Raw genomic sequence first — 72,089 nt, forward strand, 5'->3', positions numbered from 1 at the left:
CTGATCTCTTACACATCTGCAAAGAAAAAATCTATCATTAAACAAATAGAACAACTTAAGAAAGAGTTAATAAATTTGGAACAATGCCATAAACAATCTCCTACCGAGGAAAACTTGAAAAAACTAAATGCAGTCAGAACTAGTCTCAATCTCATCCAAACAGAGCATATAAAAAAACTTCTATTCTTTACTAGACAGCAATATCATGAATATGGTAATAAACCAAGTAGACTTCTAGCCTATCAACTCAAAAAAGAACGTACAGAAAATACAATAAAGTGTACACGTAATGCAGCAGGCCAGTTGAAATATGATACACAATCAATTAAGTCCTCATTTCTTGATTTTTATACACAGCTCTACGCGTCAGAAAATCCCTCCGAAACGGATATTCAGAGATTCTTGGAAAGAGTATCCCTACCCTCTATTTCAGAGGACAAAAAGGAACAATTGAGTGCTCCGTTCACCCCAGAAGAGGTGCTACAAGCAATTAAGTCAATGCCCTCCGGAAAAACCCCAGGTTTAGATGGGTATTCTATAGAATTCTATAAGGCTTTTTGGCCACAAATCCAGCCACTTTTTATGCCCATGGTAACAGATTATTTTGAAAATGGTGTTCTTCCTGACACTATGAAGACAGCAATAATATCATTAATACATAAGAAGGACAAAGATGCTGCTGAATGCGCATCATTTCGCCCAATTTCATTACTTTCAGTTGACTTTAAGATATTGTCAAAATTAGTTGCACACAGGCTAGAAGACTTGTTGCCCCAGATTATAAACTCCGACCAGTCCGGCTTTGTGAAAGCACGCTATGCATCTGACAATATCCGGAGATTGTTAAATATAATTGACCACTCGACCCTACACAACACAACAGCCCTACTACTTTTGCTTGACGCAGAAAAAGCGTTTGATAGGGTCGAGTGGTCATATTTGTTTGCCGTTCTGGAGAAATTTAACCTTGGTGAAAAATGTATTGGGTGGGTTAGAACTATGTATAGCGAACGGTACCCTTACTGAAAAATTTAATCTGTTTAGAGGATGTCGCCAGGGGTGCCCTTTATCTCCATTTTTATTTAATTTGGCAATTGAACCACTAACGCAAGCTATACGGGCTGATGAAGAAATTGCTGGTATCAATATTGGGAAAACAAAGAACAAAATTTCACTATACGCTGATGATATAATTCTTTACTTAACCAGTCCAGAACAATCAATCCCAGCGGTCCTAGACCTTATTACTGAATTTGGAACAATGTCAGGCTATAAAGTCAATTTGACAAAATCCAATGCTTTATTAATTAATTCATCAGTTTCCGACAGACTCAAGGCCATCTCACCGTTCACCTGGGCTCAGAACAGTTTCAAATATCTTGGTGTGAATGTGACTTCAAAACTTAAAAATCTTTACCTTATAAATTATGTTCCATTGCTTAAAAAGGTTAAGGAAGAATTAGAACATTGGAAAATGCTCCCTATCTCATTTCTCGGACGAATCAATGTAATTAAAATGAATGTCCTGCCCCGCTTTAGTTATTTATTTCAGTCACTGCCCTGTTACTTGGATAAAACATTCTTTAAATCTATAAACAAAATTTTGACCTCTTTTATCTGGAAAAATTCCTTGCCAAGAATAGCTTTTAAAACTTTAACAAAGTCCAGAGAGAAGGGGGGACTGGTATTACCAGACTTGCAGATGTACTATTGGGCCGCCCAGACAAAGGGCTTGATTAGCTGGGTGCAAAGACGTATTAATGCACACTGGATAGACATAGAAGAAGAACTTTGTACTCCCATTTCTACAACCTTGCTACCATTCATTAACAATATAAATGCACTACACCAAATAACAAAAACATATGTAGTTTACAACACTCTTCGGGCTTGGCAAGATGTAAATAAGTTTTGTGGGAATTTTGGCAAAATCTCCAGGCTCTCTCCCTTATCCTTAAACCCAGATCTACCACCATCAATTGGTGGCTCCTTGTTTACAAAGTGGAGAGACAATGGTATACATCAATTCCAACATTTGTTTGCCGAAGACACGCTCAAGTCCTTTACAGACTTAATGTCAGAATACAAAATCCCAAAACAGGACCTTTATAAATACTTACAAATTCGCCATCTAATAAATACTCTAAAAAAGGAAAAACGCCTATCCTTGGGGCTGACAAATCTTGAAGAGATTTTGGTGAAATCCACATCATTAAAAGGAAAAATCTCTGTAATTTATAGTACTTTGTTGAACCATTACAGCTCTTCCTTGACCCCACTTAGGAATATATGGCAGAAGGATATGGGATGTGCATTTGATGAAGATCAATGGGATACCATATGTCAAAATGTTTTTTCCTCACTGTCATGTAACAAAATAATCGAACAAAATTATAAATTCATGCACAGGATGTACCTTACTCCGGTCCGCTTAAGTAAAATGTTTTCCAACTCATCCCCCAGATGTCATCGATGTAAAACATGTATAGGTTCAACTATGCATGTCTTTTGGGAATGCAAGAAATTAAAACATTTCTGGAAAGCGGTACATGATCTAACTGTTAAGGTTGTGGAAACCCAGCTAGACCTTACACCAACACGGTACCTCTTTGGTACGGAATTGGACAAGACACTGGACACCACACGCAAGAAGAGGATTGTCATAATGTCCTATATAGCAAAGAAGTGCATCTTGCTTAACTGGAATCAACAAAGACCCCCATCGTTTAATCTGTTTAAACAAATCTTAAATGAAACTTTAAGACTGGAACAACGCACATACGCTCTAAAAAATAAGGGGGATGCCTTCCAGAGGATATGGGAACCGTTTATGGACCTCTGACACTATTATACCATAATAGGGTTTGACATGCCTACATAACATCCACAAGGATGAAAGGTGAACTGTGACCATGGACTGATTTGATTTGCTGTATTTTGTTGTTGTTATTGTTTTTCTGGCTGTTTGTTTTTCTTCCCTTATTTTTTTTTGTTTGATTGTCTGTTATGTCACTTAAATGTAAAAAAATATGTAAAAAATAAATAAAAAGATAATTGAAAAAAATTTTTTTTTTTATTAATAAATATTTGACTTAAGATATAAGCATATTTGACTACGCTGGAAAAATAAAGCATTAGGGCTCCCCCCCACCACGAACGGAGCTTCAGTCCAGAAACAGAGCTCATGAACTACCCTTAGTTTGTCAAACCGATTAACCCTATGTGTGCTGACGTGAACAAAGCAGCGACGCGTAGGGGAGACAGGGCAATTTTAACACTTTTTGGTTTTGATATCATAACTCAAGAACCTCTTGAGCTATTTGGTTATATTTTTTATGTAGGTCATTTGTATTCATGCTCTACTTGTTAACAGTCATCAAATGTTTTTACAAGCAATTTGAGAGTCACAATATTGATTTGAACACAAGAAGTCAAATGTTACATCTGCCCCGAGCTGCCCCCATGTGCGGTTGTTATAGTAACAAGACACTTAATACCTTGAATAAATACAAAGAACCACAATGATATATACAAAGAATACAAAGAACCACAATATATATATATATATTTTTTTTATGCTGCTTTTATATTCTATCACCTTAGATGTGCTTGTTTCTACTATTCTGCTGTATTAACTACTATAGATTATTACTATAGATATTATTATAGTTACTGGAAGTGTCTGTCTTTGTCTCTCTCTGTCCTTCTGTGTTTCCTTTCTCCTCTTTCTCTCTCCTTTTCTTCCTCCCCAACCGGTGCAGACAGATGTCCGTCCTCCACAGAGCTGGGTCTGTCTGACGTTCCTGTCTGTTATAGGGAAGGTTTTTTGTTGCCACCGTACTCTACGGGGGAATTGTTGGGTCTATGTAAATCATAAATAAGTCATAGAGTGTGGTCTTTACCTACTCTGTAAAGTGTCCTGAGATACCTTTTGTTATGATTTGGCACTATAAATAAAATTGAATTGAATTGAATGAAGTGCGTTTGAGGTCTGAGGACAGAGGCTGAGCCCATTCCAAAGCCCAGGATTCAAGTGTGTGATTTGTGACTTGATATTATGATGGGGTCTTTGATTGATGTTATACCAAGCGCTCCCACAAGATGGCATCAGCAGTACAGACAATACAAATATTCTTTTCACAATAATATGCATTTCTCGTTGTTTTCACACACATTTCCAATACAATACAGTACAGTTAGTACTAGGAATGTGTGAAGTTACTCTGGTGAACTTTTTTTTTTCTTTCTGGCTTGTTTAAAATCATGTTCACTCTCTAAATCAGCGGTTCATCAAGGCTAAATATTAATGAACTGCAAGCAAGTCTGTAAAAGCTGAGGCAGACAATGAATATACACTAGACTTCACACTAAACTACCAAAGTTACTACCAAAACAAAGAGAGGAGAATATATAAATAAACTATTTTTATCTACAAATTTACAAAAAAAATACAATACAAACTGCAGATACGGGTTAGGAACCACTGGTCTACAACATGACATGAAAATGATCCTTGACCTTTCAGAAATATTATAATATTTCTGCTCAGGGGCCTCATTACAGAAACATCTTATCTCAGTTTAGGACGACATGTAGGGTATTTGGAATTACAGAGCAAGTTTCTTTACTGCATTTAGAGAGAACAAAAATCTTGTTAGGTTTATTTAAAAGAGGACGGTGCAATTTCATAAAACACATGATTAAACATGGTTAAAAAAGCCAGAATCAGCCAGAAGGCTAGTTTTCATCTGTAGTCCCCCAGCCATGATGTGAAAAGGCAATACAATTACAGTATAAAAAAGAAGAAAAGAAAAAGAGAAGAAAAAGGAAAAAAGCACTCAATACATGTACAATATAGTACAAAATATATATGCAATATAATATACAACACTTACTATACAATTAAGAAAGAATACAACTCCACAACAGAACATTTGATCATAACAGCACAACAGGCTCATGTTTTAGTGTTGGCAGCTGTAAGTGTTGATAAGCCACATTTTCAGGTTTTGTGTGAAGGCCTTGTACGTTGTGAGCAGTTGAACCTCCTCAGGTACTGAGTTCCACACATTTGGGCTCCTCACTGACCAGGTGACTTACTGAAAGTGCTCTTGCACAGAGAAACAGAACAGTCACCTCTGACAGAGCCTCGAGTGACACAAGGCTGTTTCTGTAGCTGATGAACTGGAGCCCATTTATGCAGCACTTTAAAGGTCAGTTTTAAGTCTGCAAATGTGTGAAACCTGCCCCAATCCAAAATACTGTGTTTTTTTTTAAATTGCACAGTGATGATAGTGCCTAGGTTTTTTATCTAGAACTTTGATTGCTTGTTTGTACAAGATTTCCAATGGTTTTTTTTTAACTCTTTTTTAATTTTGACTCTCTGTTATGTTAGGAATTTAGCTATTACAGGATAGCACAGACCCTGTCCTAGATCCATTCACATTCATTCTGTATGGAAATGGCAACGAAATATAACTGTATGATGAAAATTTCATTTTCCTGGCCCATGTATTAATGGTATATGTAACGACTACATTGGGTAGCTATATAGTACACACTCGCTATATATTTTTAATTTCTCTTCTCTATAATCTATAGAAGACCCTCATTTTTTAATTTGTAGGGTCTGTTTAAGAAGTTTATCATTGATTGTTTTTATCATTGCCCCAAGGAAATAAAAAATGCAAAGAAACATTATTCCCATGTCCTTTTTCTTAGTAATGACATCAAAGGGTTCTGAGATCAGATTTAACAGGTTTTACAATGAATGTAACGTTCGGTGGTGGTTGAGTTTGAGTGAGAAACCAGTTGCAGAAAAGTAGATTTCTGTTGAGAAATGTGTGTTACCAAATGTAACAAAAAACTGTTGTTGATGTGCTCATTGAATGCTTTTTGTATTGTGAAAAAGTGAGCCAAGGTTCAGTACATATTGACAGCTGGTGTGCTGACGGTGTGAAGAGAAGTCCAATCCGTCTGTGTATATTGTGACCAAAGACTGAGCGAGGTCACAGAAGGCATTCATTCAGTATGACACAGGTCAACTCTCCAACCCTACAAACAAAAATGAGCTTGAAAACATTAGGCAACCACTGAGCAAAATGTTGTTATTCACAAAGGTTCCACAGGATGGCAGTAGCGGTCCAGCTGCCTGCACCAACCTCCGGCTCTTCATGTGTTCACAGCATGCTTTACAGGAACACTTCATCTCTGAAATAAACTTTATCGCACAGAAGCTACCTGCTACAGAGTCATTTTACTAATAGTTTCCCATTATCTATGCATGGTGCCACTCTGCCAAACTTCCTGCTCTAGTACCAACAGTGGAGTTCTACTGTGTAGACGAATCCGGCGAGCCATTTGTGTGTTTCTCCATTTAGCAGCGCCACCATTACTGTTGTGACGTCTCCCTCCAATATGCGTACGCTGGAATGGGAGCTGTCATTAGAAGTGTACCTTTTCTGTTTTTACCTGTTCTTTTTATGCAGTTATGTCTTCAACTTTGGAAAAAAACAAAATGTGAACTACACAAACCTTTAGTTAATGAAGAGTGCCCCTGTCTGAGGCCGTTCAAACTTCTGAATGTTCCAGTGAGCACCGTTGGAGCCATTTTCCGAGTGAGTTGTCCAAGAGACCAGGACCACTCACAGAAAGTTTCAAAAAGACCTGGAATTGGTAGGTACAGTTGTTTCAAAGAAAACAATACCTGATGCACTCAACAGCCGTGGTTTATATGCCAGACACCATTGTTGAAGAAAAAGCATGTTTAAGCCATGTGTGGAGGAGAAATGGCACTGCACATCAACCCCCAAAACACTATACCATCAGTGAAGTTTGGAGGTGGGAACATCATGGTGTGGGGCTGGTTTTCAGCATATGGTAGTGGAGGGAGACAATGATCCCAAACACACAGCCAAGGAAACGCTCAATTGGTTTGGGAGAAAGAAAATAAAGCTGCTAAAACAGCCCAGTCAATCACCCGATTAAAATCCAATTGAAAATCCATGGAAAGAACTGAAGATCAGAGTTCACAGGAGAGGCCTCCGGAACCTTCAAGATTTGAAGACAGTTTGTGTGGATGAATGGGCCAAAATCACACCTGAGGGGCGGCTGGTGGCTGAGTGGTTAGAGCAGTGGCCCCATGTAAAGAGGCTGAAGGTCTGCGGCCCTTTGCTTCAGGTCTTCCCCCCTCTTTCTCACCCGTTTCCCGTCTGTCCTATTTAATAAAAGGCTTGAAAACTGCCAAAAAAATGATCTTTTAAAAAAAACAAAACGGGTTTGCCAATGACTTTCTGTCCCGTTCTGTTTCCATGGTAGCAGCCAATAGTGTTGGGTGTTGCTGGTTGCCAGGGTTGTCTGTTGTTGGGTGCAGCTACTGTAGGCTGGCACTTGGTGAAATGGAGTTTTCCAATCCTGCAGCTGCTTCGGAGCCTCAGTGAAGGGGGAGTTATTTGTCCCAGCAGCTGAGTGAGCGGAGACGGGCAAAAACCAGAGTCAGTATAGGCCGAGCATTCACTCCATGGACTGAGAGAAAGGAAAATGGGTAGTGAGCGGCTGGTCAGCGAGGCGCTGCGGTACAAAGTGGCGCTTTTCGGTTTTTAATGTGGCCCACCGGAGCAGACTGATGCATTTCAATCAGCTGAGAGACAACATGAAGAACAAACAGCCAGTGACGGTTCGGCCTCACTGCCGGGCTAAACGCTGTCAGGTTAATGAACGCCCACACACAGTAATGACTGTAAATGTAGAAGATACCAATAACAGCAGCTTTTCCTGCGGCACACAGAGACTGAACATGTTTATCAGCTTATTGAAGCCGTAGCCCACTTCCACCCATGACTTTTAGTTTAGCCAGCGGACATTTAGGCCTAGTTTTTCCAATTTTATTTTTATTTATTTTTTTCACTTTATTTTATAACAAAAAAGGTATTAACGGCCATGTTTGCAGACAAAAAGGTAGGAAAGACAAGGAAAGATAAAGGCAGCACTGTATGTTTACCAGAGAAGTAAGTTTTCTTTTTTTTGTTGTTGTTCAGATAGGCTGACCAGTTGGACGCCGTTCACTGGTATTACCCTTATCTGAAAGGATCCGGTCTGCCAAGATTTCCGGCTTTTTCATGGTGCTTTTACTGGGTGATTGCCACCGAAGTGGAAGTAGAATTTATTTACACACTTCTAAGAATCTACAAGTGAAGTTTCATATTCGTACATGAACATTTACATGTCAGATTATTATAGGAAAGTGACGCTGATGATAGAAAGCATTGAGAACGCCTGGGCGACGCTCAACCTGAGTGGCTCAGGTGGTGGTTTACTTTAAAAATGACTTTAAGACTTTACGGTATATTTTGATGCTGTTAAAGTCCTTTTATTGTGAAGGACTAAAGTATGGTCCTGGATGTTTTGACAGCATTGATGTTAATGTGGACGACCAGCAGCTCCCAGTGTCTGCGAGGAGATCGGGGTGTCTGACTAGGTCCTGTATTGTTCTGTATTGTGTAATTTAAGATGAGCCAACACACGACGTGCTGCTAACTATATCTTTTTATTTATTCACCACTTTTGGAACAGTCTACATCTCTGGCAGCGGTAAAGACTGGGCAGCAGATGCACATCACATGCCAATTACATTCATGTACACTTCAGGGACCGGTTGGAAATCTAAGAATATTACAGGGCCGAGAGGAGGACACGGCTAATTCAGCGGTGTTAGCATCCTTTTGACCACTCCAGTTAACACAAAGATAAATGAGGCTGTTAAAACAATATTTGGTTACAAAGATAAGAAGTTAGACTTTAGTTTAACACCATTAAATGAACTCTAAACATTACACCATCATTTATGTTTGGTTACAAAGATAAGAAGTTAGACTTTAGTTAAACACCATTAAATTAACTCTAAACATTACACCATCATTTATGTTTGGTTACAAAGATATGAAGTTAGACTTTAGTTTAACACCATTAAATGATCTCTAAACATTACACCATCATTTATATTTGTAGGTTCAACAGAAGGTTTGATAGAATTTAGCCAAAAATGTCTGACTGGTGACACAGATCTGTTAAGTATTTTGTTGCAATAAATTGTAACCGGAAGATTTGTGTCATGTTGCTATGGTTACTTAGATTGCATTCTCTTTTTAAAAGTGTGCAAATAGTTTCAACTGAAAAGCAGTTTACTTTGGAGTTCCATCTAGTTGTCCATATATCAGGGGTTAATGCACACCTTCATGAACGGGACAGCAGTTCTAAGCTTGTGTGTTAATGTAATAAGTGACGGGTAAACCAGCCAATCATATTTTGGTATTGTAGTGGGCGGGACAATGAAACTTTGCACTAGACCTTCCAGAAGGTAGAAGGGGTCTAGCTGGGAAGGCCTCTGACCTCTAGACGGGTCAGTGAGCACGTGTGAAATGAGTACGGCTACTACGGAGAAGACAACGACACTGCGGCTAGCTTGATAGCATTGTCTTTTTCACAACGTTCTTTGGAAGATAAAGTCTAATTCCAGCATTGGAATAAAAGGGAAAGGGGAAAAGTGTTGAAAGGTCTTTTAAGCAAGAAAACTAACAGGTTGTGTTGTTGGAGTTGCTGCATTTTTCCTCGGATAAATTGTCGGACGGGGCCGTAAGTAGATTTACCAGACTGACTAACCAAACAAAGTCAGCCCATCGTCACATGGGTTCTGCTGCACACGTGAACACAAGGTGAGTCAGGGTAGACCTTCAGCTGAATGAGATCACGGTCAGAATAGATCCCTGATTTAGTTTCACACCAAATCAAAGCTGGTTTGTCCATTTTGCATTGTCATGGTACCTCATACCTGGTTATTCTAACACTTTGCTAGTTTAGACCAACTGTACTCAAAATAATGGTGTACGTTTTGGCATATTTTGCACATGATTTTGTAGTGACGTACAACTCATACCATATGTTGCATTGTGAAGGTTGATTTTAGCATTATTTCTATTCTAATGGGAGAGACCTCCACTGGATTTTGGATTATTGTCGTGGGAGCGATGATTGTGTATGTGTGTGTTTGTGCGTGTGTGTTTGCACGCATTGGAGCTGTGTGTCAGAGTCTGTTGACTTTGTGACAGGACAGTCTAAGGCAACTCACTTCAGTCATAACGATGAACAAGTTATTAAAAACAGAAAACATTCAAAACATGGATTTATTCATATTTATTTCAAACACTTCCAGGTAGTTCTGAAAACATATGACATGTAGTAAAATGTAACTTCAGATACATTACTGACATTCTTCATGACTCATTGAACTGGTAGCATGATTAAGGCAACAGGTGCATTATCTTACTTTAAACCCACTGGACAGACTTTTACTAAAGTTGTGTTTAATATAAAAACATCAACTACATATGACATACACTCATGATGGCAATCACTTAAATATTACATATGAATAATAATGACACAAGTCAAACTTAAAAAAGATTATGCTGTGATAGATAGGTACCCAGATAAATGTATTATAATCTCTATAATATCACCATGGCAGACTGAGGGTTGTGTGGTCGTAAATGTGCTTCCACATCATGACCCTTTCATGATGTGGAAATGAAAATACAAGTGCAAAGTACATATTACTTCATAAACAATGACTTCAGTTTGAATTTTGAATAATGTTTTCATCCACAGGAAACGTGCACATATGTGTGTGTGTGTGTGTGTGTGCCACATATACTGTGAAAAAGGTATCAGAGAGTGGAAACTGTTCCTGAGTGAGCGCTTGCTTTTAAATGTGAAATGATTTAAACTGAAAAACACTGAGCCGGATCAACAACAAAACTAAAAAAAAAATGTTTCCCGAAACCCAGTAGAGTTCATTATTATGGCTACATCACACCAGTGATAATATGATTAGGGATGTAAGTAATGAACTGTTTTACCATTAGCCAACAATGGGAAGTTTGACTGATTAAGAGTTAAAATAAGTGTAAAAAGTAAATACAACTCATGGGACGGCACATGCAATTACACATGCTTTTGAATGAAGTAGCTTATTGGAGAGCTTAAAGGTTGAATATGGAGAATGAGCAGAGCTCCGCCATCTAGTGTCTCAAGATTGTGGTTGCAACAACAAAAAAATTATTCCAGCAGTCAGGTTGCCAGGTTGGTTGCCCAGTTTGTCAAACGATCAGCCTGCTCCATGACAGTGATGAATCATACAGGGTAAGGACTTATTTGGACTGATCAATGAATTTGACATCAGTATTTAACGTTAGCCAGTCTTCAGCTGGAAGTCTTTCTGTGAGTGCTGTGGAATCCATTAGCCAGCTCTCAACTCAACATGATTCTTGTTTCTGAAGCCTGATGGTCGTGAGCAAAGCAGCAGCTTCCACAGCAGAGACCGTGAGGCTGAAGCCTGATGGTCGTGAGCAAAGCAGCAGCTTCCACAGCAGAGACCGTGAGGCTGAAGCCTGATGGTCGTGAGCAGAGCAGCAGCTTTCACAGCAGAGACCGTGAGGCTGAAGCCTGATGGAGAGACTGAGGTTTGCACAAGACAGCTGTCAGCCAGTGGTGTGTTGAGAAGGAATATAGAGATGTTAATTAATTTTTTATGGAAAAGTAATACTTTCAATCTGCACCCCTCAAAACACCACGTGGGTGTATTTTATTATTATTATTTTTTAAATAAAGCTTCTAATAAAGATTCTACATATTCAACCTTTAAGCACTGTAAAATTATGTTTAATCTTGTGTCTCCATGTCAGCTGTGTGTCTGCCTGATATACTCTGTGTTGCTCTATATTACTGATAGCTTAGCAGGAGAGAAAGAGCTTGAAACGTGACTTGCTGGTAAGTCAGCAGAAGCTGTGTGGCATCTTCTTATGAGGACCTTTGGTTTGGGCAGACACACAGCTGACAACCTTGCAGGTGGACGTAATAAAGACGTACGCTCTGTGGACAGCTGCGGAATGTACAAACGTGCATGTGGTTCCAGGAAAGAGGCGGAATGTGTCCATGACAATAACAGCAACATCCTGGTTGCTCCACAACGGTCTATGGAATGCAGAAAGTATGTCCGAGCCTCCTGGACAGGTGAACTGGGACTCAGGGCCAGCGTGTCGGTTAATCATTAATGAGGGTCCCTAAATATGACTTAATCAGTCGGTCAGTGCTCTAATGTAAAAGCATTGTCACCATGTTTTCATGGTGATCAGAAAGTATCCAGCTTTTGCATGAGTGTATATTAATTATATTAATTAGATATCCACCTGCAGTTGATGTACTTGTTTATTCTCCTGCTATGACACTGATGAGCATCATTTACAGGCAACAAGGTTCTGTGGGGAAGTTTCTTCTGTTTTTATTTTATTAATGCTGGATTTTTTAAAATTTGTGTTTGATTGATGGTCATCATTTCATCATCTTCATCAAGTGAAATTCCGGCCTAAAATCATCCCAGGCTCAAAATACACTCATCAAAGAAGCCATGGAGACATTTTTTTCGTGTAACAACTATTAATGGAGAAATCCAGGATAATCGCTAACAGTAATTAATGTAATGTAATTTAGCTAACAGTGATTAGCTCGGGGCAGTGAGGTGAAGGCATTCAAACGTCTTTTTTAACTACTAATACTGCTCAAAATATCAGCAAACTTCTGCAGCAGCATGAGAAGAGTCCTGACACAGAAAACAAAGCAGCAACAACGTAGTTAGAGAACCCAGAGTTTATTAAAAGAGTGTTTTAAAGACTTACCTACTGGCCCCTGTACCAGCTCCTCTCATAGTAAAGTCCATTCAAGTGGATTACCAAAGTCAATCCCAAAGGAAGGAGCCCATTGGTGCTTTGTTTTATGTGTAGGGACTTTGCTGCTGCAGAGGTTTGCTGTTATTTTCAGCAGTATTAGTGGTTAAAAAAGACGTTTGAATGCCTTCACCGTACTGCCCCGAGCTAATCCCTGCTAGCCGCATTCGGCTGTTAGCGACTCTACCGGATTTCTCCGTTTAAAGTTGTTCAAAAAGACCGTGGAATGATTTTACGCCGGAATTTCACTTTCATAAGATAACATTTAAATTTCACTGATCATTTAAGAATGAGGACATTAAGGATATAAATGCTAAAAACATATACAGTGAGAGATACGGGAGACTAACTGGCATTCAGTCTTTGTATTCAAGCATGAGCCATTGAAATGAGAGAGACCTTCAGTCCAACCTTCACCACTACTGTTGTGCCCTAGTCTGTATTAGAATTATTATTACATTATAAGAACATTAAAATAGATGTTGATGGCTTTAATATTTCCATGTCATCCTTAACTTCTTTCTCTCCTCTCTCTTCATTCACTCCTGTTTTTTGGCACGTCCCCTGAATGTGTCCATGAGGTTGAAGGCTCCCAGGTATTGGCCCAGCATGATGCCCTGCTTCATGGGGAGGATGCTGCGGAGAGACACAACAAAGAGATCCAACATTCAGTCATTCACACCTTCTGATTTAGATTTATAAACAACTTTAGATGCCAGTGAGCGAAGATTAAGCCTGGCTAGGCTTGACTGTATATGTAAAGTATATACAGTATATATTTTTAATGCAGCGTGATAAGAACAGGCCTGTAATGAATCCCTAAAACAGGGACTACTTTGTTATGACCTAAGGAGTCCTCCAGGCCTCACTCCATAAGCTAAAGAGGAAGAAAGGCTTGCGCTGCAGTGGAATAGTCCATAAAATGATCTTCTATGTCTTTTTTAAGCGCTTTTCCTTGACAGTGATGGGAAACGTCATGAGAGCAAGGAAAGATGAGAAGGAGAATTCATCAGCCAACCGTGGTGCTCAGAGAATCCCACTGCACTTCAGATGTGACGTGGACGTTATTGACGTGCTGGAACTAATGTTCCGGAGGTGCATCCGGACGCTTCGCCCCGTGCATTCTTACTGTGTTGTTTCATGCAGGCTTTATAGATGTGGAAAATATGACTTCATTACCATTTTATTTCCCATCTTATTTTGCATTAATTATGTCCGTTCATGCGAAGCACTCCATACATGTAATTTCCTTACTGTACGCTTCATTTCTTGTTAAAATAAGATCAAATAATGCAGATAGGTCGCTTGTGCTCGCCCTCCTGTCCACTCACACTGTGTGTATCCACATGAATCCCAGTTAGTAACATTGCATGAAAGATAGGCCTACAAATCTACAAAACGTAATTTCAAAAGCAACAGGGCCTACAGGGGCTGGTAGAGGGGTGGCGTGTGTTTCAAGAAAAGGGGATAGAAGATGTTTTTAGCCAGATGTTTTTAACTCAACATGTTTGAAAGTTGAAGTAAATATATGCTCCGATTTAGAGAACTGTGGGACATTATCTCCTTTCCTTTGATAAACGAGGGTCCAGTGTATCCTCTGCTAAAGGAGATAAAAAAAGGTAGCACTGAAGCACATTTTCTCATCACTCAGACAATTGGACCAGCTCTTATCATGACTGCCACTTAAACACTTCCAGGTTATTTCACTCAGTGAGGAACCTTCCTGAGCAAAAAGTACTAATCGACTGCAGCCTTGGGCTCGGAGTGTGTTTAGACTGGACTGATTGTGGGAAAAAAGCAATTCCGTCGAAATCCACAGATCAGAGTGACCAGCGAAGGCACACCTGTGTAATGATCATGCTGTTCAATCAGCATCTGACACCTGTCACTTTATCTTGGCTCAGACTGCCACAGATTTAAACAGTTGTACGCAAAATGTGTGAGAAAAAACACCTGGGCTGACTTAAAAAGTATTTTATTTCAACTCATGAAAAATTGGTGCACAGAAATGAATATTTATATTTATTATTCAGTGTAATTTCAGATTGAACTAAAATGATTAAAACAGTTCAACAGACGCACAAACTGCAGCCTCTGAAACCATCATATGGATGAGGAGGATTAAGATAAGACACTGGAAGACATTGTAAGGTGTACATCTCTCTCTCTGCATGTCTCCCTGCAGTCTTCATGTTATTCTGACAGCATTGCCTAGAGGTTCTGTATGATGTTAACTGTAGATTTGCCTAATCTTAACCATTCAGGATCAATACCTAACGTTAATCATCAAACCTTAAACATCTAACCTTAACATCTAACGGTATGGCAGGTGCAACTCCTGAAGCCCCACAGATGGATGGACGAACACAGGGCCCGCGCTGCCTGCCCATGGTAGCGATCTGCAGCTAGGTTATAGTTTCGGCGACCTGAACCCAGTGTCAGTCAGACCCAGGTCCAGATGGGGAATCTGTTGTCATTATAAAAGTCGACTATCAGAATTGTAAGTGTAGTTGGCATATTTTATTAATATCTGTTGGTGGTTAGCTTGTAACTGTCAGATGCTGACAGCCATGACGACAGTGTGTTTTCTCTCTGTACTGACAGTCCGCTCTGAGCCGGAGGTTTCTTTGTTGTGTTGAAGGTGTTCCCACGTCACATAGTGTTTCACATATCAGACTGCAATTGGTTCATTTACTAGTGACGATCCAACTAAAGCTGCCTTAATACATTTGAATGTCAGATTTCAGAGAAGTGCACAGACATCTCCTCCTTCAGGAGAGGAACGTGAAAACACCTCTAGTGACAAACTAGACAGATACAAGTAGTCAGTGTGAGACATTTTAGGGGACTTTAACAATTCTGGACCAATTTGCCAACTTAAGTATCTCATCTTAGCCATCTAACCTTAACCATCTAACCGTAACCATCTAACCATAGCCATCTAACCTTAACCATCTAACCGTAACCATCTAACCATAGCCATCTAACCTTAACCATCTAACCATAGCCATCTAACCATAACCATCTAACCTTAATCATCTAACCGTAACTATCTAACCTTAACCATCTAACCTCAATCATCTAACCGTAACTATCTAACCATAGCCATCTAACCTTAACCATCTAACCGTCACCATCTAACCATAGCCATCTAACCTTAACCATCTAACCGTAACCATCTAACCATAGCCATCTAACCTTAACCATCTAACCATAGCCATCTAACCATAACCATCTAACCTTAATCATCTAACCGTAACTATCTAACCTTAACCATCTAACCTCAATCATCTAACCGTAACTATCTAACCATAGCCATCTAACCTTAACCATCTAACCGTAACCATCTAACCTTAACCATCTAACCATAGCCATCTAACCATAGCCATCTAACCTTAACCATCTAACCTTAACAATCTAACCATGGCCATCTAACCTTAGCCATCTAACCGTAACCATCTAACCATGGCCATCTAACCATAGCCATCTAACCTTAACCATCTAACCTTAACCATCTAACCATGGCCATCTAACCATAGCCATCTAATCTTAACCATCTAACCTTAACCATCTAACCATAGCCATCTAACCTTAACCATCTAATCTTAACCATCTAACCATAGCCATCTAACCATAGCCATCTAACCTTAACCATCTAACCATAGCCATCTAACCATAGCCATCTAACCATAGCCATCTAACCATAAACATCTAACCATAGCCATCTAACCATAGCCAGCTAACCATAGCCATCTAACTTATTAGGGTCATTTTTTTAGGTCAGCTACAATAGGTTAAGATGCTTTAATTAAAAAAAAAAAAAAAAACCTTATTCTATTCCTGATATTGTCCATTGCTGCAGCACCTTTGTGTGGCAGGCTCTGTCTGAGCTGCCTCTAGTCAGTCCCCTAGCTTTATGGAAGAATGCTACATTTCTCGAGTATCCCTTTAAAGGGAGAGCAACATAACAGGCCCATGGCTTTGTTAGTGTCAACAATAAGAATGAAGTACTTACTGGAACACTGTGTTTGTGCTCTTTTAGGAATGATGCATCTCTTCCTAAATGAGCCTGTGTTAGGAGCTTGTGGATGACTAACAATGACTTGCTTCAAAGGGGGAGCCGAATAATACAACACATTATTAAAAGATGGATACAATGGCTTTTATGTAAAATGAACAGAGGTGACAGGCAAGGCACTATCTCCATTTGTGCGCGCGGTGTTCCAGAGATGAAAAGCTTTCTAATGAAGAATAATGTCTCTATCCTCAGACAAATGGGCTGGAGGGAGAAAAATAACAAGGGCACAAGCCGTCTCCAGAACGCTCTCTTATCAAACAACTCACTGAAGCACTGAGGGTATCAAAGATAGTACATGGTTTTCACTATGTGGGTCAAGTGATGGGAGTGATTCACACTGTCCTCCTTCTATTGGAGCCAACACAGAGTCCAGTGTGTTGCTAAATAGGAAATGTAGGCATCATGACTAAGCATACCTGACTCTTGCAAAGACTCTACAACGCTTCGCAGCAACGCTCAGGGAATACATTTACATCATACAAGTGACTTATTACTTAAATCCTACCACTGTAATTAAAAATGCACCTCTCTCTCTTCATCTTGCACCTTATTGTAGTTTATATTTTATATTGTATTTTATATTTTGTATTTCTGATTGTATTGTACCGCTGCTACGATGACCTAATTTCCCCTATGGGATAAATAAAGTTATCTATCTATCTATCTACCTATCTTCATACTGATCTTTAGTAAATGACGCATTTGTTGCCATTAAAACTATAATATCAACAATATTTCATTTTCCATGAGCCCAAAACTGCCCTGAGAGAAGACAAACTGACTAACATTTTTGCAGGACTATGAACATCAAGATAAGCCTTTCTCACACATCATTTATGGTAAATTACTGGGACAACCTTTAGGTACCACAAGTGATTTTAACTATTCCCACATGCCATCACGTTCAGGAACATTTCCACCATGTACCTTTTAACAATTCACAGCAGAATTCAGGCTTTATCCCAGCACTGTACAGGCAATGACACGGTTGCCCGCTTGCCCGGGGAAAGTAAAAATAATACTCGGGCAAGTTGAGCTGTTCTGGTTGTGGTGGATTTTTGAGGGTTTATTGTTCATATCAAGGCTATTATATAAGTATTTTATAGACTGCGAAACAAACTTTTTGGCTAATTCACACAAAATAGATATATTTAAATTGAGCAGCGCCCTCTCTATGTGCAGTGTGTACGCTCAGTTTCTCCCTCTAACTAGTTGGTGTTAAAATCTGAGCTAGGGATGTCAGTTAAGTTGTTATGTTTTATTAAATGTTTCATATTTCCTGAAGCTGGTGTGTTTCTGTAAACAGCGCCTATACAAACAGAATGGTATTCATCATGTGTACAGAGAATATGAATAACCAGAATTCTCTGTGCTCCTGTAAACACCATATCCTGAATATGGTCATAAGCCTCATAAACTAGACATTCATGTCCATGTAATCCGCTTCTGAAAATATAGATATGTTATTCCTCAAAAAAAAAAACACACACACATATAAATATCTATCTATATACTGTATATATATAAGTATATACTGTATATACACAGTATATATGTGTGCGTGTGTGATCAGTCATTACTTAAAAAACAATTTTTAATGGTGTTCCAACCATCCCGACCTTTCAGCTATTGTTTAGCTAGCTGTAGCAGCTTGGTATGGCGTCTGGGGCGCAGACACCATTTCAGAAGTGATGGGGACGGACTGTTAAGGAGTAAACCGACTTCTTTAACCTCCTTGAATTCAGTTGAACCCATCCTTAGCGGCTGAATAATAAAATAAGCTCAAACAGCTCCAGTACGCTACAGTCTCAAGGAAAATGCCAATCTCCGTTGACACAGAATGACCCTCAGGCATTTAGAGGGTACAGAACCAGATAATGAAGTGCCAAGTGACAACACTGAACATGAAAAGTTCAGTAAAACATTGTTCCTATTAGCGGTTATGTTAAGTGAAAAGTGGGGTGGAAGTGACAACGTAACTGACTAAAAAGTCACATATGCAATGGCATAAGAAAAGTGACATAATACTGAACATGAGTATAATCAACAAGATGTCTTGAAATGCATCTGAATCTTCACAATGTTTTTTGGTATACTGTAAACGAGACTCAGTGTGACATTTTTTCAGAAGAGGCTTCTTTCTCTCCTCCCTGCCAAACATGTAGACAATGCACAGATTGACCAACCTCTGCCATTGAGACTTGTAGCTGCAGCTCGAGTACTAACTAAAACAAACCGAAGAGAACATATTTCTCCTGTATTAGCTTCTTTGCACTGGCTACCTGTAAAATCGAGAATAGAATTTAAAATCCTTCTACTTACCTACAAAGCTCTTATTGGTCAGGCTCTGTTGTATCTTAAAGAGCTCATAGTACCACCCAACTAGATCGCTGGGGATGGGAGGAAGAGCCTTCAGCTACCAAGCTCCTCTCCTGTGGAACCGACTCCCAAGTGTTATTCAGGAGGCAGACACTGTCCCCATATTTAAGAGTAAACTTAAAACTTTCCTCTTTGACAAAGGTTACAGCTAGGGCTTACTAGCCCTTAGCTATGTTGTTATTTTTAAAGCTGATTTTGTTCTGCTTAATGATGCTGCTATAGGCCGAGTCTGTAATCCTGTTCCTGATCCTCTGAGCTTCTCTCCTCTCTGTCTGCATCATTCATGTCTCATCAACATGTTACTAATTCAGCTTCTTCCCCGGAGTTGTTTGTGCTTTGTCATCTCTCAGGTCTCTGCTGATCGTGGTGGTGCCTGCTGCCGTGGTCCTGCATGACGCTTCCTGCTGCTATGATCACTGTTACTCATATAAACTATCATTAGTCTCATAAATTATAACATTTTAGTCATAAAAACACCATCAGTGGTATGTCTCGCTGTGTCATACCTGCTATTGCCGCTACTCATCATTGATCATGTTTGCCACCATAATTATTATCATGTTCATATCATGTCACCTTAGCTGTGCTTGTTTCTACTATTCTGCTATATTAACTGCCATAACATGAGTCATATTCACATTACTATAGATATTATTATAGTTACTGGGAGTGTGTCTGTCTCTCTGTCTTTGTGTCTGTCTTTGTCTTTCTCTGTCCATCTGTCCGTCTTTTCTCTCTCTCTTTCCTTTTCTTTCTCCCCAACCGGTGCAGACAGATGTCCGTCCTCCACAGAGCTGGGTCTGTCTGGCGTTCCTGTCTGTTATAGTGAAGGTTTTCGTTGCCACTGTACTCTACGGTGGAATTGTTGGGTCTATGTAAATCATAAATAAGTCATAGAGTGTGTTCTTTATCTAGTTTGTAAAGTGTCCTGAGATAACTTTTGTTTTGGTTTGGCACTATAAATAAAATAAAATTGAATTGAATTAACTCCTTCAAGGTCACCACGGGCCTCTTGGCAGCTTCCCCGATCAATCTTTTCCTGCCTCGGTCCTCCAGTTTGGAGGGGCAGCCCGATCTAGGCCAGGTCTGGGTGGATCCATATGCCTTCCACTTCTGGACAATACTCTGAACGGTCCTCAACGGGAGAGGCAACCCCTTTGAAATCTTTTTAGATCCTTCTCCTAAATTATGCCTATCCACAACTTTATCCTGAGGTCTTTTGAAAGCATCTTTCCAACCATGGTGAATTCTTTGTGTTACCATGAACTACTAGGAGTGGAATCCTCAAGGAACAGCTGATTTTATTCTGAAGTCAAATCAAAAGGAACAGCTGATTTTATTCTGAAGTTAAATCAAAGGAACAGCTGATTTTATTCTGAAGTCAAATCAAAGGAACAGCTGATTTTATTCTGAAGTTAAATCAAAGGAACAGCTGATTTTATTCTGAAGTCAAATCAAAAACACCACAGTTGATGTAAGGTGAACACCAATTCACTTGGTGTGTGATCTGGAAGGGGATTGGTTAAACCTGAGCATGTTTATAATGGTTATTCTAAAGGGACTCCTCACTTTTCAAATCCTACTATTCTACTTTTTCATTTTTTTATTAACTTTCAGAAATTTAGAAAAATAAATTACACTTGAATGTTGTAAGGCAAAATTTGTAAATGAGGCTGGAAATATATATATATATATATATATATATATATATATATATATATATATATATATATATATATATATATATATATATATATATAGTAAGACAGTAACTTTCTATAGGCACTGTGTGATGTAGAGAGGTGAGTGGGTGATTCATTAATTGTGCACTGTTCATTTACCTAACAACTGAAGTTATTTAACACTTACCCCATGTGCTATTGAAATGTTTGAATCCATAATTACAAAAAACACCTTGAAATAACAAACTACTGAATGAATCACAGAATATGGAAGGCAAATCTGCAGATCAATTATCAATATTTTTTAATTAACATGAGCAACACATTTAGCTTGGGGCTTCATCAGGTTCCAGAAAATATGCAACCATCCAAAATGCTTCTCACTGCTCACATTAAGTTCTTTTCACCGTTGGCAAACATGAAGTATTGCTTTTAATATTATGGTAGAAAAGGTTCTTTGAATAGGAACTAGAGACCTGGAGCATTCAGAGGATGGATGGCTTCCCTAGGTCTACTGACAAACAGGAGGTTTCTGAACAGTTTACACAATACAAGTGCTCACCATCCAATCACTGAAAAATAAAATTCTCACAGAAATCTACACATGTTAAAAGTTTTTGATCCTAAATCACAGCACAGACCTCAAGGTCTGGGTGTTTTAATGTGGTGTGGCTTTTTATCAATTCTTAAGTGGTAAAAAAAGATCAACTTTAGCACCAAATCTGTGTTATATATGGTATCTACTCAAAAATTGCTGCAACCACTTGTGAGACATAATAGAGCTTGAGAATGGACATGATATACTTTCATCGCAATCTACTAATTCCTTATCACAATTGATTGGAACTATTAATTAGTTAGAGTTATGACTAGAAGAAATTGACATAGTACTGAGCTGCATCTCAAACTACCATTCAGGTTCCATCTTTCAGAGGAACACCACTTTTATATGTCATCTGCTGTCGACCTTCTGTCTCCCCCTGAACATTCCCTGACCCCCACCCTCAACACTCTTTAGAAAAGGCTCAGCCAGTCAAGAGGGTAAGTCTGATTTTACAGGGATGAACTGACATTTGTGGACCAGAATGAGCAGTAACAGCTCCAGGAATGCTATTCTTGATTTATCGAGCTGTTTTATGCATACACCTGCACATAAAAGAGCAATTGAAACTACGCCATTGTGTGATGTGTACTTGTAACTAATGTGTTGAACATCAGCTAAAATCCAGCTTGAAAGGAACATTATCATGCTTCATAAGTTGGATCTAGCCAGGTACTAGTGCCATAAAACTGACACTCTGATGGCTTTGTTCTATTTCACTGAAGGTCATAAACACAGTTGATTTACTTCTTACATTATGTCTATGTTTCCGCTGGCCGTTTATCCAGCTTGGACTCACTCGAGCTCTGCATGTGGACACATTTAAAAAAAATTGATCATCTTAGATGTGCTTTGGGTGTGCAGCAATTTGGTACCGTCTATCCATCCCTTGTTTTATTGATTCATTCATCCACTCTTCGGTCCAGAGCACTGGCTGTCAGACAGCCCATGACTGAACAGAAGACTTACATGGTGCAGGCCTCACTGGACTTTTTAAATGTTTAAAGGGTATTTTCATAGGAATGCCACGACTAGGACAAGTCAGGCTGGGAATCCTTGCGGTGGTATCATCGTTATGACCCCATTAATGGACAATTCCCTGTCCACTGCAACATGAGTACCAGGGAGACCCACTGTTATCTACAATGAATGAAACAAGCTCCAAAATAGCTTCTCCACCTTATCAGAAGTGCAGTGTATGCTGGTTGACAGACCAGTCAATTGAATGCTCCACTACAATGTTAGGTCTCATGTGTTACCGTTTCCTAAATTCCTTGAACTTGCAGCACTAGCCTATTGTGAGTTCACATAAAAAAAGAAGCTATCACATCAAACTCTGCTTCCAGGTGTTGGGAAGTTGCACTGTATATAGGAAACAAGTTGTGTAAAACCTTAGAGTAGACCTATTATGCTCTTCCTTAGTTTCTGTCATTAACAGTATTGTGACAAACAGTTGATAAATCTATAAAAAAAATGAACCGTTGATTAATCAATAAAAAAATAATTCAATTAATTGCTAAAAAATCTATTGTAAGATTAATCAATTGAAAATAGATTAATCAATAAAAAATAATCACCTGTTTAATCAATAGATTAATGGATTGTCAGGTGCAGTAAATATTGTTTATGATATTCGAGTCACACCAGTTATGGAAGCTGCCATTGCCTTTATCGCCACTCCCAGCAGCCCAAGTTTCAAGTCCCATATACTTTCATTGATTGCTACCATCCACATTATATTAACACTCTACTGTTGTGGCCAGCACCCACTGTCTGCTTGTCACTTGAACCATCCAAGCTTTGTTCCCTCGTACAGAGCTTTTCCATACATGCATCGACTGGGCTATTCTTCTGTCCTGTAGTTGTGCGTTTCATTGGATCTGGGTTGGCTGCTTTTTATTTCCTGTTCTTTATTTCTTGCCTTTTCTCTGTTTATGCTCCATGCCTGTCAAAATAAATCACCCTGAACATTACATGTGTATAAATATGAGGTACACAGGTGGGTGGGTGTTTTGTAAAGGAACAAAGGGAAATGCTTTCAGCAGTGAAGTGAATATTGAAAGAGGTCCACAGTGAATCACTGCCCCCAGAAGAAGTCACAGAAGAGGTCGGGCTGAGAAGGCCTCTGGTTACGTTTCCTCATTTATCAAAAGTGCCTATCCACATCTGTGTCATAAGTGTGCTCATGAGCGTTTGAAAACAGGATGTGGGATTTATTTTGTCTGAAGTGATGCTTGGGTGTGAGTCAGTGTCAGCAGGCATATTCACCGCACTGAGAGGAGTGAAAAGAGACAGAATGGAACTGGACAAAGAATTTACCTGAAAAGCACATAACTTCTCCTTAAAACCAAAGTGCATGGAAGTGGCTTTAGTCTTTATGTTTTAGTAAAGTCATGTATCTCTTGTGTTTGCTCTTAATTTCATCTGCAAATATATATATATATTTTCATAGCCTTAAACCCTGTAAACTGAATATCTCGGAGTTGTGGACAAAATAAGACATTTGATTCTGTCATCTCGTGCTTTGGGAAACACTGATTGATTTTTTACCATCTTTCTGACGTTTCATAGACCAAACAGCTACTGGAGAAAAACAATCAGCAGAATACTCAACAATGCAAATAATTGGAGCTGCAGCCCTGCTTCAAATTATTCAAATGTTTAACACACAGGTCTACAGAAAGCCTCAGTAATAGCAGTGTGTCAGCTTTGGCTTTATTATAATCACACAATTGAGATTCATGAAAAACTCACAACAATCTTTATTAAACAATTTCAACATCTATATTTGCATGGACACTTGAACAACAAGTCATTTTAGCACTTAAATTTTTACTCACTCAAAGTTGCTCAATTGATACTGGATATCAAAAAGAAAAGATTTTCCTATATGTATTCACTTATTCAATTGACACTCATATTCTACCAAATGGTGTACAAGCTTTTGTCAAAGCATGACGACACATGACCTGGAGCTACACCGCACACACGGACAGCTGACTTGACCGATCCTCAGAATGTGTGAGCGTCATCATCATGAACCTGCTGAGCACCAGCAAACAGGGAACACCCTCCAGCTGTTTGCACTCACCAATCTGCAGTCAGTTTGTCTACTGATGACATTACAAACAGGTTCAGTTTAGTCTCTGGGTAACAGTGAGAGTTGCTTATGCCTTAAATGCGCACTAAGCTTGCCGTCAGCTCCCTTCTACAGTGCGCTGTCCCCGTGAATCAACAGAGAACAATAACCCTTGTGAAAGCTGTCCTCGGGCTGTGAGGGTGCTGTATGCTAAAGCCACAACCACCATGATTGCAGTGCTGTTCACAGTAAAGGTAAAGTAATGTAGTGCTGGAGGACAAGTCCTTCGTGTGCTTTACTGAAGTGCCCATACATTATCTGTGCTTTACCCCTACTTGCTCTTATTTCTTATTAGATTTCAAGTGTCCCCATATGGTGTGGACTGTTAGTTTAACAAAGAAAGGCCTGAACTGCACACACACAAAACATTCAATCAACTTTTCCCATAATAAGCCCATTGTAGACAGTGAGGTGGCTGTAATAACCATGTGTATAGGCGGAGAAGAAATGAAAACGTATGTCTGATGTGCGCTAGTGCAATTTGTAGTGCAGACTGGTGTTAATGTGGGAGTCTGCTTGGTTTGACAATCCCAGGTAAGAGTCAAGGAGGGAGGCCAGCTTCCACTGCACAACACTGAAGAAGAAGAAGATGGAGGGAAGAAATATACAACATATTCAGCTCACACTTTGCTTCTTTGACAGCTGCAGGCAGTGCATTCATCAGTATGCAATATCTCTGACTGGCTGATGGCAGTGGACACACCTGGAGACGCATTTATAACCATTCGCCACCGTACACACAAAATGGGGCCTGAAAGGTGTACCCCACTTCTCATGCTAAAGTTGTGATCTATAAATACAAACTTGAGGGGACAATGTGCAACATTTTATTTAACTCCTCTGCAGTGACGGCTTTCTTCTTCTTCGCAGACTAGATGCCTAAAGAAAATCATGTCCATTGCGTTGCCCGCCTTGAAATTGAGTATGTAGATTGACTTTGAATGTAATCGTGCTGCTTCAATCTCATCTATCACGTTAGTTGTGAACGCACAGTTTGACTTGCTGCATTTTCTTTTGTTTGCTGTGAACACAAACTGTATGTGCTTTCTGACTTCCACCTCCCCACAAGCACCTCCATTTTTATGTAAAGAACCTAATTTCTATGCAACAATATTCATGTGGTGCTTTGCATCGACCATATATGGTTCAATGTTCCTGTGACAAGGTTAATTTTTCGCTTGTGCACTGTAAATATATTTCATTGGACTGTGTCTTAAAAATGTGCCAACTTGCCAACTAGAGTCTTGAATCTGTCCTGTCCGTCTTCTGGTTTCCCTTTTTCAATGACAAATGGAAAACTGTGAAAACCGAGCCACAGATGTAGGAGTCTGGGGAAGTATCAGTTAGAAATGAGGTCCGAAACAAACAATTATCTAATTTGTAAAAAAGGGCCTATCTCAAACATGATGGCCACACACACTGCTATCAAACGGAAGCTCATCCACACAGGATGGAGATAATTAATGCCACACAGGAAACCACAGCACTGAATCAGCACCTTTGTGACCCCTCTCAATAAAATATGTATGTCATGAGCAGCAAAACAGAATTAATGGGGAGGACTGCCATTATAAGACCAATTGTAACCAGGGCCATTGCACAGAAACACATAACCTGGTGGAACAGACAAACACATGGACCCCTGCTCAATGGAACATGTCTGGATGAGTCATCCTCCACCCAGAAACATACAGATATTACCCAGTGTCATTTGGAATTTCTCTATTAGCACCAGACAACAGCCTGTATATCAACTAACACAATGAGCACCATTACATTGCAATCTAAACCTCTTTACAATAAATGATCATTCACATGCTGTCAGAATAGTAGCTGGGAAATGAACAGTCTACATGGTGGAGACTCGTCACAACTACAAATGGATATCCATCAAACATGTTCAATACAAATAATGCTACAGACACCAATACATTGAATTCTAATTAGGGGTGTTCTATATTGACAAAAATCAATATCGCAATATTTTGGGGGATTTTGCCTATAACGATAATCTGCAATATTTTAGCATCCCTCAAAAATGTGTGAGATCACCATTGCAAGTATTGAGATCAAGCAGTGCATGATTACGTAATAGGGTTGTCATACTAGAACTTTAAAGTCGATACCCAGGAAAATACTGTATAATTTTCGACACTACGAGGAGAACATTACAAAGGCAGAATTTTTTAAAGAAAGATAAGAACAATGCAAACAACAATAACAATTTTAAAAAGTGGTCTGACAGAGTGAAAATAAGAAAGAAAACACATAACTGTAGTGTGTATATTAAATGTTCAAACGCTCTTGTTTGTTTTCTTGTGTTGTTAAGCTCAGGAGTTTCTGTGGACATTAACTGATTCCATGAAGGAGGTTAAACCTTGGATTCAGTTGGTGGATAATTTGTTGTTAGTCAGGTTTCTCCACAGTGTAAACAGGGATCTGCTCCATGCTAATGTCTTCAGCTACAGTCCTGTTTATCTGCTGTGTTTCTGCTGACTTGGCTCCATATTATCTCTGCTGATTAAAGAGAGTTGGTACAGCAGCTGTCACTGTTTGTGTCTCGTTGTTGGTTCACTTTTGACACACGTTATTGTGTCATCCTGTTAAATTAACGTTTCTTAACGATAGGACTGATGACATTAACGTTACTGTTTATTATTAGACACTAGCAACTTGTTTACATCCTTAGCCTTTCCATGATCGTTAGCCTCGTATGCTAAATACTTCCAAGCGGTACTTTTGCTCTTGTTCATATCTACTAAAACTGGTCTCAAAGGTCCTCCAGCAGCAGCTCTACCTGTGTTCATTCAGCTCTGGTTTATCATGCTAACAACACTGTGTTAATGAGCTCAGAGACAGGAGCTGGAGCTTCTGTCTTGTTTTGTCTGCAGAGCTGCTGAGTGACGTTATGCATCAACTGGAGGAGGCGGCTGCTACACTGTTGATGCCAAAGATATCGATATCGTTACTGTAACTAATCCATTACTGATTTTAAGTATCGATTATTTTTCGAGTATCATTTTGTTGACAACCCTAATACGTAAACCGACACTTCCCCATAATGTAAACAATACTCATCATATTTGAACAACAAGGCATAAACATTGGAATGTGGAAACACATTTAACTGCTGTGCTGTAAGATGAATTGCGCAGCATAAGCAAGAACAAAACTAATTCTCCAAATCCAAGTTTCAAGTATCAAGTATCAAATATTTCACAAAGTTTGACGGCCAAATATTCTTCATGTTCTGTGCGGTGGCTGATTCACAGATGGTGAAACAAGTTTGTTGTCGAGCTGTCTTTGACTGCAACCGCTTTCTGATATAGTTTGCAGATTGGCGTCCTTTGAGCAACATCTCTGTTTTCAAAGCAAAACCAACTCCATGCAAGTGAGGATGATCCATGTTTCGCTATTAAATCTGATGACGTCCATCCCGAGGCTGGAAGAGTTGGTGTTTTGTCTCCAGGTGCTTTTTTTATACTCATTTTTAACTTCAGCCATACATGCAGCTATGTTAACTTTGTTTGGTTGTTGTCGTTGTGAAGCATGAACAGCATGTGTTCTCAATGCGCAAGTGCCGCAATCAGGGTGCTTAGAACAGTCCAACCTGGCAACTAGGCTTACTCATGCTGTAAGTGTGTAGCTTCTCAAAAGGGCATTTTGATTGCTTTTTTGCAGAGAGGGACATACTCAATATTCAAGTTCAATTGAGCTTTCACACCACCATAAAGCAACCGGACTATCCGTGAAAATGAACCAGGTTTTGTTTAAAGCAGACCAAACAGCTCAAGTGTGAAAGCGACCTAAGGCTTAGCCTGTGTTCCTAGTTTGGAATTGACAGGTTTTTTAAGGAATAACATCATATCTATATTTTCAGAAGCTGAGATCTCTGCATTCACAAATGAGTGTGTTTACATGGACATGAATATCCAGTTTATAAGGCTTATGATCATATTCAGGATATGGTGTTTACAGGAGCACAGAGAACTCTGGTTATTCATATTCTCGTACACATGATGAATACCATTCTGTTTGCAGAGGCGCTGTTTACAGAAACAAACCAGCTTCAGGAAATATGAAACATTTACTAAAACGAAACAATTATTTTCTTCTCTGCTTCGACCATCAGCAGCTACAGCTGTCTGCATTCATCCTCCGCGTCCACACACAGACACACAGACACGCACCCGTCCTGCCGCCTTCTTGGCATCGGTGTCTAATAAGGTGATGGACGAACGTCAACAAGCTCATTTTGCTCAAGACTAGCTAGCGCTGAGTGTGTGCTGATAAGTTCTGACCTGGCTGAAATGAATGTTTGTAGTTACTGGTTTCAGGTTTGTTCTGTTTAGTAGTTTTATTACAACATAACGTTCATCTAAACTTTTCCCCAAAATACAATTTGAAAAAGAGCGACTGAACTTTATAACTTTAGAAATGTAGCATTCATCAGTTTTTATTTAAGACATGGCAAAATTGTATTTAAGACTTTTTAAGAACCCACAGATATCCTGCTAGATGAGTGGGTCTAACTGGATGCCTACATGAACAGTCAGAGATTGAGTGATGCACGCATGTTGACGTAGGCTATGGTCCACCGAAGCCAACACAGGGAAAAAATCCACTACAGAGTTGGCTGATTTAACAGCTGATATACTCTTACATTTCCTTCCAAATTCACTTAACAAATTGGCACCACTAAGCCAATTACACAGTTGCATAAGGTGTAAGTTGTTTCAGAGAGGTTCTATGTTAATACTAACCTGGAAAAAGCTGTAAAGGCCAGTGAGTGAACTCAGTTTGTGGTTTCAGCAGAAATTTGCTTTATGAGCCAGAATGGCTCCAGTAACCACTTACTCCGTTCCTGAGCAAATTCACAGCTAATTACCAACGCCTACTGACATAATGAGAGCATAACAAAAGCATGACAAGAACATAACATGACGTTAGACAGCTGCTTCTGGGTTTTGTCCTCTAAAATCACATTTTTATGTACACTCAACTCATGTTTTTTTCAGATGTAGGCAAAACCACTAAAAAGTTGACATTTTAAAGCCTCAAGTTTGACATTTGGCAGTCGCCATCTGGGTTTTTTGGAGCCAGAAGTTGACCATATTTGGACAAGAGGGCCAAGTTGGGGAAGAGTTGGCTGATGTTTTAAGTGTGCTGTGCTAAGCTAAATGCTAGAGAAGGAAACTTTTACTGATGGCTGAAGTAAGTCACCCGGTGGAATTGCCAGGTTCCTTTAAAGATATATTTTACCCATTTTAATCCAGGTCTGTGTCAGGACCTGACATGTTGGCATTGTGTTCAGATGAACGGTGTTTGGCAGTTTTGTGCAGAGCATGATGACTTAAAACAACGTGTAACAATTCATTCGGTGGATTTCGGCAGATTTCCGATGCTCCGTTTTGCAGGGACTCCCGTCAGAGAAGAGCCAAACAGGGCGGTATACTTTACGGGGTGTGTATGTGGTAGCCTTAACAGTAAAGTTATGATGTTGAGATGATGATCATGTTTTGGTGTTTGACATGTCAGAAGTCTCTCTAAATGCAAGTGTGAGCACGGCCTTTTCAAAATAACAGGGAGTAAGACTTCAAGGCTTGACATACATGTTGGGAAACTAAAAGTAGGAGTAATGGACATCCTTTTGTTCTAAAATGCCTGCGCTAGTTTATATGTAGAACTTGGTGACAATGAGCTCTGTATATACAGATGTGTGCAGTTTATGTGTGGAAGGGTTCACAAAATCCACTGTTGGTTTCATATCACGGTTTTGGGGTCACGGTTTTTCGGTTCGGTTAGGTTGTTTTTTCTATTTCTTTTAGATTCTAAAAATACCATGGATCAGATCTGTAGCCTAATAATTAGATTATTTTATTAATCAGATATTCTTAAGGACATGTCAAGCAATCATGCAAAAACTGAAATAATGAGGCAGCTCTTTTGGGGATTACTGTAACAATCTTAAATGAAAGTGTAGTGAGATTTTGAAACAGTAGGAGAGACATTGCTGCATTTACGCGTTTATATATTTAGTTGGCAAAAAGGTAAACAATTGTTTGCTCTCTAGGTAAGAATATAAACACATAGGTTTTCTTTCACTAACATACGCACAAACAGCAATCACTGAACTGACTGAAATAGGCTACATCAGGGTTATTTAATTCATTTTGAATTGGGGCCGGTTGACGAAAATGATCCAAAATGAGGGGCTGTATGAGCATCACATTAATGGATATTGTAAAACAATGCAGTGACATAGGAGTACATATATTGTCTTTATTTTATCAATGTAAATATTAATCATAGGCCCAATGTGCAACAACCTTGTCAAAAACAATCCTTGTTAAATGAACAAACCTGTGAACCAGAGGTTTTCACTCAATTTTTGGACTAAAGTAAAGTTTGAGGCTCTTTTACTTTTACCTGAGCATTTTATTTACATGCTACTTTATACTTCTACTCCACTACAAATCAGTGGAAAATTCTACTTTTTACTCTACTGCATTTATCTGATTACTTCAGTAACTAGTTACTTTACCAGGCTGACAAGTTCATATGAAACATTAGTTTATTCATCAAAAACTGGACTGACACAAATGAACGTAACATAAATGCAGAGTAGCATGATTTTTATCAACTTCTCCTCTTTACACTCAGATATGGCTGCAGAGTAAACTCAGGCTTCACAGTGATGGAAACTAAAACTTCTCTCTCGGGAGCGCGTGTAGCGTTGTGGCTGTGTGCCTACAGGGCGCGCGTGGAGCAAGTCTCCCAGCATGCTGGGATTTGACGCGCTTCGATGTAGCGCTGAGATGTAGCGCTGAGATGAAAGGACAGCGGTCATGAAGGCTTACGCTACGTTGCACCTCATAAACCGAACGGTACACAAGTGTACCGAACCGTGACATGTGTACCGAAAGGGACGGATTTTTTCGTTAAACCGCTCCACTCCTAGTGCAGTTGTCAGTATAGTTATGGTAAACGGTAAAGTAGACTTGTACTTATATAGAGAGTAGCGTCTTTCTAGTCTTCTGACTACTCAAGGCACTTTTACACTACTTGTCACATTCACACTGATGGCCCTGCCCACCATCTAATCTAATCTAACCATCCACACCAATCGAATCGCTAATCTTAACGACTCTACCTCTGAGCCACAGCCTACCCCAACAGTTATGCTGAAGAGAACAGAAAAAGTAGACACTCACTTCTTGAGAGCAGTGATGAGGTACATGCTCTTGGGCAGCAGCAGGAAGACCTGGTCTGTGAGCACAGCATGAATGATCTTCTTGGCTACATAGTTTGGATCCAAGATCGGCAGCAGACTTGGCCACCTGATGAACACAAGACAAAGGATTAAGAGAAAAATACAACTACTATAAGCATTGAACAACTTACCCACATTATAATGCTCTGTTTGCCCTGTGAGATGACTTATATATGACTTATTATAAATATAATTTCTGAACAATATGTAAGGTTCAAGTTAATTGAGGAATTTATTCTGCGTTGAATATCCTATGTGTTTGGTAAGGTACACCGGAAGCACATCTAACCTTGTCTCTAACTAAGGACACTAGTCATTTCTGTAAAATGCAAGGAGTCTCTGTCTGTCTGTCCTTTGATTTTCTTGACAACTCAACTTCTGACTCAAGGAAGTGCAGAGTCAAGTGTCAGCTCTTTGGGACATATTTATCAGTAGTGCCTTATGCACACACTGTGTAGTACATTGAGAGGGGTCGCCTATTAACTGTTACACCACAGAACAGCATGCTGGGTACTACTCACTTTGTGTAGCTCTCTACAGTACATTTAAGAACAGATGATGTTTCATTGTAGCAAACTCAAACATTTCAAGCATCAGCGATGTCACTTTCAAAATGAACCCTTTTGTTCTTGGATTAGCCTGGTCCCAAACAGCTGGCTGTTAGCAAATGACGTGCATACTTCGAAAACAACCTCGGAACCCAGTGGCTATCAGTCTGACAACAATTTAGTCTCATAGCAACGACCAGTACTCCTGGGGTTCTGGTGTCACCAGCAGCTGACTGGATGACGGATACAAAAAATGACGTGCCTCATTCATTGTTTACAGTCGAAGTCGATACTTTTTGTAGACGACAGCCAATGGGTTCCAAGATTGCATTAACGCCGATGTGTTCCGCCTCTTTTCTCTCCATATATTTATGCAACCAAAGCATGCTCAAACATGATTGGTCAATACTACTCAGAGTACAAACGGAAACCAGACCAACGCAAGAAAAAATGCAGTGTTTCCCCTAGCAGTATATTAGGGGAGCGCTGCGCCCCCCAACGGCAACCCATCCCCCTTGAAAGTCAAGTTAATTTTATCTACTTGTATTTTCTGAATAGCGTCAGATCCCAACAGGATACATTTAAGGATCCCTTTCCTATAGAACATCTCTATACTTTGTGCTTTTAGTAAACAGACTAAACAGCCTTATGTTATTGATCTTATTTACACGACAGCATGTAAATTCTGTTTGGGAAAAGGCTCCACTCCTAACGGGGAAAACAAAACTGAAACTTACTGAGATTCTCTATTATTTAGTTTGAGAAGATGATTCACTTCTATCGAACAGAATTAATTAACAATTGTTGTGCTTGAAACCACTGAAACACTCCATGTGGGGATTGACCTTTCAATACGAACCTAACCATTAAATGGTCTTATTAAACACTGACTGGCACGCTAACAAAAGAACTTTCAGGCAATCTGCTACAGTGCGTTGGAAACACATGAAGACCATGATTCCTTTATTTTTTTTTTGTCACACCCCAAACGCTGTAAACCTGGGGGAAACACTGTAATGTGTGAAGTTGTTTGGATGAGTGGTTCCTAAGAAAGCTGCAAGCAGCAATACTAGAGGGCAAGCAAATGTCAAAGACATTTTTTAGTCGATTTTAAGCAGGTTAAGGTGTTTTAGGGTGTTTTGAAAAGGGTACATATGTGAGAAGTAGGAAGTGACAGGTCAGATGTTTGGTGCAGGCATAAAGCATGTGTCCTGGTGCCTTGGGGGGCTGATGGATGGAGGCAGGGAGGCAGAAATAAAGTTGGACACAAGTCTCAAAACACCTTTAAAACCTGACCCCAGGACATCCGGGAGTGGACCACAATGGTCCTTCAATGGTGTGTGGTAAAAAAAGAAAGACACAAGTGTCTAGCAGTCACCGCAGAGACCTCAGGCTAGCGGCTCATCTCTTGTCCATTCATCCATACAGTGCTGTGAAAAGTCTGTGAACGCTGTCACTTTTTCAGGTAAAAAACAACAAGCAACAGACAAAAGCCACTGACATATTATTCAAACAAAACTATAAAGACTGATTAAGGAGGTAACGTTCTGTTTAACATTCAAAGGTCCAAGTGGGTGTGAGTCTCTAAAGTGAAGAAAATAATTAATTGGGGCAGGTGGATTATTCAAGAGCATCTCTACATGACACACAAAGTGACTTCATTTTTTTTAAACACTGTTTTTGAAATATTTTGTTTAGTCATCTCCGCATAGCACTCTTTCTCCCTGTCATTCTCGTTTACACAGACTGAGAGAGAGACGCGCACCTCCTCTGCAGTGTGTGTGCGCACAGTTTCGCTCAAACTTCTAGTTGGTGTTAAAATCTGAGCTAGGGATGTAACCATGCATCTTGAGACAGTTAAAATCGATAAGAATGTGTGACGATACAAAATAGGTTGAGATGGAAAATGAACAGCATCGCGCTATCTACTTTTGACTTTGTTTGTTGACAGATGTGTTAAGATGGCGGCGAGCGCAGCAGGCCGCTCCGGTCCCCTTTATCAGAGGTTCTAACCTTTTTGGAAGTGAAAGAAGCTGTGTATCTTCATCCACTCATTTCCTTTCCTATGCGCTGTCAGTGACAAAGGCTGGTAGCGGTTCATTTCAGGAATAGCTCAGTAAGCTACGGAGGCTCGTGTGTGTGTGTGTGTGTGTGTGTGTGTGTGTGTGTGTGTGTGTGTGTGTGTGTGTGTGTGTGTGTGTGTGTGTGTGTGTGTGTGTAGGTGAAGAGAGACGGAGGATGAACTCAGAGCAGACAGATGGAGCTGCTGATGGTCGGAGCAGAGAAGAAATTAGAAGTTAAGTTGTTACGTTACAGTAAATGTTTCATATTTCCTGAAGCTGGTGTGTTTCTGTAAACAGCGCCTCTGCAAACAGAATGGTATTCATCATGTGTACAGAGAATATGAATAACCAGAGTTCCCTGTGCTCCTGTAAACACCATATCCTGAATATGATCATAAGCTTCATAAACTGGGAATAGTTAAGAGTGTGCAGTAAAATTGTTGGCTCAAACTGTCAGATATTTCTCTCCTGTACAAAAATAGGGCCCTGAACAAGCCAAACGCATCCTGTCTGACCCTAGCCACCCTCTAGCACCTAAAAGTGAAATTAGGTCAGGGTCATCCCAGGGTCTTTTTAGGCAAATTGGGTCATCAAATAATCCGTCGAGTAGATTTTTTTCGTGTATAAACTATTAACGTAGATTTTCCTGAGAGTCGCTAACAGCCTGCCTCAGCTAAAACGGATAGGCTTGGGGCGGCAAGTTGGACGCATTAAAACATTTTTTTTAACCACTAATACTGCTCCAAATAACAACAAACCTCTACAATAGCATGAGAAGAGTCCTTACACATTAACCGAAGCACCAACAACATAGTTAGTGAACCCAGAGTTTTTTTAAGGGTGTTTTGAAAGACTTACCTACTAGCTGCTCCATTCCAGGTCAACTACCAAATGCAATCTAAATTGAAGGAGCCCAATGAGGATTTCTTCCAGCAAAACATGGAAACGTTGTGGTTTGTGGCAGACACAGTAATCCCTCTGCCTAAGCGCCTCGATCAGTGTCTCAATGTCCAGGTCCAAAACAATAAGCCACTGGTTTATCAGAGCAGGGTCGTCGTACCTCAATGGCAGCCTATGAAAAGTTTCTGAGCTGTAAGCTTTCATTTTTGTTTCGCAGTCGGGGAAAGATACAAACACAAACCATTCTGTCTCTCTTCACCTCAAGTTGCAGGTCGTCTTTACCTGAGCCTGAACTCACATAATGCTGTGCGTCTTCTGGAAACACGCCCCCTGACCCCTGACATCTGTATGATGTTTCTGTGCTGCAGGGAAAGCTGTGTGGGACATTTCACCGAACTGCCACAGCTTTTATTTGTTTTGCTGGAAGAAATTATCAATGGGCTCCTTCCTTTTGGATTGCATTTTGGTAGTTGACTTGAATGGAGCAGCCTGTACCAGGGCCAGTAGGTAAGTCTAAGACACTCTTTTAATACCCTCTGTGTTCACATACTACCTTGATGGTGATACGGTTAATGTGTCAGTACTCTTGCTGCTGTAGAGGTTTGTTGTTATTTGGAGCAGAATTGGTGGTTAAAAAAGAAGTTTGAATGCATCCAACTTGCTGCCCCGAGATTATCTGTTTTAGCCGCAGCAGGCTGTTAGCGACTCTCCAGAAAATCTACATTAATAGTTCATAAACGAAAAAAATGTCTAGTTGGCTTTCTTTGTGACCCAATTTGCCTAAAAAGACCCTGGGATGATTGTACACCAGAATTTAACTTTAATTTAAACTGCTTCCATCTAGACGCAGATTTCATGTGCCGAGATGCAGGACTGACAGATTTAGAAAATCCTGGGCTCCAGTAGATATTGGCCTCCTCAACAATTGATAGCACTGTGGTCACTTTAACTCTGTGTTTTATCCAGTGTGGCACTGTTGCACTTTGCTTGTCTGTTTGTTTGTTAGATGGATGATTGTTTGTTGTCCTATGTCACCCATGTTGTTGTGTATTCCATCTTGTTGAATTATTTAATATTAATTATTAGCTTCATGTCATCGTGTGTGTCATTATTATGCATTTTACTGTTGTTTTTTGCTGCTGGCTGCACTGCACATCTCCTCGGGGACAATAAAGTTCTCTTGACTTGAAAACATGATACCATAGTTCTTTAGGATTCAAGTGCATTGAGCGTTGAAAACAAAAACACTCATCAGGTCTGTAGACATTAAAATACAGTTGACTTACTTAGTTCGAGCTCCATCAAACATTCCAGTGTTGATGAAGTACGGGCACACAATGGTGGTCTTGACGCCATCTTTCCCAATTGCCAGCATCTCCAGACCCACAGACTCTGCAAAACCTACTGCTGCAAATTTACTGGCACAGTAGTCTGCAGGGAGATGAGAAAAAGAGCATGTGAAAGGGATAGTCATTTATTTAGTTGAGGTCAGTTAATGCTTTCTGTACTTTTACCTCATTTTGACAGGACAGGAAATTGTTTTATCCCTAAAACTCACAAGGGGATTTTCCATGCACATCAGTAACCCGAAAATTGCCTTACCCCGGTTGAGGGAATATTAGGATTATTGCAGTTCCCCTCGTATACATGAGAGGGGGTTGAATGGGAAAATGACGGAGTAACTCTTCCTCCAGTACAGTAGGTGGTGCTCCGCCAACATACATCTGGTCTGAGTACAGCTTTATTTTCTAGTTCACCTTTGTCAAAATCACAAGCGTGGGGAAAACAGACGACTTTTGGACAGAATAACGACCGAAACGGGTCTTCTTGATAGTGATATTACTTGCCATGGTGAAGTCCTCCCTCGGTTTAAAGGTAGTGTTGTTGTTTTTTTTTCACGTTGTTTTCGGCACCATCGCCTCCTGATTTATTCTATTTTAGAGTCAATAGCCACTGCCCAGGAGTGGAGAAGGGAGGTGCAACCCACGGTGCATTAGCAGACGAGAAACCCGATAGTAACCCGGGAATGCTGTTTACATGCACAAATATTCTGGGAACTGAAGGAGTTCTCCAAGTCTGTAAACCGGGGTATGAGAACTCGGATTTTACCCGGGGTACGGTGTTTACATGGTGTTTGAGAAACCACAGTTTGCCCTTGACCCGAATATAATTGGGTTTTTAAACTGCATGTAAACACAAATTTAACCATTTCTTTTTACCACTCAAGAATTTGGTGTCAATGTTTTCTGACATTAAGAGATTTCTTTAAAACGGAACGTGCCACATCCTAATGTCGGCCTAATGACGGTAATGTCGGCCAAGACAAGCCCCTAGAAATGACCCAGGTGAACAGTCCCTCATCTCCACACAGGTGTCTGAAGGCTTGACCTCAGTTGACCTCCAGCTTACACAAGTTCATCTGAATCTTCCAAAACCACAAGTAAAGCTGTTTCTCTGCTGATTTTTTTACAGAGCCTAATGTTAGCTACAATAGCTGACATTAATTAATGTTAGCGCTTGTTCCAGCGATGTGTCAGTTATGTTAGAAAAACTGACACTGGAAAAAAAGAGTTACATGAAAGAAACATCAGAAGATTGTGACGGAAAAACACATTAGAAAGAAAGACATATCACTGTCAAAATACATACATGAGCACCTCTGCACAAATCTGTCTTAAGTGATGCATTCAAGTTAACGCTTTTCTTAAAACAAATTTCATAACAAACAAGTATTGATTATTAACGAAGAAATTCCTGACTCAACAATAAAAGCTGTTTAGAATGTGTCAGCGGTAATATTCATAAATCTGAAATATTAGAGTTTCATCTCGTTTAATTGAGCGGAAGTCGACAGGACAGACGCCAATGAAAACACACTCATATGCACATTTCTGGCTGCCATGTGACGTGTGCTTATCACAATACAGCTGTACAAAAAAAACAGTTATTATCTTGTGCTATAGCTACATCTATCACATAATCTGCCTCAGGCAGAGTTACAGTATTGATAAGACACTTAAGTCTTTCTGACCAATACAGGTGAAAGGGCACTCTAATGATCTGGTAAATATGAATATGCTCTGGTAAAGAAAGTCTTGTCAGCTGATGCTTGAGCACTGCCAGTTTTTCTCAAGACAATATTCAATTTACTATTAGGGTTAGGTTTCAAAAGAAACATTTTTTTGGTATTATTCTTTTTTTTTTGTTGTTTTTTATTAGAGAGCAGATAGGAGGACGAGGAGAAAAGACAATCAACTGATTGTTTAACTGATCAACCACCTTCTGTCTATCGGTCAAAGCCTGCAAACTGTAAAACTATAACAACACTGGAGTTTGGACATGACACAACAAGGATTAGAACAAAGTTCAGGGTGTCTTACCGATATAATAAAGATAAGATGATGGGCGGTGTATACAGGGGTGTTTAAAAAACGGTACCATTTTCAATTCTGTCAAAAATACAGACGCTCCTCTTTCAATTAAACGGATACAGAGATGCTGCGTTAAGGTGATGTAGCTGCATCAGAGGCCATTAGAGGTCAGTCTATATTCTTCACTGGTGGAACAGGCAGCTGCCCTGAAACATGGCAACTGTGAGTGGACTTACTTTGTATAAAAGAAAATTGCCTCTGCCTGTTTGGACTAATTTTGAGTACTGACGATGAAGTTGATCCAGCCAACACGGACGAAGCTGTGTGCACTTTTTGCCTCAAAAAAGTTGTGGCTTTCCACCTTCCACCTACAGTCGGTTGCAGACGGTCCCTGGGGCAGCAGGGTTCATGTGCAGTGCCCTTTTCTAAATTGTAGCCACAAACATAAACATCATCGCGTAGATAATGACAAAAGAGTACTGGGGTATAAGTAACGTGTTCTGCCTGTCTGTCAGTTTATAAGCCACTGCACCTATACACCCAGCAAGAATCAGTGGAAGAAGGGCTCTTATCTACAATCAATTCATTATTCTATGGGCCATATAATTTAGACCTGCTGCAATCTCTGTCCACGTAGACTGATATTAAAGTCCCAGTCAGCAACATTTGTTTGATCGTAATTACTGAAGCTGACACTATGCTCTGATAGAACAACATAAATCATCAGGTTTTAGAAAAGAAAAAAAAAACACGCCTCTATGTGCACGTAGAGCTTGTTGTTTGTTTTACAAAAATCCACAGTGCCCGTATCATCCTGTCCACTCAGCACAGAGCTGACTGGGGCACACCCCTCAAGCTAGGCATATGCGCTAAATGACATTAGCAGTTGCTATCTATCTAAGTACGTTAGCCAGTCTACCTCTGTTTATCATGTACCCCATGCCGTTTATTGATGAGAGAAGTCACAGGCGCGTTCACAGGAATCTGGTGCACGTGCACTGACGAGCACTCGAGAGTGCACAAATTGACTGAGTCAACTCGATCTGCCAGACTTGCCAACTGCAGCTTTAAAAGACACAGCATTGGAAGATAACAATATCATATGCTACAATGTTCTCTATCGTCAGCAGCTCAGCTTTTCCTTTTTTTATACACAGATGTGTACTGTAAACCCCGGTAAAAAGTCAGGACAGTATGAATGTATGAAAAAATTGATGCCAATACAACTCAGTACTACAGACGCACTTTAGAGACAATGGTCGATGGATCCACTCAGAGGGCTAAGAGCCTTTTAAGATGCCTGAACAAGTACAGAGGACAAGCAAGCTGCAAGCTTTTACTACGTTTGAGCGAATGTCATTTCTCAGAACCACTCATGCTCTCTCTGCCTGAACACATGATGCAGTGATGAAACCATCAAAGAAACAAATGGACTTGCATGGTTTCATTAGTGAGATCTGCAGTGTAATGATAGAGGGAAGCCCCTGCCCAATACTTTTCTCTAATGTCAGCATATTCCAGTCTGTGGAGTTTCATACCTTATTTGTTCCTTAGAAATATGAATCGTCTCACTGATATTGTAGTTAGTTTACAATTTCAGTTTCTTTCCTCTTAAAGATGCCCTATTATCCTAGTTTTCAGGGTGATATTTTTATTTTTTTTTGGGTCAACTGCAGCAGGATTACATACTGTGATCTTTAAAAAACACATGATATTTCTCATACTGTTCAGTGCTGCAGCACTCATGCCGCACCTCTGTGTGGCAGGCTCTTGTCTCAGCTTCTGCCCCCCCTCCCGTTAAGGTGGTCTTCCATGCTGTGATTGGTCAACTGTTTATGCTGCGTAGCGGAAAACATTATGCCTCTTAAGATATACGTGCTGTGTCCTATATCGCGTTCACGCTGGAAGTCGGTGAAATGCAGTGTACTGCATTTCTCTGGTCGCACACTCAAAAACAGCCAAACCGTTGAGTGTGGATCGATGAACACTCAACGCCCTCAATCGCCGCCATTTGGTCTATGTAGTGGCATAGGTGGGACTTAATTCAGTGGAAAATGGAGGAACAACAGCGCAACCGAGCGGCAACAACTAGATTTGCTTTATAAATGTAAAAAGAGGATCAGAGGATTTTAAGCTGTGTGCTGAGTCGTTGGAAAAAGAAAGCTTTTGGAAAAATAAACAGAAAAAGAAATACGACCATTACTTCTAAGTAGGTATGTGCAGGGCGGCAGTGTGTGATTTGAGACAGCACTTACTGGGGGAAATTAGTGAACTGATCATGTCAGTACATAGGGTACACAGTACATGAATGTCAGTACACACTGCAGTGCGCGATTTGGGACACGGCTACGGAATCGGTTATCTCAGCAGCTAAAAACACCGCCTATATGGAAGCTAGCCACGTTAGCTGCACAACATGCTAACGTTAGCTTTGACGGGTTAACTTCCAAAATAAACACCATAAAAGTGTCTGAACTCACAGCTTACAGTTTGTGTTTAGCAGCATGGATGTCAAATGTATTCATAATGCAGCTATAGTGCACATTTATAGATCTCTGTTTAATGTTTCCTTAGTTGCATTTCCATCCAAAAAGGGGTGGTTTGACACACACACACACACACACACACACACACACACACACACACACACACACACACACACACACACACACACACACACACACACACACACACACACACACACACACACACACACACACACACACACACACACACACACACACACACACACACACACACACACACACACACACACACACACACACACACACACACACACACACACACACACACACACACACACACACACACACACTCTGAAAAATCAATTATAAATCAATCAGCCAGCTCTCTCTTCATATTATTGGTAGGTTGTGCTAGAAATGAATTGTTGTTGTGCTAATGTTGAGTCCTGTGCGTCAGTATAATGGGTCGGACGGGAACTCGTGCAATGAGAAACGTTCCGCACTGTGTGCAAAAAATAAATTGAGATCAATTGCGGTTTTTTTTTTTTGCACTATTTTTTTGTTGCGTTATGTTTTCTGTAATTAATTAATCAATAAAAAAATAATTTGCTTGTAAATATTCTTTTATGTCGGGTAGTATTGGAGATGAAGACAAGTTCTGGGAATATCTGGGTGGATAAGGGAAGTTAGTGTAATGATCACTACGTGAGCAGAGGTGAAGAAAATAAAGACAGAGTGAAAGAAAGAGTTAGAATGAAACAAAGAAATGAAGAGTGAAAGAAAGTCGACTTAAGGAATAAGTGATATGCATATGACGAGCAGAGGAAACACACACCTGCCAATCCATTGACTCCTATGAGTCCAGCAGAGCTTGCAATGCTGACGAGATGGCCGTGATTGTTGGCAATCATGGCAGGAAGGAAGGCCTTGTAGGTCTGAGCGGAGACACAAAACAGTACATTGTTTAAATACCCTGAAAGTTGTTTACATTATCTTGATTATTTTGAGCAAAAAAGTGTGTGAGCGAAAGTCCTGGAAAAAGCTAGTGAGTGGACCGTGAGATTTACCATTTCCCAGGTAAAGGGTAAATGCTCATGTCACCTTTCTATTATACGTTTTAGGTGTACTGATCAATAAATCAATAAAATAATGACTAAAAGATATACAATACATTCTTACAAAGAAAAGAGGAGATGTTAAATGGAGATTAAAGAACCAACTCTACAACATGACTGATCTCTAAATCCGGATGTTCAATCAAGAGAACATCTCCACCAGAAATCCAGAGCTGAGCTGTGGAGTGCGCTCTGACTGACCCAGAAGTGAGCCATCGTGTTGACCTCCACCGTCTTCTCAATCAGGGAATCGGGAGCGTCCATGAACTTCTTTCCTGTCACGATTCCAGCGTTGTTCACCAGAATGCTGACGTCACCCACCTCTCGCTTCACCTGCATGGAGCCAAAGGAAATGTCGGTCATATATGATGCAATCGCATTTAGTAAAGAAACTGCTAAGACCCTGAATGGAGTCAACATTCAAAGAATTAGATTGTTTCCATGAAATATCTTAACACCAGCCAGGGCTGCTCCAGATCTAACTTTTTTCACGAGGAGCACTGTGGCCCCCAAACTGAAAATTTTAGGTGTCGTTTGCATAGTACTTGTGTTAGCCGCGGAGTAGCCTACGGTACTCAGAGTAAAGTATAGAAGCTGTCCTGCTGTGAACAGGAACTGCAGTGAAACAGATTTTAGACATCGCACACCCAAGATAATATATAACAGTACCAGTGCATGCTTTATTTAGAATATCTTCACGCGTCAGGCAGTCCTTTCTTTTGGGACTACATTTTCCACAACTTCTGCGTCAGCACAACAGGTGATCTGTGGCAGTGTGCTTGTGCATACTTACTTTTACAACTGAAAGGACATTGTTGTTATTCCAGAGAGAATAAAGTACCAAAAAGGTACTGTTGTGCATCTAATCTCAGGAACCGGTGTGAACAGTACCAAACCCTGGTCATTTGTCAGACTGCTTTATGATTTGACCAAAGCCTCAGACAGCAACACAGAATTTAGTGCCCTCATGGTTCAGGGGTAGCTTTTCTGTACTGCATCCCAATCATAACAAAAAAAGGCGGCATGGAGGAAATGCGGTCATCATCACAGCCCTACATACAGCAGCTCATAGCAAACAACATATAATGAAAGACAACAGAGCACACTCAGGCTTGTTCGATGAGGCCTCTTATTAAGGGCTGCTGTGGCTGCAGGGACAGCGCTTTTAGCAAGGTGAGCCCTTCTGCACCTCTGTGCTCCCCCTGTGCCTGGAGGGCAGTAGGCTGAGGTGGTGATTAAGTCGGTGTGTGATGTGTCCTGTGTTATTCAGGTTGAAATGCATGCACACCCTTGAGCCCTTCAAAGCGCTCTTTATGGTGTTATGTATTTTTGTTCTGTGTATTTTTATGTGTTGTGAATGTAATGTGTGATGGCGCTCTGGGTGGTTAGGCGATTTAGTCACCGATATGGGTGTCTAGTCAGGTCACGGGAGGCAGGGATATCCTTTAAAGGGGTTTATATAAACTTAAATAACAGATGCAATGTTTGAAGGAATGTGTGTGTGGTTCTAAAGGAGAGAGGAAACAAACGTGTTAACTAGAGATGCACCGATCCAATACCCAGAACGGCTCCGGTACTGACTAATTAGCTGGCTGGGATATCGGATGAATGAGACTGATCCAGCATTCTGATCCAGTCATTTCTGTTTTATTAATATTATACACAGCAAGTTACTTACGCCATTGTTTGTTGGGTTTCAGGCAGCTGCTATATTTTAAGTTATATTTTATAATATCTGTTTGCAGTGCACTATACATGGAAGTGTTATTTGTTTCTCTTTGCTGCTAATGGACACTTTGTAATTTGATAATAAATAATATTGTATAAAGGTTGAATATGTAGAATCTTTATTAAAAGCAATATCTTTTTTTAAAAACACACCCACGGGGCGTTTTGAGATGTACAGAATGAAAGAATTGCTTTTACATTAAAAACATATTTAACCAGAATTAATATTTATTAATTTTTTAACGGGTTTGACAATGACTTTCTGTCCCGTTGTGTTTCCATTGTAGCAGCCAATAGCGTTGGGCGTTGCTGGTTGCCAGGGTTGTCTGTTGTTGGGTGGCGCTACTTTAGGCTGGCACTGGGTTAAATGGAGTTTGCTAATCCTGCCGCTGCTTCGGAGCCTCAGTGAAGGGGGCGTTATTTGTCCCAGCAGCTGAGTGAGCGGAGACGGGCAAAAACCAGAGTCAATATAGGCCGAGCATTCACTCCATGGACTGAGAGAAATTATTGAAACGCCATTAAAAAGCACGCCCACATGGCTACGGTTCTCCTTGATCGTAACATCACTTTCATCTGCACTTAGCTGGAACGGCTAACGCTAACTGTCAGTCAAACTCCTCTCCTCTGTAATATTTGTTTTTATGGTGTGATTTGCTGAAGGGGACGGGTTCAAACAGGCTCAAACAGACTACGGCCTCCTGTAGCTACTGGGTCGGGTCTGACCAACCTGGCAACCCAACTGCTGGAATACATTTTTTTTATGTGGCGACTACGATCTTGAGACACTCGATGGAGCTGTTCTTCTCATTTTCCATATCCTACCATTAAGTACATTTATATCCGTGCTAATTTGTGACCTGTTTTGAACAAGGCTAAATTGTTATGTCCAGCCTGATGCGTTTACTCACATGGACAGGTTTACACTTCATTCATTCAACAGTAGGATCAGATCCGTATCGGGTATTGGCAGATACGCTCAGCCCAGGTATCGGATTGGATCGGAAAAAAATGGATCGGTGCATCTCTAATGTTTACTAACATAAAACTCTCCATACAGAAATAAACAGTTCTGAAGAATTAAACTACATTTACAATATACCTCTACAGGTTACACATATACAACACAGAAAAAGACTGGCACTCAAAACACATTTACCACTTCATCATAAGATAAACTGGTACAGCTGGTAAACTCAGACACTACTATTTAAACTGTATAACTCACTAAAGTAGTCAAAATAACACCTACTTATGGTCACAGACACGCACCAAACACCAACTAAAACACTAAGAAACTGAAACTTAACTGGCAGCCATTGTCTACATGCCAGGGCGAGCTGTAACATGAAAAGAGGTGTGGCTTAACAAGCAACAACAAGCAAGTTTCCCCCACAGTCCATGCTCCCAGATCGCTTGACCCTTTTGTACAAAATGTCTTTATTGTTTGTTGTCTGTATGAATCGAGTTTACCCATTGGGGATTAATGAAGCTTTCTAATCTCATTCTAATCTTAAATAATTAAACAGGTTGTAATCAAGCACTGCTTTATTGTTTGTATTATATTCCAATTTAAATATCTTCATTTTCTGTGCTCGTCTTGGAGGTGGCTATCCCTGCATCCCTTTGTGCAATCCTGCATTGTATAATGATCATAACAAATCCTTGAATTCATTAGTTATGTGACACATGAGATAACACCTTATTTTTCAGGAGCTAAATACCTAAGTTCCTGTTTCAAAACTATTCAGATGATGAGCTTGTTATTGATATGATAAGAGTGAAAGATTAACTGAAACAACGTGATTCCTGAATCTGTAGAAGAGACTTCAGTAACTGTTCACAGTGATGTTGCAGCTCCTGCCCACACTGATGGTCTTACAGTCACCAGTTGCAGAGACCATTTTACCCAGAAAATGAACAAGTACATTTTGATCAGTCGTTAAGGGCCCGTCCACACAGACACGTTTTCCTGGTATCCTTTTGGCCGACCATCCACAGCAGCCACCGTTATCGGAGCCTGAAAACGGGATCTTTTAAAACTGGGTCCTAGAGTGGGAAATTTGAAAACCTAATACTTTGTTAAACGATGATGTCATTGCCCCATCTCCGACCTCTAACCCTGCAGCGTGACATAACAACAACAGTGCTGCTGCGTGCGAGGAGAGAGAGGGACCCATAGACTGTCTTCTCCCTTTTCCCTGATGCTCTGAATAAGGGCGTACTCACACTGTCCTTCAGCACCGCGACCCGGGCTTTAGGGTACTTGTCCCCCCTCCCTCTCCCCCCGCGCCCCAGCCCCGTTTGTACTCACACTGCCAGGGCCGGCCAATGCTTCTTGCTGTCCATACGCCATCACGCCGTAACACGTCACATGCATTGATCGCGTGTGTGTGGCTTTGTTTACAAATCTTTCCACAGACCTCAGAGTTTTTGTGCGTCTTGTCGACTGTTTTTGAATATTTTCATCCGACCAAATCTGCAGTAAACACTCCACCTCCGCATCACATCAACGTGAACCTTTCACCGCCATTGTTGTTGTTGTTAAATGTCCGCGCATGGTCCGTCCTTCTATTTACATGTCCGAACAGGCGGACATAACGCTACTGCCGTAGGGCTGGTGCTCGTGCTCGTACACGTGCGCACGCTCGTGCTCGTACATGTGCAAACGGCTCCGCTAAAGCCCACCTCTTTCCGTGGACGGACCGCTGGCCGCAGTTATGCGCGGAACGGGTGCACTCACACTGCTTAAAGGTACTAGGCTTTAGCTGAAAAAACGGTTTTGGCCCCGGCCAGAAGGACAGTGTGAGTGCGCCCTAAGGAGCTAAACTGCTCTCCAGTCTCTTTTTCTAAATCCAGTTCTAAGAAGGTGTGAAAAGTCTCTAAATGAAGTGAGAAAGTGGCGCCTGTGAGTGCTTTGGGACGGGGAAGGGGCTCCCAGCAGCACCCTCTGCTCGTTGAGGACACTAACTGCAGAGTGATTGCTGCATCACCAAGTCCAATACAGCACAAAAGTCTCCACTAACACCAGAAACAGTGACACATTTCTCTCTAGGATGGGGGAGGATTTGGGAAATCTCCAGATTTTGAGCAGATATTTCTTGAGCCGAGTCCGGCTTTTTCAACAACGAAGGGAAAAAAAGGTTGTTTTCGATAGTGTGGACGTACCCTTAAAGAGCACATTCTTCACTAGGAACATGTAGTGCTGTTAATCTTCCTGGAATAAGATCAAAGGTTTTGTGACACTGATGGTTTTGTCTCTGACTTCTAGCCTGATCTAAAATTAGCATTTTTCTTGACCCCAGGGCGTAAAAACTACCAGTTGCTACTAAACATAGGTGGGACACGAGGTGTCTGTTTGACACCAGCGAGGTGTTTTACAGTGATCTATTGCGGAAAAAATGTTGGCTAAAAGGGTAAAGGTTGAATATTAAAAGCTATATATATATTTTTTAAATAATACACCCACTGGGCTTTTTGAGGGGTACAGAATGAAAGGAATTCTTTTCAATAAAAAATATATTTATTCAAAATTTTTTACAGGTTCTACAATGACTTTCTGTCCCGTTCTGTTTACATTGTAGCAACCAATAGCGTTGGGCGTTGCTGGTGTTGTGGGAATTTGGGATATTCGTAATTCATAATCATAGTTTTGTCAGGTCAGACGCAGTTCAGCGTTTACTCTGTCTAACCTTCTTAATGGATAATGCAAATGACTAACTCATGATGGTTGAATGGCATATTTGTGCATCTGTACTCTGTGTGAGAGACCTTGTGATGAGAGAGGTTCAGAATGTTCAGAATTGGAATGTCTAAGGCATGTTTTGTTTGGTCTAAAGACGTCACCCAACCAAGGCTTAGCACGTCCTGTCCCTTCCTCTAAAAGACTGGCCACGATTTGGCTCAGTCATTCCTGCTAGACTCTGGGACGAGTGAGGAGGCAGGGGTGAACGTATTTTTGTCTGCAGAGGAAAATGCTTTGGCAAAATAAACCACAGAGAAAAAACTGATCCTGTTTGTTGAACTTTATTGAAGAAATCATTTCCACAAAACTGGTTGCCAGGGCTGTCTGTTGTTGGGTGCAGCTACTTTCATCTTTACTTAGCTGTAACGGCTAATAATAACTGTCAGTCAAACTCCTCTGGAATACTTGTTTATATGGTGTGATTTGCCTGAGGGGATGGGTTCAAACAGACTTAAACAGACTCTGGTCTCCTGTAGCCTACTGGGCCGGATCTGACAAACCTGGCAACCCGACTGCTGGAATTATTTTTTATTGTTGCGACTACGATCTTGAGACAATAGATGGCGGTGTTCTGCTCATTCTCCATATTCAACCTTTTTAAATATGATTAATCACATTTTATTTTCAATTAAGATTTTGTCTTCCAACAATTATAAAAACAAAATAATCAAGATTAAATATTTGTGCCACATGCCGTTTCATGTAGCTCTCATTTTGTCTTAAATCACCCTTCTCCAGTTTAGTCCTCTTTCACTGACTGGATTAAGATGATCTTGTTTATTCTCACACACACACACACACACACACACACACACACACACACACACACACACACACACACACACACACACACACACACACACACACACACACACACACACACACACACACACACACACACACACACACACACACACACACACACACACACACACACACACACACACACACACACACACACACACACACACACACACACACACACACACACACACACACACACACACACACACACACACACACACACACACACACACACACACACACACACTTTGAAAAGATAGTGCCATGTATTGGGGACACTGTAAGAAAGACATTGTGAGTAAATTATACACCCATGGTTGATTCTATTACTACCTCTACAGACACATTGTACTCCCTGCATTCATCACTTATATGAATAGTTAATATTCTTTCATCAAAATCCAACATGATGCCAAACTCCTGTATTTGTCTGGATCATTTCCACTACCACCTCCTACTAACCTAACTTAAAGAAGGCCCTTGGAAGATTTCTTTGGTGTAATAAGCACCCAGACTACCCTTTTCACTCCTGCACCTCCCTTATGATAGAAGACGACATAAGTGCCCCAAACAAGATTGGTATTATCGGGCAGTCAAACTGAGGACAACGATGTTCTATTTTTCAGATAAGACCTCATATTATTGGAAGAACATTGCAAAGTGTTTCGTCATATTGCCTCTCCATCAATATTTCAGTTAAAATCGTGAAAAAGAACACTCTCCCTTTCCAGCTTTTTCCCAATATGGGGTTACCATTATTTCCCAGCAAGCAAATTCTATTCCTAAATGATTGTGATTATGAATTTTGCCGTAATTGAGCAGCCCTACTGGAAGGCATCTGTCTGCTCAGGACAAAAATGGATTAGTCCTCCAACGGTAAGCTTATTAGATTAAGACACGTGGTGTGCTGAGGATTCTATTCAATAGTTTTTCTCATTACTTATTATTAATCATTATTATTAATTCTTATTATTAGAGTAATTCATTCGATTATGGGCTGGTGAATCAGTGCTGTAGTTTTAACTCTTTTCATTTACGTATAATGACTCAATTCTACTTGAGGCCTGTGATCTTAAAGTCTATTATGCTTTTCCTTATTTTCTGTCATACTGTTATAATGTCGGATGTTCATGCTAAACATGAACAAAGTTTCAATGGGTAACCAGTCTAACTGCCCATGAGCAGATCTGCTCAGGATACACACTGTTGTTAACACCTTCTTTTGGACAGTTTTTTCTACTGTATCAGCGTTCTGATGTTAAGCCTAAAGTCATCTGCTCCAGGCACGGCACGCCCACCGAGTACATCTATGCACAGCACTGGTAGAACGTGCTGCTGTGTACCAGCAAGATGGCGGCGTGTACAGGTCTTTTTTGAACATTAAAGCATGTAAACATGTTCTAGTAGAAACACAAAAAACGTGTATGTACCTCAAAAGGTGTATAATAGGTCCTCTTTAATGGCGTACCTGCTGCTCGGTCTGTGGAAGCTAGAGAAGAGTGGCACACAATGTAGGGGGGGGGGGGGGGGGCAGAGATGTACGACAGGGTCTGATGCGTTACTTGTTGCCAAATTAAATATCTATTTTGCCATGTGCCTACACATGTACACAGAGTGTATTTCACTGTGATTTTAGACCAATATTTTGTGGACTTTTTGTTTTATTATACATTTTATTTGTAAAGGATACCAAGATTTTCCTGACATACATTAAATGCTAAAAGATTGAAAACTGTCCATAATAAAATGTAAATAATCTAGTAGTATAATAAACAAAATTAAATGGGGCTATACAGTTTGGTACGGGAAAACATGCTCAACACCTTCTGAGTTCTGGATACTTTCTGAGTTATTGAGCCAATTAGTTGGCAGTCTGTTGGCGTCACTTTTTAGTATCAGCTCAGCTCGCTCGGAGCCATGACAGATGTGATACCAAATATAGTAACAGGTACCAAGTTTTGGTGATGAAAGGAAAAAAAGGTGAGTAGAGGTGAGGTGAGTTGAAACCATGCAGTGGAAAATAATGAGCATATGACTACTTTTATAAAAGACCTTGTATTTTGCATCGTTTTAAGCTGCTTACTCGCACATGCCATGTAACAACCACAACGTTGGTGTCTGTTCAGATCCTGCTATCTGTATTGCCTTGAGTGTAGTTATTACAGCATTACAGTCCCTGCCCACATTTAGACAATAAAATGTCTGTTTACACAACAGTCACCCCTCCCTTACCTCAAGGACACACACACACACACACACACACGCACGCACGCACGCACGCACGCACGCACGCACGCACGCACGCACGCGCACGCGCGCGCAAAATGAACCAACTGACATCCCTGAGCCAGGTTCAGGTCATGTTTATCTGAAGATAATAGCTAGATAGATTCTAAAAACAGTTAGCTAACATTAGCAACACTTCCCTAGCTACATTAACAAGATGTCAGTTAGCTTACAGTTACCTCAAATAAATTGCAATTTAACTGCGTTCACTGGAATACAAGGTTTCTCTTTGGATATCAGATTTATTGTTTAATATTGGCTTAGTTGCGACCATATTAGTACATCTGATTGAAGTTACAATGAACTGCATGCTTAACTAATTAGCATGGTAATCGGTCAAAATATATAGTGGTTAAGGTAGTGGGGAGGATTAGAAGGAACCTTACCTGGTCAGCCACTCTGTAAACCTCCTTCTTGTCACTGCAGTCACACAGATAGTGGTGGACTCTGGTGGCTCCGCTCTGTTTAGCCAGCCTAGCCGTTTCCTTCATCCCCTCCTGGTTGATATCCCACAACACCAGAACAGTGCCAAGAGCTGCAAACTCCTGAGCCATGAGGCGACCGATCCCGCTACCTGACCCTGTGATCAGCACCACCTCACCGGTTATGTTCTTCTTCTTCTTGGGCACAATGAGGTGGATGAAAGATTCCACATTGTACCAGATGGAGAGCAGGAGGACTTGGATTGTTTCCAGGAAGAAATTCATGATGGATCTAGGACAGAAGGAAGGGAAAGAAACAGGAGACATTATAGAGAAACATAATGAACCAGCAGGGTGATCTCAACTAATAAGCTGAAATATTTGTATTACGTTAATGACACAATTTGCTTGATTTTGTGACTTTTTTTTTTTTAATCGATCAATCCGTTTTTCCAGAGGTTTCTTTCTGGGGTGTTTTATAGCAGAGATGAGTCTATCTGTCCTACAGTAGAGTTCAGCTTTAAGTCGCATCAGCCTTAAGCCCACAGTTTAAGCACAATATGTAAAACACTACTACATTCATGTAAAACAAGCTCACTATAGTTTATAATGGATCTTTTGACAGCAGTCGTGAGAAATTGAGCCGTGGATCTGTTGAAACTGCAAGACAACCTTTGATAATTAACTTTTTATTTGCAATCAGATATAAATAACTAATAATTGTAGACTTTTGTTGTGAAACAGAACTCCCCCTGGGCATCAGCAATAATTCAGAAGGAAAGAAAGTGGTACTGCTGCACAGGAGACCCTGACACTCTGCTTTCAAAATAAAGCGCTCCAAATGATGTTAAATCCAGGAAAAGTTCTGTGAGAAGTTGATGAGGGGAAAGCTGCTAAATCAAGAAGACCCCCCTCCTCCTCTTCACTAGCAGTGACAAATGCTTAGCATGGGATTTAAGCCCATGTTAGCAGTAGTAGTGTTGGTGTGGGAAAATATTTTAGAATTTTGCTGGTGTTTCCAACCTTACTTGACATTTTTGTTTTACAGATATGACAAGCTTTCGAACGTTTCTTTCTCTCCACCATGACTCCTTGTTGCAGGTTTGATGTCATTGTTTTGCAATGTGTAACTGTCATAAAAACATGCCTGCATTGATAAATAGAACTGATATTCTCTGAGATATATGATTCCAAACTCAGTTTGTTACTGGCTCTCAATAATGCATTTCAGAATGATTGGAAACAACAGGTGTCAAGATACCGAACATGAGTGAAGCGATCAAGCCGGCTACTGTAAACAGTATTACACAGTTAAAAATGAAAATGTGTTGTGTTTGGTATATACAGCAAAAGGTGTAGGGTTTTATCGATTTCCTTCAGAAGAAAATACATTTATCCAGGTGAACCTGTGGGCGAGGAGGTTAAAGCGAGTTGGTCAAACAGAGAAGACCTCCCCTGCCTGGAGGAGGAGGAGCCTCTTCTAACGGGGCAGATTGGGAACCAAACCTCCATCATCGTGTTTGTGGAGACATTTTCTCACAGAGAAGACATCTGCGTCTCCAGATGGACACTTTTTGGCTAAATTCTATCAAACTTTCTGTTGAACCTACAAATATAAATGATGGTATAATGTTAAGAGTTCATTTAATGGTGTTAAACTAAAGTCAAACTTCTTATCTTTGTAACCAAATAACGGCCTAATTTATCTTTGTGTTAACCAGAGTGGTCAAAAGGACGCTAACAGCGGTGAATTAGCCGTGTGCTCCGATCTAGTCGGCCACCCCGATCTCCTTGCCGTAAACACTGGGAGCTGCTGGTCGTCCACATTAACATCAATGCTGTCAAAACATCCAGGACCATACTTTAGTCCTTCGCTTTAACAGCTTCAAAATAAAAGTCGGAAAGTCATTTTTAAAGTAAACCACCACCTGAGCCACTCAGGCTGAGCGTCGCCCAGGCGTTCTCAATGCTTTCTATCATCAGCGTCACTTTCCTATAATAATCTGACATGTAAATGTTCATGTACGAATATGAAACTTCACTTGTAGATTCTTAGAAGTGTGTTAATAAATTCTACTTCCACTTCGGTGCAGATCACCCAGTAATTCAAGCCATTTCCTCTGGTTAAATGACAAGGAAGGGCTTGTTTACAAGTGGTGCCATCGGAGAACAGGAACAGGAAGAATGTATATTATTGTTGTGAAGTCATGGTCGTATTGCCATCCTTTTTGTTTGGATTTCGAACACAGCTATGGTGTGTTAATAAAGTTTAAAAGAGAAAAAAAAGTGAGCATACATAGTGAACGTGACAAGATGGAGGCTCTGAAAGAACAGGATCACCTGCACTAACATCTCTCTGCCAAAGAGGCCGCTAGAAACAACACACCTCAATTCTTACGGGTACAACTTTAGATTTAACAAATAACATTTAATAATGTAGTCATGAATTTTACTGTTGCATAGAAAATACTTTAGTTCTCAAATGAACTACAAAACATCAACTTTCTGGGACATGTTTAATGTGTGCACCTTTTATTTAAAGCAGGAGTGTCAAACTGATCCAGTAAAGGGTCGCTGTGGCTGCAGGGTTTCATTCCAACCCAGCAAGAACACACCTGATCCAACAAATCCAACTGCGTGAAGGCGAATCAGTTTGTTGAAGAAGTCGAGTCAGGTGTGTTCTTGCTTGGTTGGAATGAAAACCTGCAGCCACATTACTGGATCAGTATGACTCCCCTGACTTAAAGTGTTATTTAATTAAATTGGTCAGGAGACGTGACACAAGACAGTTTTCTGTTAATTGACATTTCTATTAATCAACTAATCATTTGAGCACTAGATTCAACTATCTGCATTAGTGATGGACCGATACATCGGCCGGCTGATGTTATTGGCTGATATTTGGGTTTTTCTGGTAACGGCCGATGCAGGCTGCTGCGTTTGCTGATAGTTTTTCCCGGCATTATTAACAGACAGGCGTCCTCAGGCAGATTTGTGTTGCTGAAGACGCCTTTCAATAAATAAAGTTCAGTAAATGTTCTTTTTTTTTTATTGTTAATATCATTGTCTCATTTTATGACGTAAATTGAGGGAGCAAAAGTAGAATAGATTCCAAATATCGGATCAAGAAATCAGCAGTCCGTATCGGTCATCGGCTAAGGCTGATAAAAAAAAAGTCAGCATCTGCCCATAAAAAGTCCATATCAGTCGATCTCTAATTTGCATAGATTTCTACATTAAAATGAAGACTGAGTTATATATTATAGCCACTTTTAAAGCAGTAGAAACTAAAAACTAAGAACTCATCTCAGCAAAGCGTCCCGGTGCAGACAGAAAAGCAGTAACTGTGTGGGGAGAGTAGGAGAAGCCCAGTTCCGTATCCCCTCCAACATGCTTTGAATAATGCAAGTGATGTAACGTTGTTGTGAGTAATGGTGTTCTAATGGGCGTTAACACGTGGAAAGAGTTAAAACCGTGCCCTGAGTGTTCTGAGCCTGCTGCAGAACTTTCCTTTAAAAGCCCCCATACCGTTGTACAACACAGCGACCATAACAATGAGATAAACTACAGACAAACAGCGGGGAAGTGTCGCACACACTCGGCCTGATAATGCGTCCGTTCCATCGAAATGAGCTTCAAACTTACCGAGACAGAAGTCCTGCTGAGCCCCGGGACGAACGTTCTGTTAAGGGCTCGTCTGGTCCTGCGCTGTAACGAGTCGTTATCAGCTTTAACCGGGACCTTTGCTCACCACATAAGCAAACGTTACGACACACGAGCTCTGCCCTAATCAAACACTGTTATCACGGGGAAGTTGATAAAAGCAGCAGAAAGCTCCGGGAGCCGGTGGACCACAGAACCGCCGCGGTGTTTGTGTCTGACTGCTTCTCCGGGAGAGGCTGGGCTGTTTGAATAGCCTCGGGACAGAGAAAGCAGCTTCTTCTCACATCAAACACAAGCCAGAAGCTGCTGTTGCTGTTCAACCGGATGTGTCACGTGACAGTCAATCAACCACTCGCAGCCGAGCCCCCACCACAACCACTTCCTGGTTGTTCCCATACCAAGTGCCAAAAGTGCCAAAAGCTGCAGTTAGCCGAGTGTCCACTAGGAGTAGTTTGCACAACAGAGCAGTTTCTCATTGACCCCCATGTTAAACAGGCTGCTTCATAGCACCATTAAACCTGTTTAGGACTTCTTTACAAAAAACATTACAGTCTGTTTGTTTACGTCATATCTCCATGACAACACTCAGGAGGGTGAATATTTTTGTAACAGGCTAGTTTTTGTTTTATTGGAGGTTAAAGTTTATGAATAATTAAGCGTGTGTCCTCTTGAGTGACAGCTAGCCTCTGGCCCTCACTTCTTCTCAGAGGCTGGTTGTCAGGATTAGCATCATCAGTCATCTCGACCTGGACTGTGGTCATTCGTATGATGATGTTTCCATAAGTGACAAGATTGTTTGCTCTTCGATCAACTGTCCAAACAGAGGGTTAAGGAACACACCTTGTTAGCTTTGTTATGCTAATTAAATAGCCGCCCTTGCATCATGACTTGAATACAGCCTGCTATCTACGACACAAACAATAGATGCTAATCCGGAGCAGCAGGAGAATTTGGTCTGTGAGGGCCAGTGTTTTACAGTCTATGAGCATGGAACTGTGTTGAATATCAGTTTAGATCATAAATGCTGGCTGCACTTCACTCCCGGAGGCGGTGTAATCTCTGCTAGAGACACGGGACTCCCACTCCCGTTTATGTAGTATTTCAGGTGTTCTGTTATCCAACTCCCAGGCGGTGGAGTTAATGTGAGCTTATGTGGCTAATTCTGTATACGTCAGCCAGACAGACGTATCTCCCTCCCCCCAACGTCACATCAATGTAGGAGTCAAAGTCTGACAAGATGGTGACTCCTGTAGGCGAGTATGGTTAGATCAAGTTGAGAGAACGGGCCCCGACAGAGAGGCTACGTCCATTTTTTATACAGTCTATGCTCGCAGCGCGCGCGTCTCCTCTGCCACGCAAAGTATTGTGGGATCTGGAGTGTGTATGCGTTTTCACGTTTAAATTAGAACTAAAGGTAACTCTCTGTTGTTTTTTTTCATATTTCTCACTATATCCTGACAGCCCAATGAGAAAGACCATGATCCATTCCATTCCATTCCAGCCAAATCATACCAAAAGTTATCGAAAAGACACTTGTCATATAGAGTAGATCCATACCACACTCTATGACTTATTATAATATAGAGAGACCTGACAATTCCTCTATGCATGCCCCCCCCCCACTGCTGAAAAACATGATTTGTCCCCCTGAAAGAAATTCCATAAATTATTCAAATTTGAACAAATGTATTTTCAAACGTGACATTCTTCAAGGATTAAAATGGTGGAGCAAATAATGTTTGACAAATCTATTTCTGACTCCACATCCATCTCTGCTCTCCTCCACTCCAACACAAATGAACGGGGAGTTTCTTACACAGACACTGACGATCAGCAGGCTTTAAAAAAAGGCTTCATATTTTCATATTTATCCATATCTGTTAATCATGCATAAAGTATGATTGCCTGAATTGCCCCCCGGGGACAAATAAAGTTTTTTTGAATTGAATTTGAATTTGAATTTAATTGAAAGTAGTCCCCTACACTGGGAGAAAAGGAAGATGGAGAGAAGAACTGGGTTAAGTAAGGAGTGATACTCAATCTTAAACAAGAAAGGTAAACAGTCAATGATTCTATTTGCAGTACTTCTTGAATCATATGGAGAGCCTCTATGGAGTTGGACTCTATGACTTGTGGTGGCATGGTATGAGTTACGGGAAAAAAAAAAAAAAAACCTGCTTTTGTGTCCCCCCCAATCCTGACATCGGACTTGCACCCCTGCCTCCATGAGCAAAATGCAAGTTGCATTTCTAAATCTACATCTACAAATATATATATATATATATATATATATATATATATATATATATATATATATATATATATATATATTATTATATTATATATTATATATATAATCTGCCCTGACCGGTTGGGGGTTAGGGAGAGAGAGAGCTCTACCTTTCTCTGTCGGCTCCTAATGGCTACATTCCATTGACCAACAACCACTTAGAGCAGAGGAGACTCTGCCCCGGTGTGAATGCCGATCAAACTGTTATACTAGGCAGTGCTGCTCAAATATGAATTGACTGTTTCTCGCAAAAAAGTGTTTTCAGAAGCATATTTTATTGTGCTGTTTATGTAGGCTGGTGGGCGCTGCTTGGTTTTGGCTCCACAAACTTTCTCATTTTATCGGGAAATATGCAATAGTCTTCATTCATATCTGATCAGCACTGCCTAGTTTCACACTCCGATCAGAGTTCACAGTAAATGTCAATTTAATGCATAAATACTCAAGTGACTAAATAAATAAAACAGTGCATGAACCTGTTCAGAACTCAATTATGCATGCCACACAAAAAAAACAATTATACTCTGAATGCACTCATAAATAATAAGCAACACAAATATCCAGGATACTTTATTATGTTTTTTTTTTCCTGTCCATTTCAATGGATGGAAAATCCATCCAGAAACCATCAACAGTAAAAAAAAGAAAAGACAATAAATCGTCTTAAAGGAGCAGCAAGCACATATTTGCAAAGATCCAGTGGGGTAATGGTGTGCTGAGCAGAGAATGAAGTCCCTCCTTCTGTGTGTGTTGGAGTCTAAGGGCGTGATCACACTGTCCTTTTGGCCGCGGCAAAAAACGTTTTTTCAGCTAAAGCCTAGTACCTTTAAGCCATGTGAGTGCACCCGCTCCGCGCTCAACTGCGGCCAGCGGACCGTCCACGGCCCGCTTGAAAGAGGTGGGCTTTAGCGGAGCCGTTTGCACATGTACGAGCACGAGCGTGCGCACGTGTACGAGCACGAGCCCTACGGCAGTAGCGTTATGTCCGCCTGTTCGGACATGTAAATAGAAGGACGGACCATGCGCGGATATTTAACAACAACAACAATGGTGGTGAAAGGTTCACGTTGGTGTGGTGCGGAGGTGGAGTGTTTACTGCAGATTTGGTCGGATGAAAATATTTAAAAACAGTCGACAAGACGCACAAAAACTCAGAGGTCTATGGAAAGATTTGTAAACAAAGCCACACACACGCGATCAATGCGTGTGACGTGTTACGGCTTGATGGCGTATGGACAGCAAGAAGCATTGGCCAGCCCTGGCAGTGTGAGTACAAACGGGGCTGGGGCGCGGGGGAGAGGGAGGGGGGACAAGTACCCTAAAGCCCGGGTCGCGGTGCGGAAGGACAGTGTGAGTACGCCCTAAAACAGCCAGAGCCTCGATAATGTTACCTTGAGATGTCAGCGTCTCTTAATGCAGCTTATGAGGTACAAACCAGTTGCTGTATATGTGCAGGGAAAAACTCTCCTCGTCAGTGATGCCTTGCCCCGAAGCCCACAAACTTACACAAAAGAAGAGACTGACACACACAGCGAGCATAACAGTGTTATGTAGCTTCAGTGGTACAAGGCATCCCAGCATCTCCAAGCAGAAGGGCACACTCACACACCCATGTGCAGCACGGGGAGCAATTTGGGGTTCAGTGACTTGCGCAAGGACACTTCGACATGCGGACTGGAGGAGCCCTGAATCGATCCACCGATCTCTCGAATGGAGGACGACCTGCTAAAACTCTGAGCCACTGCCGCCAAGGTTTAGTAATAACCTGAACTTCTGAATGGTTTAGGACCAAAACAAATTTCAGATCTTCTGCTCAGCTACAAACCATCTAGACCTCTCAGATCCTCTGGGACAGTTCTGCTCTGTGTCCCCAGAGTCAGGACTAAACATGGGACAGGTCAGCTCTGTGTCCCCAGAGTCAGGACTAAACATGGGACAGGTCTGCTCTGTGTCCCCAGAGTCAGGACTAAAGATGGGACAGGTCTGCTCTGTGTCCCCAGAGCCAGGACTAAACATGGGACAGGTCTGCTCTGTGTCCCCAGAGTCAGGACTAAACATGAGACAGGTCTGCTCTGTGTCCCCAGAGTCAGGACTAAACATGGGACAGGTCTGCTCTGTGTCCCCAGAGTCAGGACTAAAGATGGGACAGGTCTGCTCTGTGTCCCCAGAGTCAGGACTAAACATGGGACAGGTCTGCTCTGTGTCCCCAGAGTCAGGACTAAACATGAGACAGGTCTGCTCTGTGTCCCCAGAGTCAGGACTAAACATGGGACAGGTCTGCTCTTTGTCCCCAGAGTCAGGACTAAACATGAGACAGGTCTGCTCTGTGACCCCAGAGTCAGGAATAAACATGGGACAGGTCTGCTCTGTGTCCCAAGAGTCAGGACTAAACATGGGACAGGTCTGCTCTGTGTCCCCAGAGTCAGGAATAAACATGGGACAGGTCTGCTCTGTGTCCCCAGAGTCAGGACTAAACATGGGGCAGGTCTGCTCTGTGTCCCCAGAGTCAGGACTAAACATGGGACAGGTCTGCTCTGTGTCCCCAGAGTCAGGACTAAACATGGGACAGGTCTGCTCTGTGTCCCCAGAGTCAGGACTAAAGATGGGACAGGTCTGCTCTGTGTCCCCAGAGTCAGGACTAAACATGGGACAGGTCTGCTCTGTGTCCCCAGAGTCAGGACTAAAGATGGGACAGGTCTGCTCTGTGTCCGCAGAGTCAGAACTAAACATGGGACAGGTCTGCTCCGTGTCCCCAGAGATAAAACTAAACATGGGACAGGTCTGCTCTGTGTCCCCAGAGTCAGGACTAAACATAAGACAGGTCTGCTCTGTGTCCCCAGAGTCAGGACTAAACATGGGACAGGTCTGCTCTGTGTCCCTAGAGTCAGGAATAAACATGGGACAGGTCTGCTCTGTGTCCCCAGAGACATGACTAAACATGGGACAGGTCTGCTCTGTGTCCCCAGAGTCAGGACTAAACATGGGACAGGTCTGCTCTGTGTCCCCAGAGTCAGGAATAAACATGGGACAGGTCTGCTCAGTGTCCCCAGATTCAGGACTAAACATGAGACAGGTCTGCTCTGTGTCCCCAGAGTCAGGACTAAACATGGGACAGGTCTGCTCTGTGTCCCCAGAGTCACGAATAAACATGGGACAGGTCTGCTCTGTGTCCCCAGAGTCAGGACTAAAAATGGGACAAGTCTACTCTGTGTCCCCAGAGTCAGGAATAAACATGGGACACGTCTGCTCTGTGTCCCCAGAGTCAGGACTAAACATGAGACAGGTCTGCTCTGTGTCCCCAGCGTCAGGACTAAACATGGGACAGGTCTGCTCTGTGTCCCCAGAGTCAGGAATAAACATGGGACAGGTCTGCTCTGTGTCCCTAGAGTCAGGACTAAACATGGGACAGGTCTGCTCTGTGTCCCCAGAGTCAGGAATAAACATGGGACAGGTCTGCTCTGTGTCCCCAGAGTCGGGACTGAACATGAGACAGGTCTGCTCTGTGTCCCCAGAGTCAGGACTAAACATGGGACAGGTCTGCTCTGTGTCCCCAGAGTCAGGACTGAACATGGAGAGGCAGCATTCAGTTGTTACGCCCCCCAAATCTGGAACAAACTTCCAGAAAACTGCAGGTCTGCTGCAACTCTTAGTTCTTTTAAATCAAGACTGAAGACTTTTCTGTTTGCTGCTGCTGTTCAGTAAACTGCACTGTAACTTATGTAACTGTAACCATTTATGTAACTGTAAACCATTTGTTTTGAATTGCCTTTCATGTGTTTTAAATCTTTTATATGTTTTATGGGTTTGTTTTTCCAAATGCTCTCTATGTAAAGCACTTTGAATCCAAATGCTCTCTATGTAAAGCACTTTGATTCACCACAATTACCTTGTTGGTGAATCGTGCAAATAAAACTTGCCTTGCCTAGCACTGGATTGAAAGGTTCATCTAGTGATTCCCAAACCCAGGAACTCATCGCAGACAGCAGACACATGGTGGTTTTATTGCACTACTCATGGACGATGTTAGTTTTAATAGAAAGTGCGGATCACAAGAAAAGTTACTTCTTCAAAGTTACTTATCGCTATATCAATTTACCTTATCCTTAACTATGTTTTGATTGAGCAGTTAATATAAAGTTATGCTGGTGGTGGTGTCTGATATCATCTATCTTCATTCAGACTTGATGGCAAGATGGGAATTAATATTCATTTTTAATGATGGTAATTCATTTCTAGCACAACCTACCAATAATATGAAGAGAGAGCTGGCTGATTGATTTCTAATTGATTTTTCAGATCTTATCAACAGATGTTACGTGTGTGTGTGTGTGTGTGTGTGTGTGTGTGTGTGTGTGTGTGTGTGTGTGTGTGTGTGTGTGTGTCTGAACAGAGAGTCAAAGAGAGTGAGTTATTTTTACTTTATCATAAGATATGAAGATATAGTATATATACTGTATCTTATATATACTGTATCTTTGGTAATATTTCAATGCAGGATTGTCAGCCTGATCAAAATCACAAGGTAGTTAAAGCATAAGACTACGGCAATCCCATTTTTTCATTAAAAAAGGCTCAACAAGCCTGCTGGTCTCTACGGAAAAAACTCCAGTAATTTCCCCAAACAGCTGCTCATAGCAGTTGTTATTAAACATTACTCAAGCACAAGGTAATAGTGCATTTGTTGGGGGACTATTTTCAGCAGCAGATTGTTGTTCCAGTATATGAGTAAGTATTTAGGGCAGCAGCCTGACATCACCAAACCGCATCACAAATGTGAGTAAGCCTGAAAGACCTCAATTCAATTTCCAAAGGATATCATCAAGGTTTGTAGATCGAAATGCCTCTGGACGTATTATAAGAGGAAGGAGCCCAGTCAGAACAACAAAACGTGATCAGAGCAACAAAACGTGACATAGCACTGATCGACGGAGTTCAAAGAGTTTTTTTTCAGGATCTCTTTGCCAGATTGGACAGAAGGGACAATTATAGTGAGTCATAATAACTCTCTTTCCCAATGTACATGTTGGCAAGTGAGTATGATTTTAAAATAGACTTGAAAAAATATGAACCTATCCTTTCCTTAGAAATTGTGTTTTATTCAAATGTACTAACATTATCCCCAAGATATGAGTCTATCTCAAAACTTTAATTTATGATTGTCAACGGGCCCCGAATCACTGAGATGCTGATTTTCACAGGAATAATCACACGACCTCTGTGATTGGCAAAACATGGCTGCTAAATTTGGGTTGGAATTTTTCTTTGACAAACTACCTGATTATCACAGGTTTAAGATCACAGACGACCTCTGCAATTACTACAAATTAGTACAAGTCATTCGGATGTTTTGTAAGGACCCTTTGGTCACTTATCAAAGCACCAGATAGTCCTGCGTGTAAAACTTTGAGACGCCACTACGATGGCTGATTTAAACGTAGTTAACATTATGAACACAAACACAACTACAGTCAAGATCAAAATTAGAGAACAAATCATCAATACTTAATTCTGAAATAGTGGTACTTTTTATTGATCATAATTTGAGAGAATATCCTCTGTGTCTATACCACTGCTGTACTAACATGTTTTTTTAAATAACCAAGGCACTTCAACCATAAACCTTTATTTTGTGACAAACACAGTGAGCAAAATGAGAGAACAGTGTTCATTGTGTCAGAAGAGAAGATTTCAACAATGTTTTCTTCTCTAGGATTCAAAAATGAACAGGAAGTGTAGAAGCCACAGCGTTGAATGACTTCAGCACATCTACACACACAGGACATCACTAGTTTCTCACACTGCATTGGTTTGATCTGGGTCCATTCTGACTCAGTCTCTTCCACTGTTCACTAACTGGAGTGGGTTTCTTACACATGACTTTGTTACCAAGGATTTTCCAGAGATTCTCTATGAGATTTTGATCTGGACTCTGGCCATTTCATTGTTTCAATATTCTTAGCTTCAAAGAACTTCTTTACCTGTTTTGCAGTGTAACAGGGGGACATTGTCTGCATGAAAAATGCTGCTGATTTGGAGAAAGGTGCAGTGAAGGTATTGCATGTTGCTTAAGGAGGTTCACGTAAACATTTGCATTCACCCTGCCATGTAGCTGTACAAGAGGCCCAACTCCTGCTGCAGAAAACAAACCATGACACTTCAAATGTAACTGACTTCTTTACACACTTTGGGTTCAGTTTTTCCCCAGTCCTACACCCAACATGATGTTTCCCATCAGACCCAAATAAAGTAAACGTCCTCTCATCACTGAAATCACTTTGGACCAGTTCTCCTCTGTCCACACAACATGCTCCTCAACAAAGGCAAGTGTAGCCTTTTGATTCTTTCTGCTGATGAGAGGTTTGGTCACTGCAGAGTGGGTTTGAACTCCAGAAAGTCTTAAACGACGAGACACTGTGTGCAGAGACAGATCCTTGCCCTGTTCATCACTGAACTGAAGACCAACTCCAGCTGCAGTGTTGAACCGATTCCCCATTGAGAGTCTTCTCATAAGGCCGTCCTCTCGCGCACTTGTTTTACATGGATGACCGGCCTTTTTGAGGGACTTAACTGAATTGGTGTCCTTACACCGAACACAAATAACTGGGAGAGATCTGAAAGTGTTCTCTAATTTTGCTCACTGTTTTTTTTTGTTGAAGTGCCTTGGTTGTTTAAAAAAACATGCTAGCACAGCAGTGGTACAGCCACAGTGGATATTCTATCAAATTATGAAAAGAAAAAAATAACAGTATTTCAGAATTAGGGTCCGTCCACACAGACCATTTTCCTGTAACTGCACAACTTTAGTATCGCTTTGGCCGACACGCAGCCACCGTTATCGGAGCCTGAAAATGGGATCTTTTGAAACCGGGTCCCAGAGTGGGAAGATTTGAAAACGCCCCCCATGGCGTTGTGGTCTAGATGGTGAAACCACATACTTTGTTAAAGGATGGCGTCATCGCCCAACCTCCGACCTCTAACCCCACGCCATCACATAACAACAACAGTTCTGCTGCGTGAGAGGAGAGAGACGGACCCAGAGACTGTTTACTGAACTGGACTCTGAGCCACATGCAAGGGAAGGAATTAGGCCGACCACAGATTTCTCCCTTTTCCCTGATGCTCTGAATAAGGCGCTAAATTGGTCGTTAGTCTCTTTTTATAAATAAAGTTTCTAAGAGGGTGTGAAAAGTCTCTAAATCTAGTGAAACAGTGCCCACTTGTGAGTGCTTTGGGATGGGGAAGGGGCTCACTGATCGTTGAGGACACTAACTGCGTCCAAAACACCACGAAAGTCTCCAATAACATATCTCCAAGGTATGTAGTTAGATTTAGGCAAAAACAACCCACTTGGTTTAAGGTTGAATATGTAGAATCCTTATTAAAAGCTATATATTTAAAAAACAATACACCCATGGGGCATTTTGAGGGGAACAGAATGAAAGAATTGCTTTTCCGAAAAAAAAACATATTTATTCTGAATATTTTTTGATGGGTTTGACAATGACTTTCTGCCACGTTCTGTTTCCATGGTAGCAGCCAATAGTGTTGGGCGTTGCTGGTTGCCAGGGTTGTCTGTTGTTGGGTGCAGCTACTGTAGGCTGGCCCTGGGTGAAATGGAGTTTGCCAATCCTGCAGCTGCTTTAGAGCCTCAGTGAAGGGGGAGTTATTTGTCCCAGCAGCTGAGTGAGCGGAGACGGGCAAAAACCAGAGTCAGTATAGGCCGAGCATTCACTCCATGGACTGAGAGAAATGAGAGAAACGCCATTAAAACACACGCCCAAATGGCTACGTTTCTCCCTGATCGCTTACATCACTTTCATCTTTATTTAGCAGGAACGGCCAATGCTAACGGCCAACGCTAACTGTCAGTCAAACTCCTCTAATCCTTGTTTTTACGGTGTGATTTGCTGGAGGGGACAGGTTCAAACAGGCACAAACAGACTCCGGTCTCCTGTAGGCTACTGGGCCGGGTCTGACCAACCTGGCAACGTTGTTGCGACTACGATCTTGAGACACTAGATGGCGGTGCTCTGCTCATTCTCCATATTCAATCTTTATGGTAAGGAAAACATCATGTGTGGGGTTAAAATAAGTGAGCGTCTAATATGGGCGGGTTTACAGCTCAAAGCTTGGTGCGTCTCAAACAGACGCGCAAGGGTGCCTTGTGCGTCTGTCTCAAACGCAGAGGGCCGTGACAAAACAACAGTATCAGACGCCTGGGAATGAGAACAGCCTGGATAATACTAGTCCCATGCAAATAGGGCTGAAGACACAAGTGAGGGAAACAAGAAGACAACTGAGACAAATGACACAGGCTCAGTGGGTGAGATGCTGCTTCAGGTACTCAGGAGGAATGAGAAGCTGTGGGGGAGGAGGATAATCAGGGAAATTCAGAGCAGCTGTGACTGAGGCAATGCACTCCCTTCTGATTTCATTTCCACTTAATGGTAGTTGGTTTGAACTCAACTTGTTAGTACCTTGTATGATCACTTATGAGGTTATCCCCTGCTCACTCTTTTGTGTTATGCAGGGTGGGGATGTCATATAAAACCAATGAAAATGTCATTCTTTATCATGAAATTGGTGTTATCACGTAGATGGATTATAATCTGACTATTAGATGACATATTTAATCTAATTTGTATTAGTGACTGATTCATAACAGAGTTGGAGTGGCTATGAAGGGTGATATGCATCAGTAATCTGAGCCGGGAAAAGCATCTCTCCCTTGATTAAAAAATAAAATGACTCAAGGAAAAAATAGTTCTGATCACGCAAGGATATGCAGGGAGTGTGTGTACGTGTGTGTGTGTGTGTGTGTGTGTGTGTGTGTGTGTGTGTGTGTGTGTGTGTGTGTGTGTGTGTGTGTGTGTGTGTGTGTGTGTGTGTGTGTGTGTGTGTAACCCATTGGTACCCAGACCTTTTCTGCAGGGCCCCCCTTTTGTAGATAAAAATATTTTCAAGCCCACCGTCTCTCTTCTTTACCGACAGTTGAAGCCCAGAGCGAGCGGGGAACCATGGTGCAGTGAGATGAGTCCGCGTAGGGAAGAGGTTGGGATGGGTCAAACAAACAAAGGACCGTCATCCAGGAGATGGCTTTTCATGTCCCATGTTCTCCTCTAACATCATATTATTTTGTCCAAGGTTCAGCTGATGCAGCCTGATCCGGAGCACCTAGGCACCGGTGCTCCACAGGAAATATGTTTTTGAATCACAACACCCTACACACATTTCACACACACACACACACACACACACACACACACACACACACACAAACACACACACACACACACACACACAGCCACATGCACACTATCTTACTGACTTCCACACCTCATAATTGTATTTAATTTACCTTTATTACTAATTTTGTTAATAAATCACTTAAATTATTGGCATTTCGTGTCTCCCCGTTTTCGTCATGACCTATGGAGCCTTCTAGTCCTATGGAAAATATGGAAAATACCAAAAGCCGACGTGAAAATTGCACATGAATACAAACTCCTGATAATTTCCACTGGGGAACTAGTGGAGATTACGTGCATCAGATTAGTGTAGACCAAGCTTATGTAGCTGAAATAGAAATATTAGCTTTTTCTTTCTCTCTGGAGCTAATGAATTAGGCAGTCTAAAATGGTTTTACCCAGACCCCCAGAGCACTTAGCGTCCGATGGGTGGGACAAAGCCCAGCATTTATCCAATGAGCGTCTAGTTTGGCTGCAGTGGAACAACTCGCTCTACGCTTTCCCATTGAAGTCAGTAGAAGCTGAGCGTCAGACTGTGTAAAGCGCTGTGGAGCTGAGGCGATGAATGAGAAGGAAGTTGTGCTGTGATAAGTAGCTGATTCTGAACAAAAGATGAAGACTTTCTAGTGCGTATTTAGTCAATGAAATGTACACGCAGCAATACATATTTCAACACTTTTTTTTGGTGACATTCATGGGAAGCTGAGCTCCCCTTGCTGTCTTAGAGCAATCGCCACTCTGTGGGTCCATCATGTTTCATTTAACTATGAAGTGCACTGGAACATAACACACTAAAGTGTAAAGGATCATCTTTTCCATAGCACGTGAAGGCAGCAATAGAGCCAGGTTTATGACACATGTGAAACCAAAAAGTCAGCATTTACTAATGTTATGTATGTACATACTATGTCAGGTACATAAGTTATGTAACAAACATACTTACTTTAACCTAAGCCACTATTTTTTCCTAAATCTAAAAAAATAAAAAATAAGTAATTTTGTTGACGCCAAGGGTGCACCCAACGTGTTCAAGAACGAGAGACCAGTGACTGGCTGGGAGTGAGAATGTGTTGGTGTTAACGTAAGCAGCTACCGTAAGTGTTCAACATACAGTACATTACACTATCAATAAAAGGAATAATAATAAATAGGTAGTCAAAACGATGTATTTTGTATGGTGTGATGAAGTCTAAAGAAAGACAGTCACAGGTGTAGCAGGATGTTAAACATTTATTTCTCTGACTTTGTAAATAACATTGGTGTTTGTCCACACACAAGCTGAAAATACTCAAAAACCTGTAATTAGAGAAATGCAAATGCTCTGAAAATGCATATTAATATAAACATTTCAAGCAGCTTCTCCATTTCCTTTGTGCAATGCATCATGGGAAAAGTGTGACGGTATGCTTGACTTTTTTGAGTGCCAGTGTAGACATACACCACACCCCAAATCTGCTTAGAATCAGTGTGTAGCGTGGAATTGGGACCCTTGTACATAATACAATCTAACACAAAAACCCTTTCTCGCAGCAGACATGTTGCTGGTCTCCCTCATTCTCTACTCCCTACATTATAACACTTTACATTATAGTGAGCTGTAAATTGTCATCATTATTTAGTGTCCCACCAATATTCACATCTACTATGCATTGTTAGATTGCTGAAAGTAGTGTGTACACATGTGTTTAGACCACAGACTCTATTAAACATGGATGTAGTCTCAGTGAGGTCACCCATGTGATACTGAAGAGACAAAATTAAACTCAAAGTGGACAGATCCTGCTGTCCCCGGCCATCCCTGCGGAAGGAAGCCTGGCTTGAAGCTATCAAGCTAGCGAAGGGCTATCAAGCTAGCTAGATAGGGGAGTGTACCTATGTTCCCTGCTTTGTATGTGACCGGGAACATCAGACCTTTTTTTAAAAAAAGGGTCCTATGTTCCCCCGTCTGTTATTTTCAAATCAGTACAGAATTCCCAAATAAGCAAATAGGCTTATGTAGACCCTAACACTTAACCTGGTTCTCGCCAGATGACTTTCATTCCGCCTTGCGGTCTTGACTCCACCTAGCTCCACTCAACCATCTGGATTTGCTCCATAAGAAAGTGATTCCAGGGTCCGCAGAAAATGGTCAGGCCAATCAGGACCGCCGGGCGGGGTTTTATAGATATGACGTAGCAGAGAAGCGACTGTTGTGATTCAGACAACAATGGCGGCTCGCATCGAGGAAGCAGGCGTCAACATGCAACTGCTGTTTCATTGGTGTTGTCCGATCTAGAGAATATTTCTTCTTTAAAAGAACACCAGAGAACGGCTCTGAAGGCTTTTGTTGGTGGAAACCATGTCGGCTGTTCTGTTTGGATTTTCCCTGCGTCTCTCATCAGCGTCACAGGTTGGTTTCGATGTGAGTGGTTGAAGTAGCACCTCAATAAAGATGACGGACAAATGGTTTATCCAATCATATGCAAGTGTAACCGGATGGTTTATATTCTGTTTGCATTTCAGTTATCTGGTGTCCCGCAGTCTGTTTGTTTTACAGCTGGCATGGCGATCGCGGCAGGTGTGTGACACGCCCCGTACCGGCACCTGTAGTGCAGCTGAGTCCTCACCCGCTAATGCGGGGTGGTTTATATACCCCCCTCGGTAGTTTAGTCTTTCTCTTTCCTCTGCCGAAGCAAGCGCGGCCAGCTCGCAGCTCCGCCACGCCGTAGCGTCCGCGGGTGTATGTGCTGTGCGTCCTGCGGGTTGACGCATCGGGCCAGGGTGGTGTGTGTGCCGTGTGCATCCTACAGGTATGTAGTGTAGTCTCATGATGTGAAGAGGTAATACGATGCTGTGCTGACAGTCCTCTGTTGTAGGTTGAAGCGTCGGGCCGGAGTGGTGTGTGTGCGTCCTGCAGGTTGGCGCGTCGGACTGGGGTGGTGTGTATGTGCCGTGTGCGTCCTCGTCTGGTTAGCTGTTGTTGCCGCTGTAGCCGCTAGCAGCTACAAGCACTGATGAGTGCAGGATCCAGGTAACCAGTGCTGTGGGCTAAATGCTATTGTCTGCTAGTTTGGTTGGATGTGGTCACTAACGGTTTACTTTGTTTTCTTTTGAAGTTGTTTGGCGTTGGGCTGCTGTTTGCCCTGCATTGCCTCTAACTTGCCTCTAACTTGCTCAAAGTTCTCTTCTTTCTTTTGCCTTGCCTTGCTTATTAGTATACAGTTAAGTCTTTGTATTGACACTCAATCTCTCTGCTAAGTGTAGGTGAGTTCACCTGTGCGCCACCCCAATCCCATAGCGTGACGTCAGTTGGGGTGGGAGGGGTTACCGCAGCGCCTATTGTTGAGGACCTGCCACGTTTATACCTTTTCTTGTATGGTTTTTCCCCTTTTGCTTTTGAGTTGCAGTGATTTGTTTAATATATTGTTTTGTTTGTCTTTTGAATTATTTGAGTGCAGGGACCTCTGCCAGAGCTAGCTGGGGTGTACTGCCTTCCACTTCCTGACTGACTGTATTGGTGTAGGCGGAACATCACTGGTGTTAAAGATTAAATTAAATAATGATATAAATGTTTTAGACAGAACTTGATAAATGAAATTGTTTTATTGTTTCTAATAAAGGTTGTTAAATTATTTTACACCTTGCCTGTATTCATTTGTGTAGGGACCTGTGTATGGGTGGTTTTTGGGAAACCCTCAGAGAAATAAAGTTAAAGTATACTCTTTAGGTGCAAGTCCTAAGGTGGCGTTGTTGATGTATTGATTCTCTAGATCTGCCACTCGTAGTTCCACTGGGGTCTCGGCTTTGCAAGTTATTATTGACGATTCATCGAGGGTTTTGCTAAGCTGGCTGCCCCGCTGCACAGACTGGTTGCTGAGTTGGCTGGGAGTAAGCCACAAAGAGGACGGGGGCCGCTATGTGGAGAAGGCATGGTCGGCGGACTGTGAGGGGAGCTTTACCAAATTAAAGGCGCGCCTAGTTAATGCACCCATCTTGGCCTTTGCTATTTTTCCCTGCCTTTTATTTTAGAAGTCGATGTCAGTCACATTGGGTTGGGAGCTGTCCTGTCACAGGAGCAGGAGGGACGAGTGAGGCCAGTTGCCTACGCCAGCCGCAGCCTGCACCCAGCTGAGAAGAACTATATCTCCATGAAACTGGAATTCCTCGCCATGAAATGGGCGATGGTGGAGAAGTTCAAGGAATATCTGTGTGGTCACAAGTGTGTTGTGTGGACTGATAATAACCCCTTGAGCCATCTAGAGACAGCTAAACTAGGCGCTACAGAGCAGCGCTGGGTGGCCGAGCTATCGGCATTTGACTATTGTGTCCGGTACCAACCAGGCCGCACTAACAAGAATGCCGATGCCCTCTCCAGGCAGCCAGGCGCTGGGGTCCAGATCTTCGAGCAGATGCTGCCTGGTACCGCTGTACCACCGGATATCCAGGGAGCCGCTGGAGAGCATCAGCATATAGGTATGCAGGCAGCGGTCGTTGCCCTCCCCTCACGGACTCCAGCTGATCTCCAGGCACTCCAAGCAGGTGATGCAGCTATTGGGGCCTTCCACCATTTCTGGAGTGACAAGCGGGTGCCGAGTCGCGCAGAAAAAGAACATCTAAGCCCTCAGGTGCGTGGTCTGGTGCGGCAGTGGGACCGTATTGTTCATAGAGGTGGCTTGCTGTATCACCGGCTCTTCCGTCCTGATGGTGGAGAAGAGACCCTCCAGCTTCTCCTTCCTGAGTGTCTGAAAGAGGAAATACTCCAACAGCTTCATCAAAACCATGGGCACCAGGGGATTGAGCGGACATCTCAGCTGGTGAGGCAGCGGTGTTACTGGCCGAGGATGGATCAAGACATCAGGAACTGGTGTCAACAGTGTGAGCGCTGTATCCTGGCGAAGTGCACACAGCCCCAGACCCGGGCTCCTATGGGTCATCTATTAGCCGCAGAGCCCAACCAAGTCCTTGCCATTGATTTCACTCTGCTGGAACCGGCCCAGGATGGACGGGAACTCGTTATGGTGATGACCGATGTATTTTCCAAGTTCACCCAAGCGGTGCTGACCCGGGACCAGAAGGCTACTACCGTGGCTGAGGTATTGGTGAGAGAGTGGTTTCATCACTATGGAGTTCCAGCGCGCCTCCACTCTGACCAGGGGAGGAGCTTTGAAAGTGCTTTGGTTCAACAGCTGTGTGAACTGTATGGAATACAGAAGACCCGGACCACCCCATACCATCCCCAGGGCAACGGAGAGTGTGAGAGATTTAATCGGACACTGCATAATCTACTGCGCACCCTCCCATCTGACCAGAAACGCCACTGGCCCAACCATCTTTCCCATTTGGTGTTTCATTACAACACCACCCCTCACAGTCAACGGGTGAGTCCCCCCATTTTCTTATGTTTGGTCAAGAACCTCATTTACCTGTTGATTTCCTGCTGGGCCATCTCCCTGAGCTGACAGCAGGGAAAGTGTGTGACTGGGTGGTAGAGCATCAACGTCGGCTCCACTTGGCCT

At 41.5% G+C, this 72,089-nt stretch overlaps 1 protein-coding gene across 1 annotated transcript; it reads right to left on the reverse strand.

Annotated features, from left to right (window-relative positions):
* Window positions 1-10,277: 10,277 nt before the first annotated feature.
* sdr16c5a (short chain dehydrogenase/reductase family 16C, member 5a) lies at window positions 10,278-55,297 on the reverse strand. The gene is made up of 7 exons (XM_083927882.1): window positions 55,039-55,297; window positions 51,358-51,685; window positions 42,613-42,744; window positions 42,132-42,231; window positions 36,726-36,870; window positions 31,870-31,995; window positions 10,278-13,412 (listed from the first exon to the last, which is right to left on the reverse strand). The coding sequence occupies exons 2-7, from the start codon at window positions 51,676-51,678 to the stop codon at window positions 13,316-13,318; spliced, it is 921 nt and encodes a 306-aa protein (XP_083784008.1). The 5' UTR covers window positions 51,679-51,685; window positions 55,039-55,297; the 3' UTR covers window positions 10,278-13,315.
* Between the last annotated feature and the right edge of the window lie 16,792 nt (window positions 55,298-72,089).

The sequence above is a fragment of the Echiichthys vipera genome, assembly GCF_963691815.1.
Source record: "Echiichthys vipera genome assembly, chromosome: 15".
In the NCBI taxonomy this organism is placed as follows: Eukaryota; Metazoa; Chordata; class Actinopteri; order Perciformes; family Trachinidae; genus Echiichthys; species Echiichthys vipera.

What these genes read in the sequence shown, in the direction of transcription:
- sdr16c5a (XM_083927882.1), bottom strand. Translation starts at nt 51,678, where the DNA reads ATGAATTTCTTCCTGGAAACAATCCAAGTCCTCCTGCTCTCCATCTGG. An exon ending in TTTACAGAGTGGCTGACCAG is followed by an intron (nt 42,745 to 51,357) that starts GTAAGGTTCCTT and finishes GGCTCCATGCAG; the next exon opens with GTGAAGCGAGAGGTGGGTGA. An exon ending in AGGAGTCAATGGATTGGCAG is followed by an intron (nt 36,871 to 42,131) that starts GTGTGTGTTTCC and finishes ATCTCCCTGCAG; the next exon opens with ACTACTGTGCCAGTAAATTT.